This window comes from Dermacentor silvarum, chromosome 7 (assembly GCF_013339745.2).
Source record: "Dermacentor silvarum isolate Dsil-2018 chromosome 7, BIME_Dsil_1.4, whole genome shotgun sequence".
In the NCBI taxonomy this organism is placed as follows: domain Eukaryota; kingdom Metazoa; phylum Arthropoda; class Arachnida; order Ixodida; family Ixodidae; genus Dermacentor; species Dermacentor silvarum.
The window spans coordinates 174,855,658-174,927,746 of record NC_051160.1 but is presented as its reverse complement, the minus strand read 5'-3'; the positions used below and the strand labels follow the sequence as shown (position 1 = coordinate 174,927,746).

At 49.3% G+C, this 72,089-nt stretch overlaps 1 protein-coding gene across 1 annotated transcript; it reads right to left on the bottom strand.

Moving 5' to 3' along the window:
• Positions 1-47,994: 47,994 nt before the first annotated feature.
• Positions 47,995-49,236, bottom strand: LOC119459354 (uncharacterized). Its single transcript, XM_037721159.1, has one exon. It carries the CDS (start codon positions 49,234-49,236, stop codon positions 47,995-47,997), a length of 1,242 nt encoding a protein of 413 aa, XP_037577087.1.
• Positions 49,237-72,089: the final 22,853 nt, after the last annotated feature.

The window sequence follows — 72,089 nt, the reverse complement described above, 5'->3', positions numbered from 1 at the left end:
GTGGCACATGCGGCGGCTGAGCAAATGGTACAAAGGAGAGTTGGCGGGCTACTTCCTCCCGAATGAACGCCTTCATTTCAGCAAGCAGTGCAGTCTGGTCGAAGGTGGTAGCCAGACCAGCGATGAGTTCGTCGCGTGGTGAAGACCGACGAGTCAATGAGCGCTGCCTGCGTAGCTCCTCGTAACTCTGGCATAATGTAACGATCTCAGTGACGGAGTATCGGTTATTAGCGAGCAGCATGTTTAAAGCGGCGTCCTCGATTCCTTTCATGACGTTTCGGATTTTGTCCGATTCCGACATCGTCGCGTCCACGCGCTTACACAAGTCCAGGATATCTTCTATGTAGCTAGTGAAGGACACTTCCGGCTGTTGGGCTCGTTCTCGCAAGCGGGATTCAGCTCGCACCTTGCGCGCAGCAGGACGACCAAACACAGCTACTAGTGAGGTTCTGAACGCGGACCATGTCGGAATTTCCGTCTCGTAGTTGTTGTACCAGAGACTTGCCACGCCGGCGAGGTAAAAGAGCACGTTGCTTAGTTTCGCGGCATCATCCCATTTATTCATGACGCTTACTCGCTCGTACATGGACAGCCAGTCCTCCACGTCGTTGTCGTCTGTGCCGCTGAAAACATGAGGATCCTTGTGGCGAGGTAGACCAGAGCAGACGACGGAGGGTGCAGGAGGCGTTTGCTGGGTCGTGGGCGGAGATGCGTCCTGAGACATGGTTGAAGAGAGGGTACGGGATCGAAGCTGCAGGATCCGTTCGAGCGTAGCACTCTCCACCACTTGTAAAGGCGTTTATTGCACGCAAGCGTAAGGCTGACCGTCCGATCAGTTTAGGGAACCGCGAGCGCGAGCGGCGTAGTCCGAGCGATGCGCTGGAGAGACTGTCTCACTAGACAGCGCTGGTAAGGATGCCCCACTGCATCGTCTCTCTTCTTCACTACAACACAAACAAACCTGCAAATAAAAATGGCTATATATGGCTACGAAATGTTTTTGCACTTTTCGTGTGTTTGGCTACATTTGGGCTACAACTTCTCTAGCTTTTGGATACGCCGCCTCGTCGGACCTGGCAACACTGCACATGACCACGATTGGCGAATAGCAACGGAGCGGCACGTGGAAAACGGAGGCCCAACTCTGGCTCCCTGTGGGAGAGCCATATGTAGTAACTCTAGTCACAACTTGACATGCGCTCCGCGTATCGTCGATACGTGCAAATTTTGCATTGCGGTTGTGTTGTATTCCACCAAGTGTTCCGACATGTGGCAGTTGCATGCAGGAGTTTCATGATGTATGTAGCTTGACTTGGTCAACTCAAGCAGTCTGGGTGACTATTTGTCACCGCCTCGTTTCAAAGAGGATGCAAATAAATGATCATCATCATAAACGTCATAGCGGTCAAGGGATGTGACGTGCGCCACGTAGTCGATACATGTGTTGACTCTTCGGTGCACGTTATGGCGCTTTCTCGCAAGGTACGAACCTTGAAGTGCATGGTGCCGAAAATGGAGCTCCTATGGCGGCGCTCCTCCATCTTAATGATGGTGCAGCGTAGGCTTATGACTTTTTCACGTTAATGTGTTAATGTGCTTTTCCGCAATATTTAATTTTGGTCACTCCTAAAAAAGATCTCCGATTTTCACTTTCAATAGTGGCAAATCTCCCATAGTGGGCATGAGCCACATATTTATCGGACAAGAATGACAACAGGATAATACCACTGCATTGCATAATTTCAACCCATCTGTTTAACCGCCGGCTTCTTGGCCAATCGCCCGTGGTGGGTATGCGCCATGGAATAGGAAGTAAGCAAGCAAGCAATACCACTGCCTTTAAGATTATCATCATCTTCCTTCAAGGCAACATTATTTTGGTCCTGTGCACGGTCCGGTATCAGCAGTGTGCATTCAACCAGCTGGTCATGATTAATCACGAGGACTCCAAGTTGTCGACTGGCGAGAAGCGAGGGCGCTCCAGCCTGGAAGGAAGCCTCAAGCGGCGCAAGAAAAAGGGCCACACTAAGGTAAGAGAAACGTTCTAAGGAATACTTATCTGGAAATACATATTCTTCTAGGATGCGTTCTTTGACAAAGCTCACAAGGTGAAGCTTTCTGCTGCTGATGCGACAGAGGTCAAATCCAGATACAGAGCCTGTGTTCTCTGATTTTGGTGGGTTTCAGATGGTTGCAGTTACTACAAGGGCGACAAGGGCGAACGCACAGGCATAAATAAGTAAGAACGTATTGACGACTACGCGTTCTGTCTACCCTGCATGTCTGTCCGCGCCTGCCGTACATGTGTTTAACCAACTGGCCTAAGAGAAAGATGGTTTTCTCTAAGAGGTGAGATGGTTGGAATTAACCTTCCGCTGGCGGTTAGCTTTATAACGGGCATCTTTATAACGAGCACGGGCGTGCGATGAAACGTGATATCTTCTATCGAGCGGCCGTGGTGTCAGTCCACGGCCGAGGACGCTGGCACACGGACTGGTAGGCGCGTCGTATAGCAAGGCCAGTAACTTATTAAATTGGCAAAAAGAAAAAGCGATACAAGAGATGCAATGAAGCTCGGTTTCGATAATGCTCTGATTAAACGCTGCAATTCGATGATAGAAATCTGCAGTTGTGCGACGGAGTCGGCCAACGCAGGGAAGGGGTAAGTGAAGGTTGCTGGCCTGCCTCCTGCATTAGACCTAACTGTAGGGTCATGGTAATCCTCTCGTCAAAAGTCAGGTCTCTCGCGGTGTCTTGTAGCAGTCTATATCGTAATTTGTGATAACGACGCCTGCGCAGTCTCCCCATTCTACCCGTGTCGAGTGTCCAGCCACTGAGTCAAAGGACAACACCGTCGCGACGACCACCTCGAACCCTGGGCGGCGGAGCTCGATTGCGTCGAGGTGAGAGCAAAACAAGTGTTGCAGACGAAAATTACACAACTAAAATATTCAAAAACTGCTAAATCGCTTGGCGCTACTGCTGGGTAATCTTTGAATTTATTTTCTCTAACAGAGCTGCCAAATACGAGAGTTCCTTTTAAACGACGCGAAAAAAAAATTTTTTTTACATGAAAGAGTTTTATGCCGGGATGCACGATCAACTTCCTGTAAAGGATGCGGCGCGTAAGAAACGCTCTGTCTTGACATAAAGCCCCTGGGATTTCCTGGCCCTATATCACGGTGTACGAAACATAGGTTTTGACACTCGCTGCCCGCCGCGGCGTAGAGAGCGGGCAAATCGTGTTCGCTGCAGCCACGCCCCATCGGCCCCTGAGCCGCAGCGCCCCCCACGCAGCTGCGGCCGGCGCATGTGCTACAGCCACGGTGTCACGGCCGCCTGGGTAAAGCGACGGGCTTTCTCTGCGTCACCCCGCCGCGCGCGCCGATCCAGGCGGCCGTGACGGTGTAGTTGCCTCCACTTCTTTCGACAACCATCCGGAAAACTAGACACTGCAGTTTTTCGAGGAGAAACTGCTTGTTTGCGAACTGTCCCAATTCCTCCTGCTCGCCCTGCTAATTTACTCGCTGTTTGTGTGGAAGGTGTTTCCGTCGACGCTCTTACTGACACTGGCGCTGCCATTTCTGTTATTCATCGCGCATTATGCTACTGTCTACGAAAAGTGCAAACTCCGTATGTTGGTCCGGTCTTATGTGGCGCCAATGACAGCCTGATTTGCCCTACCGGACAGTGTACTGCTCGTGTCCTCATCGACGGAATTCGCCATCATATACAGTTTGCTGTGCTTCCGTCGTGCGCTCATCCGATCATCTTAGGCTGGGATTTCTTTTCAGCTGCATCTGCTGTCATTTCGCGCAGACAACCACTTATACATATTACGGACACCGAGCTCCGTGACGCTGCCGCTTCCTCGCCGCCCCACCTTGTCACAGCGGCAGATTTTGTTCTTCCACCCGGCCAAGCCCGCATTCTCACCATTAGATCTAGCGAAAATATCGACGGTGACGCAGTGGTTTCCCCTTCTCAGCGCTGCATTTTCGGGGAATCGCCATCGCTTCTTGTCTAGTGCGTTTCTCATGCGGCTGCGCCAGTCTGACCGCCTGCAACACGACGTCAGAGCCACTTCTGCTGCCGGACGGGTCCACTGTTGCCATGCTTATCGACGCAGCACCAGTATGTGTCGTCACTGCTTCGCCTGTTTCCTCCTTCGCCGAGTGTTCGCCCACGGACTGTTCACCCAGTGCTCTCAGGGCCACTGTGAGTTCAGATTTGAGCCCAACTCAGACTGAAGCCTTGCTGACCATCTTAAGGAAACACCAACCTTGCTTTGACGCGTGTTCGGATGGCTTGGGTAAAATAACCGTGGCCGCTCATCACATCGAAACCGACGGATCCCGCGTCATTCGTCGCCGCCCTTACCGTGTATCGTCTGCTGAACGGAAAGTTATAGAAGACCAAGTTAACGACATGCTCGCACGGAACGTTATAAGGCCTTCAGCAAGCCCTTGGTCGTCTCCTGTTGTCCTAGTTAAAAAAAAGGACGGTTTGGTATGCTTTTGCGTCGATTATAGGGCACTAAACAAAATTACCCGTAAGGATCTATATCCTATGCCCCGTATTGACGATGCTTTGGATACCTTACAAGGTGCCGAATACTTTTCGAGCCTCGACTTGCGTTCTGGATATTGGCAGATCCCGATGCATGAGCCCGACAAAGAGGAGACGGCGTTTGCAACACCTGATGGCCTTTTCGAATTCAACTAATGCCTTTTGGTCTGTGCAATGCGCCCGCCACATTTGAACGAATGATCGACACCGTACTACGCGGCCTCAAATGGAAAAGCTGCCTATGTTACCTGGACGACATTGTCATCTTTTCGTCCAGCTTCTCCCAGCAACTAGAACGTTTAGACGACGTTCTCAAGTGTCTAGCCAAGGCCGGTCTCCTGCTCAATACTAAGAAGCAGGGGCGGATCCAGGTTTTTACTGAGGGGGGGGGGGGGGGGGGTCAGCTTCTGTCATTGATGATGATGATGATAGTAGCCTTATTTATTTACCGAAATTTACCGTTTTTCCTCACGATAAACCCGCGTTTTATACGGCTAAAGCAACACCTGTAGCCCTCCGTGGTGGCTCAGTCAGCTCAGGCGTTGAGCCCGAGATCGCGGGATCAAATCCCGGCCACGGCGGCCGCATTTCGATGGAGGCGAAAAGCAAGAACGCCCGTGTTCTTGCGTTGTAGTGCAGGTTAAAGAACACCAGGTGGTCAAAATTAATCCGGAGCCTTCCACTACGGCATGGCTCATAATTGTAACTGGTTTTGGCCCGTAAAACCCCAGAAAGATGAAGAAGACCTGCAGCGAAGCCAGGTATCGGCTTCTCCGAGCTTATAGGAAAATGACGTTACCCAATACAGCCGTGTGCTTGGCGGCTGCACCTGATAATGCAGGGTGTTCAAATCTAAGCTTTATGGGTTTTTTAAAGTTAGGTACTGGGAGGCACGCGAAGACTACCTGTGCAAATAAGTTATGTGGCTAGGGGGGCACAAAGTGAGATGATAATTATCGCTGTGAGCAGCCCAATTAGCTAAAATTGAAGAATTATTTTTGGTTGACTGCCGTAAGTAGGTGTGTTTGTATTAAAAACTTAGAGACAGTCGAGTTTCTACACAGTATCAGTCGGAAGAATTATTCTAGCGTGTCCGTGCTCCGAGGTATCAGACTCCAAATTTCAATTGTCGTACTGCGCAGAATAATCGAGAATAAAGACGCGACAATTCTCATGAATTCCCGTGAATGATCATAAAGCTCAGTGACCACTTCTGTGGAGGGATGGCGGTGCCATCTTCTCTCTTGAGTCGTGGTGGTGTGTTGACTAGAGGAACGTTCTTGAATACGGGCGTAACGCTCCGCTCCAACGCAGCAACCACTACGCTGGTTGTTTACGATATGCGAATCACCGCGTATGAAGACTCACGACGCCAGCTACAAGAATAACGATGTGGCGTAGTAGGCGAGAGTGCGAGCCAGCGTCTTCATGTTTTGTTTCCCACGCGACGTCATCCTTTTACACAAAGCGCGCATCTGCTCCCGTTTCTCTAACCATGCGACGTCATCCTAGGCCCGCGCGCTGGCGTTGGCCGCTGACGTCACGCTCCCCCACTTCGCAGCCGCGGCTCGATGCTTCGCCCCGCTCCGCGAGAACGCCCACTCAGATAAACGGATCCGGCGGGCTTGAGCCTCCTATGCTTAATGTACGACAATAAAACTGCGAAGTTACAATGAAAAACTTGTAGCGTACGAACGGCACTGTGCTCGTACTGGATATTGTCAACGTGTAACTGTGATCCTAATGAGTGCTACAGTTAAAAAAAAAGTTGCCTATGCGTAGTTCTTAGCACAGCTGTTAGTTGTGATTATTGCGATAGCAATTATATGGACACTTCAACCGGATGTCTACAGTCGTCGTCGCCGTCGTCGTCGCCGTGAGGTTCCGTATAGATAAAATCTTCGCCGCGCGCCGTATGCCCCAGCGGAAGCGTGCGGGGACGCGCGCTATCACGGAGAGCGAACGCACTCAATCTCCCACGCGCAAGCAAGGAAGCGGAAAGCCAGCGCCGGAGGGAGCAGGGGGGGCACTTCTCTGCCAACAACCGCGCTCGTCACTCGTCCGCACAGTCTCTTATCTCTCCCACGCGCAAGCAAGGAAGCGGGAAGCCAGCGCCGGCAGGAGCGGAGGGGGGGGGGGGGCGCACTTCTACTCTGCGAACAACCGCGCTCGTCGCTCGACCGCACCGTCTCTTATCTCCACACGGCTCTGACCTTTATGCACTGTGCATTCGCCGCTCAGTTTCTGTTGAAGCGATAGACCACACGTACCTTCGCCCGCTGCAGCGTGTGGGCTTGCTGCCAGCGTTTTGACAGTCGTTGTCTGCAGTCATTCAGTGTGATCTATTCATGTTTGTTTGTGCGCGCTCACACCACGCTTGTTCATTCAGTTAGTAATAGTCGGGCCACATTTTCCAACGCACGCTACACATGTAATGCTGCCCGGATCGGCAGTGCAGCGCTACAGGTGTGTCCCTTCGCACGCGCTGCCCACGGGAAGCGCTTCTCATCAACACCACCGTTTCACACGCGCCTTCTCGTGGTCATCGAGTCTCTCTTCATGTCGGTCTACTTACGCCGCAGCACACCTGCTTACTTAATCAGCTCATGTTTACTACAATTTATATTGCTATCAAAGCCGCTCACCTTACATCGTATGACATTGCTGTGTTGCTGTCGCATTCATTGCTTCGCCCTTAGGTCGAAACTGTGACATTTTTTTATTTATATATGAACACTTCAGCAAGAGATCTCTTTCATTAAGCAGGTTGGTCGCGGAACCGATGACAGCCAATGAGGCAACCGTTGACACCCCAAGGGAAAACTAAGTTAACCAAACGCGAAGGCGCTCGAGCGGACCTCGGCGTGTTTGGCAAAAGGGACGTCCCCTCGTTCATTCAACACCACCGACAGGACGAGTAAGGCACGGCAGGCACCAGGAGGGCCAAGGTGTTCATGAGAAAAAATAACTACGGCAACTTCGCGACACCACACTCCTACGGAATACAACTAAGATTGTGAGCGAGCTAGCTTTACTTCTACATGGCTGATACCACTGGTACTCGCGAAAAATACTTTTGAAGAATGCTGGTGGCCATATTTTTCTTTTGCGACAGGGCCATCCCCCTGTCATCGAGGGGGCGATGCAGAAATCTGAGGGGGGGGGGGGGTCAGTGCATCCGGACATCCCCCCTAGATCCGCGCCTGCTAAGAAGTGTCGATTTGCGAGTCGCAGCATCAAAGTATTAGGTCACGTGCTCAGCAAGCACGGCATTGAGCCAGATCCCGACAAGGTCGCTGCTGTACAGCATTTCCCAACACCAACCACACCTAAAGACCTTCACAGCTTTCTCGAATTAGCGTCGTACTTCCGCCGCTTTGTCCGTGGCTTCGCGACTATCGTCGCTCCTCTTCATAAACTCCTGACCACGACCTCACCCTTTACCTGGACGGATGAATGCAAAGCCGCCTTTCAGACCCTCAAGCGATGCCTCACACCAGGACCAGTACTTCGTCACTTTGATCCCACAGCCTCTGCTATCCTCCACACTGATGCAAGTGGGAATGGAATAGGCGCTGTCCTTCTGCAGCAGAATCACGCGTCTGAAGAGCAAGTCGTGGCCTACGCGAGTCGTACTCTTTCCCCTGCTGAGCGAAACTATACTATCACCGAACAAGAATGCCTCGCCATCGTATGGTCCATACAAAAGTTTCGCCCCTATTTATGTGGCCGCCAATTCACAATTGTGACTGAACACCATGCTCTGCGTTGGTTGTCCTCCCTGAAGAACTTGTCCGGACGCCTCGGCCGTTGGGTTCTGCGTTTGCAGGAGTACGACTACACTGCCACGTAGGTCTGGCAGGCAACATCAAGATGACGTAATAGTTCAGCGGAAATCCGCTAGGTGTAGATAAGTAATTAAAGGAAAAACTGAGACATCCACCCAAATGTAGCAAATTAGCAAATCGCTACATTTGGGTGGATGTCTAAGTTTTTCCTTTAACATCAAGATGCGGACGCTTTATCTCGTTGCCCGCTGTCGCCAAATGCTCATGTCTCACCTTCCCTCCGTTCGGCACCGCCCAGCCAACCGACCACAACCATGGCCCCGGTACGGTTCGTGACCTCGGTCGACATTCTGTCCTCCGAAGACCTCGCCTTCCTCCAACGTGCAGATACGTACTGCCACACAATTATCGACCTGCTCACTGGCTTATCCCGTCCTCCCAACAGCCCCTTAAGACGGCAACTGGCATGGTTTAAACTTCATGATGGCTCGTTATTGCGGCAAGTTTACCACCCTACCGGTCACCGATAAGTCCCAGTCGTCCCTCGCTCACTTGGGTTGCACATTTTACAAGCTTTTCACGACGACGCAACGGCTGGCCACTTAGGATTTCATAAAACCTACGACCGCATTAAGACTCGCTGTTTCTGGACTGGCCTGTCTACTAGTGTTGCCAAGTACGTCAGTTCGTGTGCGTCATGCCGACGTCGAAAACGTTCGACCTCTCTTCCCGCCAGCCCTTTACAACCATTGCCGTGCCCGTCCGTTCCCTTTGAATTCTTGGGCATTGACTTATACGGACCCTTTCCGCTTACACCCGCGGGTCACCACTGGATTGTCACCGCCGTGGACCATCTCACTCGCTACGCTGAGGCGGCAGCTCTTCCTTCTGGTGCGGCCTCTGAGGTCGCCGAGTTTGTCCTGCAAGCGCCACGGTGCCCCTCGTGTTCTTCTAAGTGACCGTGGCAAGACATTTCTTTCCCATGTTCTTGCTGAAGTCCTGCAAGCCTCAAACACCATCCATAAGACCACCTCTGCGTACCATCCCCAGACCAATGGTCTTACCGAGCGTTTCCATCGAACTCTGTCCGACATGATCTCCATGTATGTGAAACCCGACCACACAAACTGGGACACTACTTCCTTTCGTCACGTTTGCATAAAATACTGCCGTTCAACGCACAACAACCTACAGCCCCTTTTTACTCGTCTACGGCCGTGCACCTTCTTTGTTTCGGACACCACTTTTCTCTCTACGCCTTCTGTTCCATCCACATCTCTACCAGAGGAGTTCGCCGCCCGCGTCGCCCACTGCCGCAAAAGTGCGCGCGCCCACACCGCGACCATTCAGGACAAGAGGAAAGTCCGTTGTGATGCGACCCGTCGTGTCATTTCGTACCGCCCAGGCGACGAAGTGCTCCTGTGGACACCTGTTCGATTGCCAGGGCTCTGTGAAAAATTTCTTCACAGGTATCGCGGCCCATATACTGTGCTTGAAAGAACATCTGCCGTGAACTATTCGTAGCTCCTGTTACCTCGGTTACTGACCGCCGTTGCCGCAGCACTGAAATTGTTCACGTCTCTTGCCTGAAGCCGTATCTTCGGCGTTCCGACCGTTTCTGACTCGCTGCCTTGCCGGCCGCTTTCGTGAGGGGGGGGGGGGGGAAGTTAGTGTGAGCGCTAACTGTTCAATTCATCATCGTCTTCATTTGTATATACCCATCGTCACAATCATCATCATTTTGTCGGGTCGGTGTTAGTGGGCTGTCTCGTGCTGTAAGACAATCAAGAGCTGTGCCTTCGTCTCGGGCGTCGTCTCACAATATATATATTCTAATGTGAACACAGGACAAAAGAGCAGCAGGCAACGTTGGCAGCGTGTGTCAACCAGAGCAGCTCAGGCAATTTATAGCTCGCGCCTCCTGGACGACTGGCGATGAGGCTGCAGCGCTGGGCATTCCTCTTGAGTGCAATATATACATATGCATACAAGACGACGGGTTTCGCGCCAGACCCGAAGGTAGAATATTAAAAAAAAGGAAAAAAAAGACGAACGTTAGTCACTCCGACGAAGGCCGGTCCTCCGGCAGAAACGTCAGTCAATAGATATGCCATAACGTTTTTCTTTTTTCCTTTCTCGGGTGTATATATATATATATATATATATATATATTATAAGACCGAGACTGACCAAGCTGTCAAGCGTTTTTTATTCCAAAAAGAAAACGTCCCAGCTCATGCGCAAAGCAGTCGAAGAACAGGGATGATGATGATGGCTATGTACAAATGAAAACGACGAAGTATGTTAATAGTGCTTACACTAATTTTCCCCTGCCATGGAAGCGGCCAGCCTGGCCGCAGATCAGAGATGAACTAAACGGGCACTGAAGTGCTTCATCCGCGACACGTGAACAATTTCGGCATTCCCGCGGCGCGGGTCAGTGACGGGCAGACGTACTGGGCGGACGAGGTAGTTCGCTGCAGATGTTTGTTGCACTACGGTGTATGGGCCAATGTAGCGTTGAACGAACTTCTCACAAAGGCCTGGAGTTCGGACTGCAGCCCGAAGCACGACTTGGTCTCCAGGGTGAAAACTGAGGTCACGGCGTTTGGTGTCGCAGCGTTGTTTGCGCTGAGCTTGGGTAGCTTCCGTGCTTTGCCGGGGGATTTGACGGCAATGTGCCACTCGGGCAGCAAAATCTTCTGAAAGGGGCGCGTTAGGCGAAGAAGGTGCTAAAAAGAATTTCCTGTCGAATATGGTGGAAGCAGATCGTCCATACACAAGGAAGAAAGTGCTGTAGCCGGTAGTCCGTTGAATAGCAGTGCGAATGCCACAAAAGGAAGAATTTTTTCCCAGTCAGTGTGGTCAGGACAGATGTACATGGAAATCATGTGAGACAGTGTACGATGGAAGCGCTCAGTAAGGCGATTGGTTTGCGGATGATAGGTAGAAGTAGATTTGTGCACGGTATCAGCGGCCCGAAGAACTTCCTCGAGAACTTGGGAAATAAACGCCTTGCCACGGTCGCTCAGGAGAACGCGAGGAGCCCCGTGGCGAAACTCGATGGAGCGCAAGAAAAAGTCAGCAACTTCAGAAGCGGCAACGGATCGCAGAGGGGCCGTCTCGGCATATCTTGTTAAATGGTCGACCAAAGTGACAATCCAACGATGACCGGAGGGTGTGAAAGGCAAGGGACCATATAAATCAATGCCAACAAATTCAAAAGGTGCGTCCGGGCAAGGCAGAGGTTGTAGTAAACCGGCAGGAGGGGATGTCGAGCGTTTGCGGTGCTGAAATGACGCATAAGAGGCAATGTATTTGACCACCGTTGTGGATAGGCCAGGCCAGAAGCAGCGGGTCTTGATGCGGTCGTAAGTCTTGTGGAAGCCTAAGTGGCCAGCCGATACGTCGTCGTGAAGTGCCTCTAATACTCGCAGGCGAAGGCAGCGAGGTAGAACTGGGACCCACCGGTGAGCTGTTGGGTGGTAAACGTAGCGGTGTAGCACGCCACCTTGAAGGCGGAATTGTCGAAGTTGGCGTCGCAAGCGGCTGTTGAGTGGTTCGGCGAACCCACTAAGGCGATCCATGAGGGTTCGACAGTGGGAGTCGGCCCGCTGAAGCAAGACGAAATCAGAGCATAATGAAAGCGTCACTTGGTCCATAGGCGTTATCGAGAGCTGGTGTGAGGCAGGCGTAGCATTTGAACGACGTGGTGGGGAAGACGACGGCGCGTTACCGGGAGAGAGCGAGAGTGGGCAGCGAGACAACGCGTCTGCATCACGATGACTTTTTCCAGACTTGTACGTTATTGTAAAGTCCTTCCTGCACGCGGAGTATCAAACGTCTTAGCGTCCTGACATACATTTCATTGATGACAGCCAACACAGAGCATGATGGTCGGTAACGATGTTGGAGTGGCGGCCGTAAAGGTATGAATCCACCATTTTCTGAATCCACCAAACGATAGCCAGGCACTCTTCCTCTGTAATGGTGTAGTTCCGCTCAGCTGGAGAAAGCGTTCGGCTGGCATATGCTATGACTTGCTCTTTAGGGGCTGTATTACGTTTCAGAAGTACTGCTCCAGTAGATTGTGCGCTTGCGTCAGCATGGAGTATGGTGGGGGCTCGATCATCGAAGTGGCGAAGCACTGGTGTGGAAGTAAGATGTTGCTTAAGAGCTTGAAAAGCCGACTCGCAGTCGTTAGTCCATGTGACAGACGCAGCGATAACCTGTAGCTTGTGTAGAGGAGCTGCTATTGCAGCGAAGTTGAGAATAAATCGACGAAAATATGACGCCAAGCCGAGGAAACTACGTAGATCTTTCTGCTGCTGGGGGTGAGGAAACTGGAGAACAGCACTAATCTTTTCGGGGTCTGGCTGGATGCCATCTTTTAAGACGACGTGGCCCAATACTTTATTGTTTTGCTTGCCACTTTGCATTTTTTTATTAATCTAGAGACCAGCATTTGCAAGGCACTTGAGAACTTCGTCTAATCGATGAAGAGGTTGACTGAAGTTAGACGAAAAGATAACAATATCGTCCAGATAACAGAGGCAGGTCTTCCATTTTAGTCCACGAAGTACTTTATCTATCATGCGCTCAAATGTGTCATAGTAAGTTTCACGCACGTTATCTATACACATCTGTCCAAATGGCAGGAAAACTTACGCCCACTCTATCGCCGACGTATCTAGAATAAGTGAATGGACGCACACTTGAATATATGCCCACTGTATACACACAGTAAATGACGGACTACACCTATGGCGCACCAATGGTCGAAGCTGAATGTTTCGTGACGGTCCACAAGAGTAAGCAAGTTACTAGCTGTAATATATATTTGCTACAAGGTATTACAATGTACAAAACAGCTACGTTGCAAGCCTTGTGCGCAGCAAGAACAAATCTATCGGATTCAGAACTGAGCACACCCGCGAGCGATTAGGCAGAAAATAATCAGAGAGTGGCCACACCGAGGAACTTCACTGAGTCAGAAACTGACAAGCGACTACCTCAAAATATTTGCCGAATAAAGAACAAAGAGCAAAACACACTAATACTGACTGAATTCATAATCGCAAAGCTTGAAATGCATATTTAGCCCCGCTTTTAGAAGCACCATATACACTGCTTGCGCCATTTGGACATAGCTTAATCAGCTCCGAAAGCGCTTTTGCATGTTCTCTGAAGCTGCAGGTGATCAAAGCTTCGTGTCGTCCACCTAGTCACCGTCTACGATATCTCTGAAAAAAGAGGTTTTCTAAGCCGCGCCGGCGTCATACACTTCCATTGTAAACAAGGAGGCAGTTGAGGCATGCAATGGACGCGTCATCACGTGATCAAATATGGCAGCGCCCACGAGATCGCCGCGAAAAGGGCCAATATCAGTTCGAAACCAGCAAAGCACTGCATGCAGCTTATATGAAAAACGCAAAGGCCATGAAATGAAAAAGTTGAGGACAAATATTTTGATGAATCTTTGTCTTTCAAGAACCTTGTTTACATTTTTCTACATATGCAACGGCCAGGAAGAAACCTCAATGATGCTATCCCTCGTTGCAGTCAATTGCGCAGGAGCAGCTGTAATTCGACGTGTATTGTAATTACACCGAGATAATACTTGCAGCAGTGAGTACAAATAAAAAGTGGGAGTTCTGAAAAATATATATTAGAAATGCGAAGATAGAATAGAATATACAAATGCGAAGATACAACTCGCTAAAGGGCAAAAAAAGAGTCGCTGGAAACAAAGTTCACTGCTTGTATACACAAAACCTCGCAATAAGATATTTAAGAATACGTATGAGTCTCCAATAAATCTACGTATTTAAGCAAACGTCAGTGTATATAATGCGTCAAATAAGACAAATAAACATGTTGCTCAGTCACAGATAGTAAACTTTGCGCACAGAAAGACAGATGATCTAGGCAAGAACACAACTATGATCGCAGAAATCGTGATATGTACTTGGGCCATGCAGCGGTCGCGACAGTGCCATGTTGGTAGAATAATAAAGGAATAATGCATAAATCAGTACGAAAATGTGTAATTTAACTGCCTGCACAACGCCAACAATTATTCTGCACCCAAAATAAAGGTGGGTATTCCTTCGTTTCAAAAAAGAAATAAAAGCAGGTAGCTGAAAAGGAAGGAAAAGACAAACGAAGGCCACAGATGATGCGGTAAGTTGAACTACCCAATATCCGAGTGTTTTTGGCGAACGGCGTGTGGGCCGGGCTTTCAATGAGCAAGGTCGGTCAAAATTGGTTATTGGTATCCTCGTAATTTTTCTATTCGCGTGATAATTGTGATCATGATGTTAACTGCTAGAATAAATGGCGAAAATTTCTGCGGTTTTAAAAGCTAATGAACGGTCATACGTTTTCATAATTAAGAAGTTATGAGCCTGAAGGAACAGTGCTCTTTACTTGCATTGATTTTTGCTGCTTCGCTATCTAAAGGACAAACTTCTCACGGCGGGAAAGTTGAGCGCAGTGGTCAATGACTTCGGAAACGCTGATGCCGACGTCTCTGTCGGTGTATAGAAGCGCCAGCCTAACCATGCATTCCACAGACATTGTAGAGCGCAAGTAGTTTTTTAGTAAGCTATTGTTAACAAAATATTCTCTCTTTGCTGGCAGTGGTCACTGGAAGGGTGACTAGAAGCTGCAGCAGTATTTACACATTTACATAGAACCTGCTGTCGCAGTGAGAGATGGGCATCTATTCCGGTGCTAAAACCTGAAACACTCCCGTGATGTCGTTAGCATACTTGTTTAGGTACCTTGCAAAACAGCAGGCTGTTCGATTCCAGCGATGTCCATCGTTTAGTCAGGAAGTATGGAGAAGCAGCCTGCTTTTGAATCTAAGCTTTCTTTGATAATGTCACCACAAATTTCTATAATTTGGTTTTGTGCGTCTGGGCTTAAATACGAGGCAATACTGGGGCAACTTTACAAATGGTTCTACAGATATGTATCTCCACAATCAGCTCGCATGCGAAGAAGCACTCCGAAAATGCCTGTATTTTCAGCAGGGGCATTGCTTAAATTCATAGGGCCCCTGTCACTATGGCCACGGAGAGTCAGACCTTGTCGCCCGCAAAAAAAAATCCTCAATAATAATCCGTTCACTTTCTTCTGTTTTCTCATACTTTACTTTGCCTGCCCTGGTCCAGCTGATCAATCACATTGGGCACGCTTCCTGAAAATGTTTGGAGAAAATTATCAGCTGCTAGCTGACAGTCACGGTGATATTTAGTATTTTCGTGTGTGTGGGAGACTGCGAGCGTGCGCTTCCATTTATGGAACGGCTTGGACACGAGCGTTCCAGTGCGCGCATGTTGGCCCAAGTTTATAAGAACATTAACCCCATAAAGTTCTAGAATTGAAAATCTTTTAAAGCATGGCTTTGGAAATGTCTGCGCACCTTTCGCGTCAAACGTTTATGAGAACTTTATACCCATAAAGTTTCGTAATTGAAATCCATGCGCTCTGTATATTCCGCGCCCGCTGCGAGATGCCGCAACGCGCCCGCTCGCTATCGAAAAGCCGTTGAAAGGTTGTGCTCGGATGGGGCTCCTTGCGTTACGTGACTCCAGGTGCAAGGGCGTTGTCATGAAATCCAGCCCGAGTTCGCAATGTTCGTGCTGAAATGTCTTTTCGAGCCGGAAAAGGACATTGTAGACAAAATCCAGCATGATTGCCGTCGTCGGTGGTAGTTTTGATCGGCGGTGCATGCCAGCACGAAAAAATTTCGGGGGGGGGGGGCTGAAGCTCCATCAGCCCCCCCCCCCCCCTGGCTACGCGCCTGCCTTGGAGTGACTGATTGCGATCATTCTGGTGTGGCAGTGACAGCTGATGATGTAGCATTGCTTCTGTAATAACGCTGGTATCTGGTTGGCATGTTCGTGCCGTCAGCGGCAGGTAATTGACACACTGCTTGCTTTCGTGTGGCTTGTCTGATGGCGAGGTCCATGCGTGAGGTTCTTCAGAAGCCATTTCTAAGGCTGTCATCCATGTGCCATCGTTCTGAGCGGAAACTTCTGCTAGTTGGCAATGTGTGGTATCTGGTGGCCCCGATGCTTCTGCAATGTCAGCGTTTTGTTGAAGATTAGTGTGTGCAAAAGAGCTTGAGATATGCAAATGAGCCTGAACTCCAAGTGGAAGCTATTCATCCGCTCTTGTTGAAGGTAGATGCTCTTCGTCGCCAAATGAGCATACGGTGTTGGTGGTTTCATTTTGGCCTGTTGTCGGATAGCAAGTGGGCTTCGCCTCGTTAGAGTAAATAATAGTTGCGCTTGAGATGCGGCGTTGCCTTACAGCTGTGAAGGTGTCACGCGACACAAAACCCGGTGGTTGGCCGTGAGTACAAGACAATGGTGTGAACACGTCAGATGGTTCAGGTACAAGATTCTTGCGGCGTGTCGACAGAGTAGACGGTGAAGATGGCTCTGTGGTAGTCATCATTATGCTAGGCGTGCGTTCTTGTGTCGTCTTCTCGCGAGGATCATGATGTGAGATACTCATCGATGATCTCCTCATACGAGACCTTGTTTGGTAGTTATGATTGCTAAGTGGAGGCTGCGGATGACTGCGGCGACCCAGTTGAAATGTCTCCAGCTGTTGGTTAATGAGGGGGTCTGCGGCGTATACTTCGAATCGGCTGATCATTTCTGCTTTGATTTTCGTCCACGATTCGTCGTTTTCGAAGATGTGCGTGAGGTAAAACCGAAATGCCTCACCGGTGACGTAGTCATTGAAGTTGGCGACCATCTCCCGTTCTTACCATGATGCAGCGGATGCGTGGAACTCGAAGAGGCGGAACCAATGTTCCACGGGCCCATCGTCCGCTGATCCGGTGTACTTGGGTATGGCCAATGCTTGCGGTGATGCAGTCATGATGCTGGTCGGTGTCGGTGGGGAAGCTGTGCGCTCGGGATTCACAGCGTGGCATGGAAGACTTGCATGTTGATGTGTGGCTGATGAGGTGGCTGCAAGGTCTTCATCCTGTCGACTAGTGTGACGCGAGCAGGAGGTTGCGGACGTAGAACAACATGGTCGCCCGAACACTGCCTTTAATCTTCCTCTTCCTCTGCTTCCATGCACGGACCATCTGTGCACCGTCACACACACACACACACACACACACACACACACACACACACACACACACACACACACACACACACACACATATATATATATATATATATATATATATATATATATATATATATATATATATCACCCGACCGGCTTCCCACGCTTCATATACAAACGCTCTGACAGGTTTAATGCTAACGCATGAAAAAAGATTGGCAGGTTTGTTCGAAGAAAGGATGATTGTGGAAAGGAAGAGGGGCTATATTCGGCAGCCCTTTAGGCAGCATGGCTCAGCACCTTGGGGAAGATGAGGGGGACATAAAGAGAGAAGAAGAGCGAGAGGGCCGTTATGGTCGTAAAATGAAAGCGCGTAAGATTGGGCGAGTTGGTATTCGTAAAATACATTGCTGACAGAGGCAGACAGGGGGCGTCTTCACAGCTTAGACAACTGCCCCGTGTCATCCAAGAACCTAAAGAGGTGTTTAAAGGTGAGGCTATATACAGTTCCTGTTGGGCACCAGAAGTTGTGAGGCAGAGAACGCATGAAACCCCAGGCATCGAAGCCACATGGATAAAGAAGCCTAGAGCAAGGCGCGGCGAATCATTGAAAGCGGTAGCAAGACTTTGGGTTGTGCTCGAACTCATCGCACGGTGTTCTAACAATACACGGAGGCAGCACGGCGGGACGCAGCACGTGCGACAGGGTGCTGTTTCTGCTTTGTAGCAGAGACAGCACCCTGGAAGATATACCAAACGTTTACGACGCTTCTTACGGTGAGGGACGCCGGCAGCGGCGTTACACTAGTAGTAGCAGAAAACATTATCAATTATATACACTCCAAGCGAATATCTGCCGACAGCAACTCCGACAGCCACTGCGTATTTCACGACCGCGCGCATGGGGAACTGACGATCGCGGCTCAATCTCGCGCGCGCAGCGAGGCCAGCGGGGAGGCAGCGCAGGAGGGACAGGGGCGGCGTTCTACTCCGGCACCAACTGCGTACTTTGTATGGCCGCGCGCGCCTTATCTCGAAAGCGATCTGCAGGCGGCACATACCTTTCTGCGTGCGGTGTTCTCGTCGCTCAGTTTGCGTTGAAGCGTTACACAGCAGGAATGTCACTTCGCTCGCTGCTGCGTCTACGCATCCTGACGCCAGCGTTTTGACAGCGAGTGTCCGCGGTCATCGAGCGAGATGTGCTGATGTCTGCCTGTGCGCGCTGAGACCATGCCTGATAATTCAGTTGGTAAGCGAATATTTCAAAGTTTATACGGCCGATAAAACTACTATCCTTACTTCGTATAGCTGTCTACTAATTTGTTATCGCGATCGATGCTTCGACTTTCGGGTGAAACTGCGGCTTTTTTGTCCTTAATTAGTTATTCCAAGAGGGTGGAGCTCTTTTTCCAAGGGCCCATTCACTGCTGCAATCCGGCTGACCTGGTTTATCAGTTTTCGCTGGTCGTTCAGGACTGGGCCGGAAAGGGCAGCTTTCGATTGGGTGGTGGAGTAGAGGGACTAAGGGAGGTTAGGGAGGTTGTTTTGGCCATTCCCACGTAGAATGGTAAATGTTTAGCTGTCCTTCGCTGAAGGGACATCAGTCTGACTACCAGGTACTATAGAAAGTGTACCGAGGCGCGAGGCGGCGTAACGTAATAGTTTGGAGCTGGCGCCAAGTGGCGGGCATGGGTTACTTTCGTGTGTAGTGGAGGAAAGATTCTACTGGTTAGCCTGTGGTGTTGTTGTATGCGCGCGTATTCGAGTGATATTTTTCCACCCTGTCTGGGTTTGGCTGGCTTTCCACTGGTGCCCGTGGTGGGAGGCCTATGTAGGGCCGTCTCATGAACGCACTCATTGCCTCAGGGATAGACGCATGCCCAGGACTAGGTGGATATCGCAAACCGGATTTAGTGGACATGGGAAACTACCTATACAGTTAAATTAGGCATGTGCCTTAGCTTTGTGTATAGTCACGTGAGATGGGTGACCAAATCGATCGAGGTGTTTGGCGGAAGCGTGTTCTTGCTCGTTAGCTGTCTGCCAGCATCCTAATGCGCTGCGGATGAAATGATTGTTTGCAGCACCACCGACGTATTCGGTCCTCAGATCAGCGACGTGCCTCGGCTCACGAGCCGGGAATCCAGCGTGGGCCGCGAGCGAAGCCGCGTGAGCAAGAGGCGCCGCCACCGAGTGTTTCGTCGCGAGGCAAGCGAGCACACGAACACCGCGGTGAGATTTTCTCCTTTCATGCACGGGGACCAAAGGGACAAACTGTTGCGTGATGCGTTCGGCTAGAGAGGCACTAGAGGAAGGAAACTGTCGTTCTGCGGTGTCCACGGCTTCACTTTCACCATGAACGCAGTCTTAACAAGCGGGAAAATCAAAATATCGTCGTGAGAGGAAACTGCAAAGCAGTCAACTCGGAGCAAACAGTCTTTCTACCTAGAGGCAGCAAACACCAACCTTATCGGTGTCGGTGTCGGCGTGTGTGTGGCCGGACTTGTAAACCATCGCGACGTAAAATTTCTCCAACCGAACACTACCTAAGGATAGTTAACTGAGCAAGTTGGTATTGATTCAAGTTCAAAATTTAGTGCTAGAAAAGACGACAACAAAAGATGAAAGCTCGTGCTGTGTTCTTGTATCTATGTCTCTATCTCTCTGTACCTCTAACCACTTTCGCGCCAACTTGGGCCACTGGGAAGTCTAATGGGCAGAGAAGTGGGCTGCTGTGCGAGTGAGCCGCGTTAGAAACCAATCGTTGTACAAACTTGGGTCAGTGTGACACTGGGAACATGCCGTACTTCTTTCACATCTGCTTCGGTCACTGCCACTCTTCAATAAACAAAAAACACATCATTTTTAAAATAAACAAAATAACATTTTTCTGGTGTGGCCGCTTTATACGTGACACGATTTGGTGGTGGCGAAATGTGGCGTCATTACATATCGCATTAACGTCGACATTCGTCGGGAGATGGTGTCTGCCAGAATTTATTTACGAATACTGGCAGCACTGTGCAGGGCTTTTTCAGGAGTGTAAAACAGTGCATGTTTACAGCAACGCCAAACGATCGCATTAACTCAAAACGACATGTTTTATGTATTTGGCTAACGAATGCATATATGAGAAAAATCAAGGACAACAAACAATGACACCAATGAGAGTCGCACTAATACACCAAGAACCAAGAAATACAATGACAGCTGCACCAAGAAAAACTTCATAATGGTATTTCCTGTCTGCTTGTTACGTACAACATTCATCGATTGATGTGGATTATACAGCAATATAGGAGACGGAATTCCACTAATTGATAGCTGTATGAAAATAGCTAAACCTAAAATAAACAGGCCTGGCAGCAGAAATATGTGTGAATGGACATTGAATGATGGTGCCTAGAGGCTTCATTGGGATGAAACTAAAAATAATTGGTCCAATTGATTTATACATAATTATGAATAATAATAATAAGATAGATGTATTTTGCCTTTCCCGTGTATTGTATATGTATCATGATATACCCAGCTGAGCTGATATCAGTGTCTGCATTTTAATAAACCAATAAAAGTATGCATATGGAGATAAAAAATACACATATCATCGACTGAATCCACGAAGACACATAGTCACCGAAGGCAAGCAAATAATCTGGTTATTTATTTGTTTGTTTATCCATTTTTTTACTTATTTGAATAATTAATACATACAGTGGACTCTAGGTCCATGCAGGCAGGAGGGGGAGATAAATCAAAGAGAACAATACAGCAAACAATGTGATCACCAAAAAGTTCAAAAGTGTTAATTTTTGCGTAATTATCTGATGAACCGATTGACCTAAGCAATTCCAGTCAGCAAAGATACGTATTTGAATATGTTAGTTCGGGCAAAATAGGGGATTAAAACATTTTGATAAATGTGGTGAGTTGGTCTCTTCATTAGTGCTTTCACGTACTATACGAGGAATGTTTTTTTCAAAGTGAGCCAAATCCCCAAACCGGACCTATGCTGAAATTGCTTCAATTCAAATCTGTACCTCCATAGGCGTCGTTTAGAGAATCGTCATCATCATCAGCCTATATTTATGTTCACTGCAGGACGAAGGCCTCTCCCTGTGATCTCCAGTTACCCCTTTCTTGCGCTGGCTGGTTCCAACTTGCACCTACAAATTTCCTAAATTCATCCCCCCACCTAGTTTCCTGCCGTCCGCGACTGCGCTTCCCTTTTCTTGGTATCCATTCTCTAACTCTAATGGTCCACCGGTTATCCATCCTATGCATTACATGGCCTGCCCAGCTCCATTTTTTTTTCTCTTAACGTCAGCATAAATATCGGCTATTCCCGTTTGTTCTCTGATCCACACCGCTCTTTTCCTGTCTCTTAGCGTTAGGCCTAACATTTTTTGTTCCATTGCTTTTTGTGCAGTCCTTAACTGGTTCTCGAGATTCTTTGTTAACCTCCAAGTTTCTGCCCCCGTATGTTAGCACCGGTAGAATGCAATGATTGTACTTTTTTATTTTCAACGACAATGGTAAGCTCGCACTCAGGATTTGGCAATGCCTGCCGTATGCACTCCAACACAGGTTTGTTCTTCTGTAAATTTCCTTCTCATGATCAGGGCCCCCGTGAGTAATTGACCTAGATAAACGTACTCCTTTGCAGACTCTAGAGGCTCACTAGGGATCCTGAATTCTTGTTCCCTTGCCTTGTGCATACTAATCTTCAACCCCACTTTTACACTTTCTCGGTTAAGGTCCTCAATCATTTGTTGTAATTCTTCACCATTGTTGCTGAATAGGACAATGTCATCTGCAAACCGTAGGTTGCCGAGATATTCGCCGTTGATCCTTACTCCTAAGCCTTCCCAGTCTAAGAGATTGAATACTTCTTCTAAGTGAGTAAGTAAAAACTTTATTGAAAATAAATAAATAAATGAAGGCACGCTGGTTGGGGCCCCTATTCCAGGGCTCCACTGGCACGAGCGGCTCGCTGGGCTTGGTCCAGAAGGACCTCGTCCAGCCGTGCCTCCCACTGCCTATTCCTCATGAGTTGATGTTTGAATACTATTGGGCCGTCTATGTGCGGAGGCCTTTTGGGACACTCCCATGTGATGTGTTTTAGTGTGGGTATGTCTGTGCACCACGGGCACTCGTCAATGAACCTCGTGGGGTGTATTCTGTGTAGGTGGTGCAGGTTGGTGTATGTACTCGTCTGAATACGACGCCAGTCCCTCTCCTGTTGGCTGTTCAAATTCCAGTGAGGATGTCCAAAGCGTTCCTCGAGCGTTCCTCGAGGCCTAGTTCCTCGAGTCTCTCTGTGCTAGCGCATTCGGGAAGACCAAGGGCGGCTTTAGAGGCTTTTTCTGATTATTGTGTTTGCCTGTAGTATCTCTTGGTTCGCCAAGGCCTGAGAAGCCTTGTTTTTTGAAGGGCGTATCAGGCCTTGACGAACCACAAACGCAAAACAGTACCAAAACCTGCCAATACCAGCGCAAGATCGGGTAAAATTAAACAAACTAGATTCAGAATATTAGACAATACAAGAATACTCATTCAGAATAGTAGACAATACAGGAATGCTCATGGATTTATTGAAATAATTAACATATATATATATATATATATATATATATATATATATATATATATATATATATATCGAAACGTTTATTAAAAATAACAGGTGTAGGGAGCGGGTGGGTGGAGCCCCTAGTCCAGGGCTCCACTGGCTTCAGCGGTCCGCCGTGCCTGGTCGAGGAGAGCTAGTTGCATCTCCCGATCCTCGCTGGCGAGCCAAGTCTCCCACTGCTCCTTTCCGGAAAGTTTGCCGGCTATTTGCGGTGTATTAATTTTGGGTGGCCTGTTCTGGCAATCCCACGTAATGTGGGCTAGAATTGGCTGGCCTCCGCACCACGGACAGTGAGCGCTGTAGAATGTGGGGTGAATGGCATGTTTCAAATAAAGATTTGGATATGTGTGCGTCTGTATTCGGCGCCAGTTGTAAGAGTCCCGCCCGGATAGATCAGGGTGTGGTGGACTGTACTTTCGTCGCTCGCGCCGTTGGTACTCAAGGATGTCTCGCGGTAAGAAGGGTTTTTCTGAAAGGTGGTCGGCCGCTCGGTTGACAAAAGCACGAGCTGCGCCGTCCGCTCTCTCATTGCCATCGTGTCCTATGTGACCCGGGCACCAGATGATCATGTGGTTCTGCGTTAGGTTGGAACCTAATAGGTGTGTGGTGCTATGGGGTATCCTCCCGGTGAGGAATAATCTACATGCGACTTGGGAATCTGTAAGAATTATCGACGATTTTCCCAGAGCGTCCTTGGTTTTTATAGCTAGCGCGATGGCTGAAGCTTCTGCGGTATTCGCAGATGCGACTCGAGCCGTGGCGCAAGTCAGAAGCCCTTGATCTGCGGCCGCTCCTACTACTGCGAGGGCGTACTTATAAGTATTGCATCGAGCGACATCTGTGTAGACTCTATCCGGATTTCTACCGAATTGCTGCATTAACTTGCGTGCTCGTGCACTTCTACGACCCCGGTGGTATTTCGGACTCATGTTTTTTGGGGATTGGAGCTACTGTGATCTTTTCACGAAGAATTTTAGGTAGAGATTCCAGTTCTTCTCCCGCGTACTGTGGACGAGCGGGGTAACCAACGTGGCAGAGTAATGCTCTGCCAGTGGAGGTTAAGCTAAACCTCTCCCGTTGAGACATAAGCACCGCTGCGCAAAGCTCCTCGTAGTTGTTATGTATTCCTAGGGCCACCAGGCGTTCAGTGGAGGTTCCCTGTGGTAGGCCGAGAGCCGCTTTGTACGACGTTCTGATCAACGCATCTAGGGCATTTAGTTCAGTTTTCGTGGGGTACTTGAAAGGGAGACTATATGTGAGACGACTTAGTACAAAAGCCTGAACGAGCCGGATCGTCTCAGTTTCCTTGAAACCTTTTCGGTGATAAGTTACTCTACGAATCATGCGGGAGATCTGTTTCACCGTAGTTCTAAGAGTTTTAATGGTGTGGTGCACTCGTTTGTTGCTTTGCAGCCACAGTCCGAGGACTCGCATTTTCTGGACCTCTCTTACCTGGCTGTCTCCTATAAAGAGGTTTACCGGCTCTTGAGTTTGACGGCCTCGACCTCGGATCCTGATATATTCGGATTTATCGGGAGCGCAGCTCATTCCGCTGCTGCGAGCGAAGGTATCAACAGCGGTCGCTGCTTCTTGCAGGATTTGTTCTTTTGTCCTAAAGAGCCGCTGGTGGCCCATAGTGTAATGTCGTCTGCATATAACGCGTACCCAAGCCCGGGTATGACGTCGAGTTTTTTGGCTAAGCGCCTCATGCCGATGTTGAAAAGAAGGGGCGAGAGTATCGCCCCTTGTGGTGAACCTCTATTGGGCATGGGAAAAGAGTCTGAGCGTGTAGTGCCGATACCTATTGTCGCGATGCGAGAGGTAAGGAAAGAGCGGACGTAGTCATAGATTCTTTCTCCACAACCGATGTCATTCAGCTCAGATAAGATCAGTTCATGTGACATAGTGTCGAATGCACTTTTCAAATCAAGAGCGAGGACGAGATGTTCTGTATCAACCATGGTGTTGCAAAGGGATTCTTCTCGAAGTAGCAGGAAAACATCCTGAGTTGACAAATGTTGGCGAAAGCCGAATATGTTTGTGGGAAAGAGGCTGCGGTCTTCAATGTAAGACGTGAGACGCGTGTGAATCACCTTCTCAAATAATTTTCCAAGACAGGAGGTTAGTGATATCGGTCTGAGATTTTGTAGATCATGAGGTTTTCCTGCTTTCGGAATAAGCACGATTTTGGCCTCCTTCCACTGTTGTGGAACCACGCCCCTCTCCCATACCTGTTCATTAAAGTATCGAGTAAGCTGTTCTAGGTGTTCGTCATTCAGGTTCCGGATCATAGCATTTGTGAGTTGATCCGGTCCTGGAGCAGTATTTCTGTTCGCAGCTTGCGTTGCCGCAAAGAGTTCTGCTTTAGTTATCGGTGCGTCGAGCACTGCGTTTTATTGCCCTTTGTATGGTAGGATGCATGGGGGAGTGGTTACCTCTCCTACGTACTTATCTTTGAGCTTAGTGAGGAGGGCCTGTTCTGTTCCCGGAAATTCTCCGGCAAGTTTTTGAAGGGTGCGGTTCGTGGCCGTTTTGGTTTTTTCTGGTTCCATTATGCTGCGAAGTATTGCCCATGTCTTGGAGGTGTGTAACGTTTCGCGAAGTGAGTCGCAAAAACTCGCCCAACTCGCTGCCTCTAACTGCTGTGCGTAAGCGTTTGCCCGCTCGGATATTTCGGCGATTCTATGGCGCAGTTTGCGATTAAGTCGGTGTTTTTTCCATCGCTTGGTTAGCCCCCTTCTGCCTTCCCACATATGCAGCAGATGGCTGTCAACTACCGGCGTTTCCGCTGTGAGCGCTATCCGCTTAGATGTTGCTTTATGAGCGTCTCGTATTGCATTGCCCAGTCTTCAGCGTTCTCGGGTAATATCTTCGGCATGGGGACTTTGCGATAATTTACCCAATCCGTGATCACCACATGCCCACAGGCTCGTCGAATTTTGGGAGAGCCTACCGACACGCTGAGGATGAAATGGTCACTGCCTAGATTTTCTTCTAGGTTGGTCCAGAATACCTCGTCGACATTGTTTGTGAATGTAAGATCTGGAAAGGTGTCTGCGCTGACGCTGTTACCTAATCTCGTCGGGTTTTGAGGGAGAATGATGAGTTGGAGGTCATATGCTTCTGCCGCTCGCTCGAGCTCCCGGCCTTTGGAGGTGTCTGTTCGGTAACCCCAGCTGGTGTGAGGGGCATTGAAGTCCCCAAGAAGCAGTAGTCGATCCTTGGTGCTGGAGTGAGCCTTGACATACCGAATGAGTGCCTCAAAATCAGCCCTTTTTTCTTTAGGTGGGCTATACATATTCGTGATTATGGTTCTTGCTTAGCTGTGCTTCTGCAGTAGTATTGTTACGATTTAGTGGTTGAGGCTGCTAGTCGCCAGATAATCTATACTGGTTGCTATGTCCTTGAGCACCATCGTCGCAACCTTAGGGTAATCTGAGTGGGATATCGTGTAGTAGCCAGTTAATTTGACCGGCTTGCTACCGATCTCTTGTAAACAAATGACATCAGGTTTGACTGGCGCAGTGTTAATGTATTGCTGTAGAGCAGCCGCCCTTTTGTGGAAGGTGCGGCAGTTCCATTGCCAGACTTCGAGATATTCGTGGTGTGCTCGCGTTTTACTCGCCATGAATAGTGCTCTCGCTGTTCGAGGACGGTATGGGTTTCGGACGGCGGCTAGACTGAGCACCCGGGCTGGTGCTGGCTCGCTTACGAACCGCAGTCCTTACACTGGCTACAGATTCATCGACGTAAGTTTTTAGGCTTTGTAATTCTGCGTACATCTACTGCTGAAAATTTTGCATAGTTTGTAGTTGTTGTACTACTTGTTGGAGTGCGCCTTCCATGGTATTAGGCGTCGTTATAACCTTCACAGGCGAGCCTGCTTCTTTAGTATGTGCTGTTTTGTTCGGTTCAGTGCAGCTGCTAGCTTTGAGGGAGGCCAACTCTCGTTTGATTTCTGCCAGGCTCTCGCGGAGAAGCTTGTTTTCGTTAATGATTTTTTGATATGCGGGGTTTTCTGTTACAGTAGCAGTAGGAGAAACGACTCGTGCCCAGCTTACCGTGTTATCTTGTGGCGCTTGCTTGGTCGCAGTGCCTGGAGCCCTAGATTTAGGCGTCTTGGGTGATTGTGAATGAGTTGGGTAATTTTTTTCATTAGAGTTCTTTGGTGTCCGCGATCTAGATCGACGGCGAGTCCCTGGTAGCTCTGGGAAGGGATCCGATGCGGATTCTTCATCGTCGGAATTTAACCAACGTTGGCGTTGAGGTGGCTTCGTTGAGGGGTCCTTCCGGGTAGCGTATTTCCAATTGCTAGTAGATACAGCGCTCGACCGCTGGCGCCACACTGCGCCGCTCGCGCGTACCATGTTTCGAGCCGCCGCCGTTGGAACGGAGGAGGCGTTGACGGAGAAAACGCTGGGCTGGTGGTGACTAGCCTGCTGTTGGGATCGGTGGTATTATAAACGCATCACTGTTTTGATGATCCAAATATAATCTCACTATCAGGGAGGGAGCAGTCTACCTGACTGGAGCAGTACTTTATTATTTGGGGTGTTGCTACGCTGCGCTCCGCAACACCCCAACGACAGCCCTTCGCATCGGCGCCTGGCACCACGACTGCCGCTGTGGCACCGGGGTTCAAGCGAGCGCGCTGGCAAACAGAGAGGAAAAAAAGGGAAACGCGTGATATTAAGAAAAAAAAAGAATTCTAGCCAGGGCGGGTTTCGAACCCGCGTACGCATGATCCTTAAGCGAGCGCCGTAACCACTTCGCCATACAGTCACACTTCCAAGTGGGTATTCGTGCGACCCATATGATTGCGACGAGCGCCCTCGGTGAACGGAACCACCTAGAAACGCGGTACGCGCGAGCGGCGCAGCGTGGCGCCAGCGGTCAAACGCTGTATCTACTAGCAAATGGAGTGTTGCTTCCGGGTAGTCCGGGGAACGCCAGCCCTCGGAGGTCTGTTGCTTTGGGGTTTGAGACGTTTTTTGCAACTTCGGTCTCCTGTCATGTGACCCTCGCCACGGGCTGCACATTTGGGAGCGCACTCGTGTCTGTCTACAGGGTCCTGTTGTCCACATGTATGACACACTGGAGTGTCTGGCTGGGGACAGACTTCCGATCGGTGACCCATTTGGTGACACACTTTACACACCTGAGTGGTGACCTTGTAGGGGTAGCAAGCAAGTTCTCCGCCGTTGTAGTAAACGTACCGCGGCGTTATCCATCCAAAAAGGGTGATAACGGCCGTTTTAGTGTTACGGAACATGCGTGCTTGGAGAATTTCGACCCCTTGTGTGCGAATGCGCAGGTTTGCTTTTAGTGCTTCAGGCGTCGTGTGCGGGTCCAAGTCATGAATGACACCCTTGGTTGTCCCGTCACTTGTCGCTACATAGGCATTGACCGAGTGAGGCCGGCCGTTGATGCTTAACGTTGTAATACGTCTAACGTAGTCCGCCATTGCCTGGTGCGGCGTGGATACGATAAAGATGTTGGAGCCTGGCTTGATTCTGAGCAAAAATTGCTCACCTGATATCTGCCCGCTGCATGCAGCAATCACGGCGTCTGCAAGGAGTGGACTAGTCAGGTTCTTGACCGGTAGCAACTGATGTGGTCGCACCACTATCTTGAAGTCGTCTTTCGGGAGGGGGGGTAACCGCCTGTAGGCTGGTTTGCGTTTAGATTTTCCGGTTGCTTGACCAGCGGAAGCTTCTTGGTGCTTCAAGGTCCCCGAATATTCCGGTGGTTTGGTCTTCTTCTCTTTCGCAATGGCTTTTTTCTGCCGAAGCGTGAGGACCGTCTGCCAGCCCCCATCCGTTTGACTTTGGCTCCCTGTACCGGCGTTCTGATCGCTGGGTCCTCTTGGTGCCGGGAGATTTTGAGCAGCGGAGTCTTGAAAATCCATATTATCAAAGTCTTGGCGTCGCGTGTCCGTCATCCGCGAGGGTCCGGGACGCGCGGTTACGTAGGGGCTTGATTTGCAAGAGCCATCGAGCGCGCGTTCGCCGCACACTCTGGCGTTCCTGCGGCCGCCTACGTGCCACGGCTTTGGTTTTAGCGAGCTCGCACGAAGGCACGAAACGAAGGCACGTTTGAGCTTGTAAAACAATAAGTTCCGGTCACTCACGGCTGTGGGTAGTTTCAGTCGATGCGGGACCACTTCACAGATCCGTGATGATCGTGGAAACCAGTCGCACACACAATTTTCCACCAAAAAGCAGGAAAATTCGCGGAGCACATGTGGACGCGACAGTACTCGTCGACGCCGCCGCGCGTCTCCTCTAATTAGCAGAAATTCGCAAAATCGCTTCTAAAGAAAAAAACCGTCACGCACATGGAGCCGAAGCCCTGCGCACATGGAGTTACACTCAACGTGAAAGCTGGGGAAGGGCGGACCAGCCGGGCGTGTTAAAACTGGTTAAAATTAAACTAACCAGATTCAGAATAATAGAAAATACAGGAATACTCATGAAATAATCGAATGAATTAGCAGAAATTTCTTAAAATCGCTTCTAAAAAAACCGCCACGCACATGGAGCCAAAGCCCTGCGCACTTTCAGCCAAAGAAACAGTTCAACAGTTCCACTCAACGTGAAAGCTGGGGAAGTGCGGAGCAGCCGGGCGTGTTAGAACCGGTAAAATTAAACTAACTAGATTCAGAATAATAGAAAATACAGGAATACTCATGACTTAATGGAATTAATTACCAGAAATTAGTCAAAATCGCTACTAACACGCCCGGCTGCTCCACAGTTCCCCAGCTTTCATGTTGAGTGGAACTGTTCCTTTGTTTCTTTGGTCCAAGCTATGTGCCACTGAGCTTGGACCCTTCCTGCACTATCGCCAGGATCGGCCCACTTTTCAGCGTGACACCACCACCACCGCCGACACTTGTGAGCCTATAACGTCGAGCTTAAAATGGCGTAAAAATAACGTATTAACACGTAGACTTATAAAGAAAAAAAATGTGCTGGCTCTCTCGTAATCGAGAGAAGATGTAAGCACGAAATGGCTACCATATGGCGTCTTTTGCTGCCTGTGGTGCCGCCGCATTTCAAGCGCTTTCTCATTACAACAGTGCCGCGCGCTCAGCGTCTGTTGCTACTTTTTGTTCTTGTCGCGTCGAAGTGGTCGGCTGCAAATGTGCGGCCAACTCACGGACCGCTAGCATTGAAAAGAGCACAGGCAACCCTGTCTCAGCGCCAAAAGGTGACAATCAAGTGTATGGTGCCCTGTATCTGCCTTTTGATCGTCGCTATTGGAAATGATAAATAAAGTTTCCGCGCACTATAAGTTACAGCTTGAGTTATATTGTGAGAGAACTTGAAGAATACGGAAACAATATTTTTGTAACTTGTTTGGGCAATGACTAGCGTATGTAATGCGGTCCTGTACAAAGGGTTGGGAGCCAGAGACCGCATTTTCTTAAGTTTTGACTGGTTGCCCGGAGGATCTTGTTTTGTTCTCGCAATGCTGCCCGGATGTTCTCGTTTGAGTGCCCGAATAACGGCTCTGGCTTTTGATCAAGGTCACTTGAAGGCCGCCGACAACGGGAGCTATAAGCATTTCATGCTTAAAAACAAAACAAACGCGAAAATGGCAAAAAAGTCATAACCAAGCCTGATCACGTTCAGTGACCTAACACAACACTACAGATTCAAAAGACGCAAATTCCCGCCACAGCACGTTAAATTAATCACGAAAGAGGCCGTAAACTTACACTTACTACAAACGAACAGTTACCCTAGCCCGGCAGTCTTACGCCACTGTTACCCGAGCTTATAGACCTACACCAGGTTTGTAAACAGTGGTAGGCACCGTCGATATATTTTAGCCCCTATAGCGACGTCGCGTAGGCTCCGCCCACTTTCGCTGCCCCGCTTGCACGCGAGGATGACGCTTTTTTTTTAATGGGATGGGGGTGGAGGGTGCTAAAACCACGATTTCATTGTGAAGAACACGGTAGTGGGGGCGCCGAATTAATTTTGACTACGTGAGGTTCATTAACGTGCACCCAGGGAAACGTTCTTGCATTTCGTTGCCATCGGAATACGGCCGAACGAGACGGTAGGCCTAGCTCGCTGACGAGCGGAGTGACGGCCGACAGAGCTTGTGATCTAGCCTGTAGCTCATCATAGTGAGCTTATGTTTGACAACACGATTAAGGTGGGCTTAAATGAATTGGTGCGAATAGCAAACGAATAGGAAATGGTGTCTTTGGTGCGATTAGTAAACGAAACCTAGTATACTTGCAAGCCAGCCGTGCCGCCTCGCTGAGACGGCCTGTGTTTCCGTCCGCGAGACGAAATGCCGTCCGATCGTTGCGATCCCGATCGCGCCAGTGGTTTAGTACAGGGCACTGCTTTACGAAACACATGCAAATTCAAGATATTTTTTCGATTCAGAACTATTTCACGTTAAAAACAAGCTGTAGCCGATTTCATTACATCGCCGTGCGCGGCGACAGAAGCGATCGCCTCGGTGATGGGACCGGCGAGGTACCGTCCCAACGGCGACGCCGGCTGTGTAGGACCGCGCAGTCTGACCTGTAGGCCGCGGCCGTCTGATCGACTAAGCCTGTGAGTGAGTGAGTGAGTGAGTGAGTGAGTGAGTGAGTGAGTGAGTGAGTGAGTGAGTGAACTTTATTCGGTCCATAATAGACGCGAGTAAACTCGACGTCACCTGGCTAGGTCCAGTCGGGGACAATCAGATCAAACCTGACGGCCCTATCGCGGGCCCTCTGGACTGCCAGGATTTGAGATGTGTAATCCAAGGCCTTAATAAGCGTCATCATTTCCTCTTGGATGAAAGGGGGACCGGCAGAGGCGCATCCCCACAGGACATGCTCGAAGTCGGCATAACCACCACACAGGGGGCAGTCCGGGCTTGGGAACCGTTCGGGGTACAGCGAGCAGTGCCGCAGAGCTCGGGTAAGTGCTGGTTTGTAGAAGTCTGAGAGTGACTGCCTGGGCCCTGCACAGCGACGAGTGCGGCAGGGGCAGGAGTCTTCTTGATAGGTAATTGTGTTTGCAGATCTCGTTGTACGAGCAGAGAGGCTCGGGTCGCGCAGGAGAGGACGCATTACCCGGCGCACAGTCAGTCCAACCTCGTGCAGTCGAGTGTGCCTCCTCGTTGGGGTTGAATGACGCACCCTCAATGTTTCCAAGGTGCGCAGGGAACCAGGCCAATGAGTGATGTTTGAGGTCTTTAGCGTTTTGGATGATACGTAGGGCCTGGGGAGCACCATTCCCATCTGAAAGGTCCTGATAGCGGTCTTGGAGTTTGAATAAATCGTGTCATGTACACCGTCCGTCAATGCAAGAGCAATGTCAACCTGTTCTGCAACGCTGGAACTAGAAGTGCGGATGGTAGCGCCGCTGATGATTTTCGAATCACAGTCGATGACCACTGAGGAGAAGGCTTCTTCTTGAGCGTATGAAGCAGCGTCTACGAAGCATGTTTGATCCTTGTCCAAGCGGGCACTGGCGAGCAGAGCTTTACCCCTGGCTCGTCTTCGTCTTTCATTGTAGGTCGGATGCATATTGCGTGACATTCGGTGTATGGAAATCTTGGATCTTATGTAGTTGGGCAGCTTCACAGCGTCGGGACCGACGACCGTGGGATTGCGTCCCTGCATGCCAAGTATGGCTTGGTCCGCCTCGTTGCCGGACAGTCTGACAAACTGATAAAACTCTCGGGCTTCAACAATTTCTTCGAAGGTGTTGTGGATGCCCAACTTGAGGAGGTCTTCTGTGTGCGTTCGGACAGGAAGGCCAAGGGCAAGCTTGAATACTCTTCTGATTAGGGCATTGATATTGTTGCGCTCCGACACGAGCCAGTTGTGCATAGCCACCGAATAAGCGAGGTGGCATAGCACAAATGCGTGGGTAATCCGGATCAGACTGTCCGCCATGATTCCGCGGTACCTGTTGGCGATTCTTCGGATCAGTCCGAGGGCGCTTTCTGTCTTGGAACAAATGCGTTTGACGGCGGCTCCATTGGCCCCGTTAGACTCGATAAACATTCCTAGCACCCTGATAGTGCCCACCCGCGGAAGTGGGGAGCCGTTACCAGTGGATAACGTAATGTGGCTCTCCGTTGCTGGCTTCCAGGACAGGTGAGAACCGCCTCTCGGCTTCTTCTTGTAGAGTAAGAGCTCGGATTTGGTGGGCGAGCACCTTAGCCCAGTGGGGATGAGATACCGCTCCGTCACCTCGATAGCCTCTTGCAAAGCACCCTCGATCTGACCCTCCCATCCGCTGGGACACCAGATGGTGATGCACTAACCCTGTACATTTTATTTCGCGCTGCAAAGTTAACTGACACGTTTAGGCGCGTTTATGACATCCATACTGCAATTACCACAGCTGTCACTGTGCAGCCTGCGCATGTGAACGTGTGATATGATATCTACACTGCAAGTGGCGGAATTCTTTGAGATGAAAATAACTTTGAATGTGACGTGCTTTGTGGGGCGTCTGCTTGCTCGACCTACGTTCAAGGCTAATCATAATCTAGCTTTCCCCACAGTGTGGCAAGAAATTGTAATGACGCGCTAATAATGATCCTAAGATCATAGGTTGGCTCATGCACTCCACTCAAAATAAAAGAGAAGCTTAACGGTTACGAACTATTTTGCGCACAATGGATGATCTGGTGTGAGAATCCAACTTTCGTATTTTACCGCGGCGGCCCATTGCTTGCGACGGTTTTTATCAACAGGAAACTTATGAAAACTTTAGCCTCTTGCGTATTTTGACGCAACTCAGCACGTCGACATACTGCATTTCCGTCGTTGTAAGATCATAGACTAAGGACCTCACACATGGAACTGCACAACCACCCGTGAAACCCAGCGGCTGCTGTGGTAGGCGCGACACAGGCGGCAGCTCGGCGGCGGAGTGCCTAAAGTCCCTATATAAGAAAAGTACCGCCATCCTTTAATAAACGCCGCTTCCCTCTCTCCTGCATCTCCGATTGGACGATGATAGCGCGCGCTTTTCACTTTATATTTTCTTTTTTTCCGCCTTAGAGCCTTGTTCAAAGTCCTCTGCGCAGCCGCAGTCGCCGGCGGCAGCGGCGGCGCGCGCCCGGCCTGAAAGCTTCAACGTGGACTTTCTAGGTGCGCCACCGTCGACTTGGCTTTTGCAAGCAAAAAGTAAAGAAAAAAGCAAGCGCTTTAGGAGAGGAGGCGGCGGAGGAAAGAGTAGATGGCGGTACTTCTCTTATATAGGGAATTTAGGAGTGCCTACCATGCGATACTAAATTCCGATGACAGCGCCACCGCATTTTGGTGACGTAGCGCCGTGGTGTAGGTCTATACCCAACTGATGCGTGTAAAGCGTGCGGACACAGAGCAATGCTGCCACACATGCTCTGGGAATGTGCCGGCCACAACGGTACTAAAGCCGCCGCCGTTCGCGACGCGCCCATAACGGCAGGCATTATTAGATTGAAGGAAGCCTCGAGCTCGCTCATTCCCGCCGTTACCCCGGCTGCTGGGGCCGCCGTGACCTTCTCCGTCGGCATCGCCGCCGCTGGGAGGCGACCCTGAAAAGTTAGGAGCTGGAAGACCATCTCTCGGCCGTCCGGCAAGCCGAAGATGACTCCCGAGTCCAAGACTTCGAGCCGACACCTGAGGCCACTAAAAGCAAAATGCCGGCTCTTTAGATAAAGTTTATTTCTTCTTAGAGCAAGTAAAATAGTAGCACAACCGAAAACAGTATTTAGGACAATACTAAAGCAATAAATGCTAGAAGAGATGTTTTACAGCGTAAGCTGTTATTGGCTCATTCCAATTGCCGTTTCGGTGAGCGATGATGCCGCCGCCGGCGGCGTTTAGCCGCCGTAACCGCTATACTCCGTTTAGCCGCCGTAGCCAGATACTCTACCACTGAGCCACGCAAGCGCTTGCTATCGGCCAGCGGAAATGCCCTATAAGACAAGCGCACAAGGGCAGACGACCCGAGCCTCCGCCAGTATGGTGGCGCCATCTAGGTAAGCTGCCCACAAACGCAGCGCGCGCAGGCGCAGACGACGATATGCGAGTCACAGAGGCGCGCAATCAACGCGCTCCCGAGCTGCCGAGCCTGATGATGATGATGATGACGATGATGATGATTTATTGGCATCCCCTTTGAAACAGGGCGGCGACAAATAGTCACCTAGCCTGCTTGATTTGATCAGGTATACGTCTCAATTTTCTTTTTATTTTTCTAAAATTTACCTTGTACCACTTAAGAGATCAGGTCGTATCCATCTTTTCCCTGCTTTTTTTTCCACCAGTACTCTCATCGTCTCTTGCTTATCTCTACTGCTGATCTGTTGATGTTTCCTTCCACTTTAAACCCAAGCGCTTCTGGGAGTTGCTCGTTACCTACGGTTCTCGCTGGGTTGATCCCGTCGCATTCCATCAGGATGTGCTGAGTGGTTTCTGGATCTTTACTGCAGCATACACATGTCTCATCTAGTTCCGAATACTTGTTCCGATATGTTTTCGTCCTTAGGCAACCGGCTCGAGTCTCAAATAGCAAGGCACTGCCCTTTGTGTTATCGTACAGATTTTCCCTTCTAATTTCTTTCTTCTCATTTTTGTAAATCTCCATTGTCCTTTTTGTTTCCATTCTTTGCATCCAATTCACGGTCTCTATTTCTCTCACTTTCTTTCTGATGACTCCTGGTTGTCTATTTACAGTTTCGATTATCCTGTACTTGGTTGTCAACTTCCTTGACCTCTTGCTCCATTCTGTGTCCACGCTTTTCATGTAGAGATACTTGTGCGTTTTAGCCGCCCATTTATTTTCATTCATGTTCCTGAGCCTTTCTTTAAAACTAATTTTGCTCTGTGCTTCTCTGACTTCAAAAGAGGCCCAACCCATGTCACCCTGCACTGCCTCATTTGTGGTATTACCGTGGGCTCCCAAAGCCAACCGGTCTACTGATCTTTGTTTAACTTCCAAACCCGCCAATATATCTGATTTTAAGCATATAATGACATTTGCGAATGTTAGCGCTGGCACCATCACTCCTTTCCAAATTCCACGCACCACCTCATACTTATTGTGGCCCCACTCTGTGTTTCATTAATGCTGCATTCCGCTTCCCCTTTATTTTCAGATTATCTTGGTGGTTGCTTGAGTAATTCTTTCCTTCGTTTATGTGTACGCCGAGGCACTTATATTGCTTCACTGTGGGTATTACTTGCTGTTGAATTGACACCACGAAGTTACTTCACTAGATTACTTCACTAGATGATGATGATGATGATTTATTGGCATCCCCTTTGAAACGGGGCGGCGACAAATAGTCACCTAGCCTGCTTGATTTAATGAGGTATACTATACATGTTCTTTATCTAGCATTTTTGTATACCTCTCATTATTTTTCTTTTTCAAAAATTTTCCTTGTACCGCTGCCTATGATTTTAAGAGATCAGGTCGTATCCATCTTTTCCCTGCTTTTTTTCCACCAGTACTCTAATCGTCTCTTGCTGATCTCTACGGCTGATCTGTTTATGTTTCCTTCCACTTTAAACCCAAGCGCTTCTGGGAGTTGCACGTTACCTACGGTTCTCGCTGGGTGGATCCTGTCGCATTCCATTAGGATGTGCTGAGTGGTCTCTGGATCTTTACTGCAGCATACACATGTCTCATCTAGTTCCGAATATTTGTTCCGATATGTTTTCGTCCTTAGGCAACCGGCTCGAGCCTCAAATAGCAAGGCACTGCCCTTGGTGTTATCGTACAGATTTTCCCTTCTCATTTCTTTCTTCTCATTCTTGTAAATATCAATTGTCCTTTTCGTTTCCATTCTTTGCATCCAATTCACGGTCTCTATTTCTCTCACTTTCTTTCTGATGACTCCTGGTTGTCTATTACAGTTTCCAGTATCCTGTCAACTTCCTTGACCTCTTGCTCCATTCTGTGTCCACGCTTTTCATGTAGAGATACTTGTGCACTTTAGCCGCCCATTTATTTTCATTCATGTTCCTGAGCCTTTCTTCAAAACTAATTTTGCTTTGTGCTTCTCTGACTTCAAAAGAGGCCCAACCCATGTCACCATGCACTGTCTCATTTCTCGTATTACCGTGTGCTCCCAAAGCCAACCAGCCTACTGATCTTTGGTTAACTTCCAAACCCGCCAATATATCCGCTTTTAAGCATATAATGGTATTTGCGAATGTTAGCGCTGGCACCATTACTCCTTTCCAGATTCCACGCACCACCTCATACTTATTGTGGCCCCACAGTGCTCTGTGTTTCATTATTGCTACATTCCGCTTTCCCTTTATTTTCAGATTATCTTGGTGGTTGCTTGAGTAATTCTTTCCTTCGTTTATGTGTACGCCGAGGTACTTATATTGCTTCACTATGGGTATTACTTGCTGTTGAATTGACACCACGAAGTTACTCGTGTGTTCATTAAAGATCATAATACCTGATTTCTCTGTGCTAAACTTAAGGCCTAGATTTGTCGCTGCGTTCCCACAGATATTCGCAAGTATCTGTAAATCTTTTTTATTGTCCACTAGTAGCACAATGTCGTCTGCGGACATCAGTCCAGGGACCTTCTGTTGCACCATTTGTCCATTACGCATGTAGGATAAATCAAAACCTAATTCGTTGTTTTCCAGTCGTCTTTCTATGCCCTTGACGTAAAGCGTGAACAACAATGGTGACAGAGGGCATCCTTGCTTCAATCCTTGGTGAATTTCCACCATTTCATTTCCTTTTCGGCCTTCCCATGCCACTTGTACTTGGTTGTCTCGATATATCTCCCTCAGCAGCTCCACGAAATCGTCATCTATGCCTTCGCATTGAAGAATATCCCACAACAATTCCCTGTCTACGTTGTCATAAGCTCCTTTAATATCTAGAAATGCTATCCATAAAGATCTTTTCTGAGCTACTGAAATCTCTATGCACTGAGTTAGTACAAACATATTGTCTTCTAAGCGTCTGCCTGGCCTGAACCCATTATGTAGTTCCCCCAATACACCGTTTTCCTCCACCCACTTCGACAGTTCTAATTTTATGGCTTGCATTGCCATTCTATATATCACCGACGTTACTGTAACTGGCCTGTACGAGCTCATCTTATCCTTATCTCCTTGGCCTTTGTAGATGAGATTCATCTTGCTTTCATGCCATCCAACGGTATTATTCTTTGTTCTAATCACTTGCTCTATGGCATTAGTCAGCAGTGCCTTGCTTTTTGGACCGAGGTTTTTGATTAGCTGTATTGGGATTTCATCGGGTCCTGCTGCCGTGTTGTTAGGGACATTTTCTGCTGCCTTTTTCCAATAAAAGCTTTCTATGCTAAATTTTGATCTCCCAGGCCTCTCTGTTGTTGCTGGATCTGTTGTCTTAACTACTCTTTTTCTCGTGCAGAAGTTATGCCTGATAACGTCTGTGATGTACCGCAGCGCATCATCGCCTTCATAGATGTTACCGTCTTCATCCCTTATAGCCGTTTGCGAGTTTCTAGTTGGAACTGCGAGTGCTTTTATATGGTTCCAGAATCTTTTTGGGGTGCCTTTGTCTATTTGTGAATGTTATGCACCCAACGTTCACTTGCGCATTTAATTTTCTCTTGCACGAGCTCACTCGCAACCCTTTTCTTTTCTCGGTATGTATTCCATCTAAGCAGCACCTCTTCTTGTAATCCCAACTTTTTGGCTTCTCGATTAACCCTAGATGCCTCTTTACGCTCTTCTATAGCTTGTTTAATTTCCTTGTTCCACCACTTACGTGGTTTCCTCTTTCCAATCAAACAATTGTTTGCCGTGTCCGCCTTATTTCATGCTGCATAACCTCCACCAGTTCCTTATATTCCCAGACTGCTGGAGGAAAAGCCTCAATTTTCTTCTCTATGTTGTTTGCGATCTCTGTTATTTGCTCATCATTCATTTTTAAAAACTCTTAGGCTATTGGTTCATGTTCTGCGCTGGTATCTCGCCCAAACTTTAATGCTAAACGTCTATGATCGCTTCCCAGGCTATTTTTTCCATTTTCGTCTATTATCATTTGGTCTAGTTGTTCGTAGACCATTTCTGAGACTAAGGCGTAGTCGATACATGACTGCCTGTTTCCGCATTGCCACGTTACCTGTCCATGACACTTATTCTCCCTGTTAACTACTATAAGGTTTTGTTCATCACACAAACCCAGCACTAGAGAGCGTTGTAATGAATAGATGCGTCTAAATCGTCCATGTGCGTGTTCATATCTCCCACTTATATCACCTGGCCCGAATTACGGAACTCATTAATATCGCTTCTAATGCAATCGACCAATTCCTTATTTTTTTTCTCTGCTATCACTACCTGTCCATAGGTGCGCTACTCCCAGCCACGTCTTTTTACCTTGCCATGTACCACTAATCCATAAATGCTCTTTACATGTCTCGTTTACCCTTCGCCACTTCAGACCTCGCCTAATTAGTACGCCTACGCTCCGCCTTTCCTTGACCCGGTCATTCTGTTGCACCCTTCCCATACAAAGTTGTCAATAACAGGCGGCTGCTCCAAACCTCGTAGATGCGTTTCGGTCAAGGAGTACACGCTAATCGCTTCGTCATTCAGTTGCGTTTGAATTTGCAGCCATTTTTCCTGCTTGCGAACATCCTGCATGTTAATGTAGCAAATGTTACCTTCTCTATTCTTATCCTTTCTGCGTCTTTTCCTGACTCCTGGTCGCCTAATGCTGCCCTTTACTGGTGTTTCGCTATGTTCAATACTCAATCCTGCTTCCTGATTGCCTGGGGCCCGCCTAAAAAAGCTACAGCTCGTACCGTGAATCGACGTCCGACCGGTGTTGCTACACTTTCACTAAAATGTATCCCGTCAACCACAAAAGCGCCTTCGCGGCCTGCTCGGTGCACTTCTCGGTTGATGTCAATGACCGTAAAATTCATTGCTTTAGCTAGTGTCCAAATTTCCCTGTTTACTGCAGGAACTGCTCTTTCAATTTTATAACCCTGCCTTTCAACCTCTGGCACCGTGCACACCGCGATTTGTACTTCCTTTGAAACATTCCGCAGGTCGGTGACCCCTTTGGCTATTTGCTTTGTGATCCCTGCTCCTCGTCCGTGCAGTACGTCAATAACTCCGTCCCTTTATCACCACTAGGTGTCTCTCCTCCATTGTGTCACTACCTGTCCACTCTCACGAGTGAAACAGACGGGAGCGGACTTGTCGAGTTGAGGTGCCATTTCAGCGCAGCAGGAGCAGCGTGCCAAAGAGATAAGTTTTGTTATTTTATATTTCATTTTTGCTTTTTATAGGAGGGTTAGCTTAGCCAAGCAATCTTTATAAATTACTTTAATGCTTTTTCACTTTCTTGGTCTTCTCGCTTAGATAAAGGTAGGTAAAGAATAATTGTTTTTTTTTTGCCCCATCTACGCCTTGTTAGTACGAGATGATGCTTGGTACTAGGGGGAACCCACGCGTGCGTTGTTCTGAGTGCGAGCGTTCCTACGCGCTGGAAGAAACGCGGTTTAAGTCAGCACGCGAAGCGAATGGTGCAGATTTTATCTGTAGGATGTGTGTGCTAGGGTCGCGGCTAGACCGCCTAGAGCAAGACAAGGATAAGTTAGCTAAGCGGGTTGGAATGCTAGAAAAAGACCTTAAAATCGAGCAGAAGCAGAGGAAGGAGGCAGAAGAAAAGCTAGCTAACGCAAAAATCCAGCTGAGCGCCACCATTCTGCATAGCAATGATGAACGCATCGAGGCGAGCACCGAGAACGGAGCGGGCTCCGATGCGAGTGCAGAGACAGCCTAACCCGCCACGCCGGGAAGCAGTGGCGGAAACGTCAGTGATAGTCAGGAAGGGGATACCACTGACGCGGCCGGGGAAGAAAACAAAGCCAAGGGCAAGGATAAGAAAGGAGGGGAGGGCATTGTGACTTCGGGGGCAGCTTTCGGCGATGAGGGGGAGGAAAGCGTCGAGTTGTCTTTGTTGGGGATTCCAACTTGCGTAAAGTAGAACCGGCGATAGCAGAGAGGGTAGGGGCAGACGAACGAGTTCAGGTTAGCGCGCTTCCGGGAAAGCCGATTAGAGAGGTGATAGCGAAGGCCAAGGAACGCATGTGGGACACAATGGAGGAGAGACACCTAGTGGTAATAATGGGCGGAGTGATTGACGTACTGCACGGACGAGGAGCAGGGATCACAAAGCAAATAGCCAAAGGGGTCACCGACCTGCGGAATGTTTCAAAGGAAGTACAAATCGCGGTGTGCACGGTGCCAGAGGTTGAAAGGCAGGGTTATAAAATTGAAAGGGCAGTTCTTGCAGTAAACAGGAAAATTTGGATTCTAGCTAAAGCAATGAATTTTACGGTCATTGACATCAACCGAGAAGTGCACCGAGCAGGCCGCGAAGGCGCTTTTGTGGTTGACGGGATACATTTTAGTGAAAGTGTAGCAACACCGGTCGGACGTCGATTCGCGGTACGAGCTGTAGCTTTTTTAGGCGGGCCCCAGGCGATCAGGAAGCAGGATTGAGTATTGAACATAGCGAAACACCAGTAAAGGGCAGCATTAGGCGACCAGGAGTCAGGAAAAGACGCAGAAAGGATAAGAATAGAGAAGGTAACATTTGCTACATTAACATGCAGGATGTTCGCAAGCAGGAAAAATGGCTGCAAATTCAAACGCAACTGAATGACGAAGCCATTAGCGTGTACTCCTTGACCGAAACGCATCTACGAGATTTGGAGCAGCCGCCTGTTATTGACAACTTTGTATGGGAAGGGTGCAACAGAATGACCGGGTCAAGGAAAGGCGGAGGCGTAGGCGTACTAATTAGGCGAGGTCTGAAGTGGCGAAGGGTAAACGAGACATGTAAAGAGCATTTATGGATTAGTGGTACATGGCAAGGTAAAAAGACGTGGCTGGGAGTAGCGTACCTATGGACAGGTAGTGATAGCAGAGAAAAAAATAAGGAATTGGTCGATTGCATTAGAAGCGATATTAATGAGTTCCGTAATTCGGGCCAGGTGATATAAGTGGGAGATATGAACACGCACATGGACGATTTAGACGGATCTATTCATTCAGGTTAGAAAATTCGCAGGCGCAAGTTGGAATACGCTAGCGCAAGACAGGGGTAATTGGAGATCGCAGGGAGAGGCCTTCGTCCTGCAGTGGACATAAATATAGGCTGATGATGATGATGATGATGATTCATTACAACGGCTCTCTAGTGCTGGATTTGTGTGATGAACAGAACCTTATAGTAGTTAACAGGGAGAATAAGTGTCATGGACAGGTAACGTCGCAATGCGGAAACAGGCAGTCATGTATCGACTACGCCTTAGTCTCAGAAATGGACTACGAACAACTAGACCAAATGATAATAGACGAAAATGGAAAAAATAGCCTGGGAAGCGATCATAGACGTTTAGCATTAAAGTTTGGGCGAGATACCAGCGCAGAACATGAACCAATAGCCTAAGAGTTTTTAAAAATGAATGATGAGCAAATAACAGAGATCGCAAACCACATAGAGAAGAAAATTGAGGCTTTTCCTACAGCAGTCTGGGAATATAAGGAACTGGTGGAGGTTATGCAGCATGAAATAAGGCGGACACGGCAAACAATTGTTTGATTGGAAAGAGGAAACCACGTAAGTGGTGGAACAAGGAAATTAAACAAGCTATAGAAGAGCGTAAAGAGGCATCTAGGGTTAATCGAGAAGCCAAAAAGTTGGGATTACAAGAAGAGGTGCTGCTTAGATGGAATACATACCGAGAAAAGAAAAGGGTTGCGAGTGAGCTCGTGCAAGAGAAAATTAAATGCGCAAGTGAACGTTGGGTGCATAACATTCACAAATAGACAAAGGCACCCCAAAAAGATTCTGGAACCATATAAAAGCACTCGCAGTTCCAATTAGAAACTCGCAAACGGCTATAAGGGATGAAGACGGTAACATCTATGAAGGCGATGATGCGCTGCGGTACATCACAGACGTTATCAGGCATAACTTCTGCACGAGAAAAAGCGTAGTTAAGACAACAGATCCAGCAACAACAGAGAGGCCTGAGAGATCAAAATTTAGCACAGAAAGCTTTTATTGGAAAAAGGCAGCAGAAAATGTCCCTAACAACACGGCAGCAGGACCCGATGAAATCCCAATACAGCTAATCAAAAACTTCGGTCCAAAAAGCAAGGCACTGCTGACTAATGCCATAGAGCAAGTGATTAGAACAAAGAATAATACCGTTGGATGGCATGAAAGCAAGATGAATCTCATCTACAAAGGCCAAGGAGATAAGGATAAGATGAGCTCGTACAGGCCAGTTACAGTAACGTCGGTGATATATAGAATGGCAATGCAAGCCATAAAATTAGAACTGTCGAAGTGGGTGGAGGAAAACGGTGTATTGGGGGAACTATAGAATGGGTTCAGGCCAGGCAGACGCTTAGAAGACAATATGTTTGTACTAACTCAGTGCATAGAGATTTCAGTAGCTCAGAAAAGACCTTTATGGATAGCATTTCTAGATATTAAAGGAGCTTATGACAACGTAGACAGGGAATTGTTGTGGGATATTCTTCAATGCGAAGGCATAGATGACGATTTCGTGGAGCTGCTGAGGGAGATATATCAAGACAACCAAGTACAAGTGGCATGGGAAGGCCGAAAAGGAAATGAAATGGTGGAAATTCACCAAGGATTGAAGCAAGGATGCCCTCTGTCACCATTGTTGTTCACGCTTTACGTCAAGGGCATAGAAAGACGACTGGAAAACAACGAATTAGGTTTTGATTTATCCTACATGCGTAATGGACAAATGGTGCAACAGAAGGTCCCTGGACTGATGTCCGCAGACGACATTGTGCTACTAGTGGACAATAAAAAGATTTACAGATACTTGCGAATATCTGTGGGAACGCAGCGACAAATCTAGGCCTTAAGTTTAGCACAGAGAAATCAGGTATTATGATCTTTAATGAACACACGAGTAACTTCGTCGTGTCAATTCAACAGCAAGTCACATTAGACGCCGACAGCCCAGGCCCCTAAAGTGCTCCGCACTTAAAAGTCATTTCGTTCCAAAGAGTTGTAGATGTGAGAAGCCGCATCCCAGCTCCTTTCTAGCGACCGGCTGACGGCCAAATGGCCTGCCGAGCAACTCACGCTGCTTCGCCTTGCAGGCCGAACTTGTAGGGTGGTGGTGAAAACATTTATTTTAGGAAAATACAGGAGTTGACCCCCGAAGGGGGGACACCTAAGTGGACTCCCTAGTCCGGGATTCCATTGGAGATGGCCGCCGCTCGGGCACGCGCCACCAGGGCGCGCTGGGCGCACAAGGTAGAGCAGCTGAGCAGGGTCTCCTCCCTGGCCTCTCGTGTGGGAACGGGAAAAGGGGGGGGAGAGAGGAAAAGAGAAAGAGGGGCATGCTGCAACCATGTGGTAGGTGTCGGCCAGGACCCCACAATGGCGACAGTGCCCACTTGTATTAGGCAAAAAAAGGCGAGCCACGGCAGGACACAACAGGGTGTTGGTCTGTAAGCGGCGCAGCGTTCGCTCATCGGCCTTAGACAAACCCCGGACCGGGGCCGGAAAAAGCCGACGACCATCGCGGTAATAGGCCAAGATTTCTCGAAACGATGTGAGCAACTGGGTTGCAGGATCAGGCGAGGTGGGAGAAGGGGTAACGGCCCGGGGAAGAAGCGCGCGGGCGGCCGCATTGGCGGCCTCGTTACCAGGAAGACCCTCGTGTCCCGGGGACCAGACAAGTCGGACGGGGTGAGGTACGAAACGCCAGGAGGCGGCCCGGAGTAGGTGAGCCGCGAGGGGCGAGACAGAACCGGCAAGGTATCGGGAGCAGGCAGAGCGCGAGTCCGAGATGATGACCCTTGCGTTGGGGTGGGAGGCCGCCAAGGCAATGGCCACCTCCTCCGCCTGAGTTGAAGTAGAGGCCCGAAAGGAGAGGCCATCAATCGTGTTTCCCTCGTGGATCACGGCAGCCGAAAAGTAGCCAGAGGGGGAAGGACCCGCGACATCCACATAGAAGACACCGGGGCGAGATCCGTGTTGGGATGTAAGGGCACGAACACGTGCGGCCCGACGAGCAGGGTGGAAGACAGTATCCATATTACGAGGGAGAGGGGCAACCCAGAGTTTCTGGCGCCAAGAGTCGGGAATCCGATCGGGGGGCGCCGGAGGAAGAATAGGTTGAAGAGCAAGGCGCGCAAGCAGATGGCGCCCAGGGGACGTCTGAGACAGGTGACCAAGTTGGTTAACGAGGTGAGCCTCCCGAAGCTCCGAGTAGGAGTTGTGCACCCCCAAAGCCGCAAAACGACGGTTGGAAGTGGACACCGGGAGGTCCAGCGCACGCTTATGCACAGACCGGATGAGAGCATCCAGCTGGGCCTCGTGGTGGCGACCGAGACAGAGGTAGGGGGCTGCGTACATGATCCGACTGATGACGAACGCTTGGGCCAAACGAAGGGCATCCCGCCCTCGCAGACCGCCACGTTTCGTAGACACCCGACGAATCATGTGGCTCACCTGCTCCCCCATACGGCGGAGGCGGGTAAGGGTAGAGCCCGGGTTGAGAGAGGACGAAATAAAAAGTCCCAGAACACGGAGCTCGGTGACCACGGGGATGGGACCCGTGGGCAAGGAGAGCCGGGGTGGGGGTAAAGAGGAGAGAGAAAGAAGTGCCGATTTCTGCGGGGCGCACTCCAGGCCACAAGAGGTGGCGTAAGTGTCCACTATAGAAGCAGCCTGTTGAAGACGCTGCTCGATTTGAGCGGGGTTGCCAGAATTAGTCCAGACGGTGATGTCATCGGCGTAAAGTGCGTGTTGGATACCCTCCACCTGGGCCAGAAGAGCAGGAAGGCGTAGCATGGCCAGATTAAAGAGGAGTGGAGAGAGAACCGCTCCCTGAGGTGTGCCCCGCGTGCCCATGGGGTACGGCCCGTGTTCAGAGTCATCGACGCGGATGAAGGCAGAGCGGTGAGAAAAGAAAGCGCGGATGTATGCGAACGCTTTTGAGCCGCAATGTGTCGTGTTGAGATTGGCGAGGATACTACTATGTGTGACGTTGTCAAATGCGCCGCGCAGGTCGAGCGCAAGAATGGCTTTGTCGTTGTGGCGCATAGTAGTAGGATCAATAATGTCGCGGTGAAGCTGGAGGAGGACGTCTTGCGCGGACAGATGCGGGCGGAAGCCGCACACTGTGTCCGCGAAGGTCCCCTCCCGCTCCAGGTAGGCGGAAAGGCGATCCCTAACCATCGCTTCCATGAGTTTCCCTACACAAGAGGTGAGAGAAATGGGGCGGAGGGCCTCAATGTGAACGGGGTTGCCAGGTTTGGGTATAAATGTAACGAGAGAGGTGGTCCATTCTGTGGGGAGGGGGCACCCATCCCAGACAGAATTCATGAGGTGAAGAAGGGAGAGATAGGCCGAGTCGGGAAGGTTAGCCAGCAGGGTGACCGTGATGCCATCGCGACCCGGGGCCGTACCCCGTCTCATTTTGGCCAACGCAGCCCGAAGGTCAGGCAGCGTGAAGGGAGCATCAAGCTCAGGGTTGGGATGGCCCGAGTACTGATACTCCGGCCCAACCAGGTCCACCGTGCGACAGAGGTACCGGTCGCGCAGCTTGTCCGCGAGCTGAGCCGAGGTGCCAGGGAACCCGTGCAGAGCGCGGCGCAGTTGTCGTTGTGTTTCCCCTCGCGTGGAAGAGGGATCCAGAAGGCTCCGAAAGAGGCGCCACGTCCCCCTGGAACCAATCTGACCTGCGGCCTTCGTGCAGGTTTCGACCCAGTTTGTATCACTGAGGTGGGCAGCATAAGCAGCCGCTTCCTCTGTGAGGGCAGCAATGTGGGCTTTGAGCTTGCGATTCAACTTGTGGCGACGCCAGCGGCGCAAGAGGCCGCGGCGAGCGTCCCAAAGGTGGAGAAGGTGCGGGTCCACGGCGGGAGCAGCCTGAGTTGTCTGTATGACACGGGTGTGAGAGCGTTCAGTCGAGAGGGCATGGGCGGCCCAGGCGGAGTACCCGTCGGGGGAGGACAGGGGAAGGAAAGGCTGGGTTCGAAAAGCAGGCCAGTCCGTGAGGCGGGCCGTACCCCATGTTTTGCGCACTATCCGCGTGGAGAAGGCGATTCGCAGCAGACAGTGGTCGCTACCAAGAGACTCCTCGAGGTTCTCCCAAGTAGCGTCCCGGATATGTTTGGTGAGAGAGAGGTCCGGACACGTGTCACGAGTAACCGAGTTGCCCCCCCGCGTGAGACAAGCCGGGTCCGTGAGCAACGTGAGACCGAGCGTGGAGATAAGCTCCTTGAGCTTACGGCCCCGGGCCTTCTCATAGTGGTAGCCCCAGTGCAGACTGGGGGCATTGAAGTCCCCAACAATGACCAGGGGGTCACGAGCAGCGGTGTTAAGGGCGCGATAAAAGAGTTCCGAGAAGGTGACGCACGGAAGATGAGGAGGGCAATAGACATTAAGAACATGAATTGGGGGGTCACGGCGCCGCGAGGGGAGCACCGTAACCATGGAGTAATCGTGTTGGAGTGTGAGATCGAGATCGACTTGCACCGCTGTATAAGATTTGTGGACGAGGATACTGGTCGTCGGGCCCCCTGAGTAAGAACAGTAGCTAGAAAGAGAAGGATTGAGACCAGCCTCCTGGAGAGCCAGGACGGCCGGCAGAGAGCCCCGGGATTGAAGGAAGAGGAGTAGGTGAGAGCGCTTCTGCCTATTCCCGAAACCGCGACAGTTCCACTGGATGAGCTCGAATTGTGACGAAGGCAAGGAGCTCGAGCAAGGCACCGCCATAGTGAAAGAGACGAGTTAGGGGTCGTCCTCCATCGCCTGGGCCGGCACCAGGACCGGGTCTGGTACTGGAGGAGCAGGAGAGGGAGGAATGAGTACCGGGTTGAAGGGGGTGTTAGCGGTCCCAGCGAGTTTGCGGCGGCGCGGGGTGGCGTTGGGAGACGCCGAGCGCGAGCGCGACTTTTTGAACCGTGAATTGAGAGCACGCCCATATCTGGACGGCCTTGAGAACCTCAGCTGTAATTTTTGGCACGATGGTCTCTCCGATGCGTTGAATGAGCAGATCGGGTAGGGCTCGTAGTGCACGCTCCATGGTAAGGCTGCGTTGTTCGAGACCCGTGAGACGGTCTTGAATGGGAAGAGTAGTATCGATCGGAGGAAGATCATCCAGGGGGACCTGAATTGGGGGAAGGGCCGAGGAGGGATCTTGCGAGACCGTGGCGGCGACTGCCCGAGTTTGCGGGTGCTCCTGGGAGGGAGGCCCGGGGGGAGAAGAAGAACTGGGGTTGGGATGGGGGGAAACGGCCACTGAGGCAAGTGGAAGGGCCGACTTGGGTTGGGGGGGAAGGAGTTGGGAGCGAAGGGACTCGAGTTGCTTGGCCAGAGCAGCGACCTGGCGCTGAAGCTCGGAGTTCTGCCGCTGGAGAGTAAGTTCAAGCGGGGTGGGGGCAGCGGAGGGAATGGAGGGGAGAGGCCTGGAGGCAACCCCTGCCCAGCTACTCACCTGAGGTGGAGCCGCGAGTGGCGGGAAGTGTTCCGGAGTAGCCGGTGGCGGGGCCTTGGACCGGGAGCCGGACTTGGGTTGAGTCAAGGGCGCGTGGCCTTGATGGGGAGTACGAGGTGGTGGCGAGGCCGGGTGTGAAGAGACCGGCTGGGAGGGCTTGATAGGCTTACGGTACTTGCCGGGGCAGCCCCGTGCCCCGGTTTCGTGCGGCCCGGTGCACAGGATGCAGCGGGGTTGGCAGTCATGTTGAGCGAGGCCCTCAGGCGTGGTAGGCACCTGGGAGCCGCAGCGGGAGCAGAAGCCCGGTTTGGGGCTGGGGCAAGCCGTGGCCCTGTGGCCAATGGTGCCGCAGCAAGAACATACAGGAACCGTCTTCTTATAGAGGCGGACGTAGGCCACCTGGCAGCGGTAGAAGATGAAACGCGGGACCTTCGGGCCTTCGAAGGTCACAACCGCCACGTTGGAGTCCCCGAGTTTGCGGGCCGCGAGGATAGTGCCTTTCGGCCACTCCAGATTCGGCTTGATGCTCGAGGACGATGCAGCCGGGTCGATGTTGATGACGCCGCGGCAGATGTCCCCAGACGCCTTGGCGTGGCCCCGAAACGGGAGCTGCTGGTCCCCTATGGGTAGCATGATGTCACCAAGGAGTCGTTGAGCAATAGGGATCGAGGTGAGGCTGCACACTAGCACATTTTAGTCCCACACTGGCCACACGTGGAGGTCGGCAGCCGAGCAGTCCCCCAGAAAGGCACGCACCGCGTCACCAGCGCGTTCCGATGGGAGCACCGTCTTGAGGTCAAATGAGGCACGCGGTTTGAGCACAACGATGAGGTCATCACGTCCTATGCGGGGCGTGTATCGGGGCCGCCAAGCAGGCTTACGTGGCGCCTGAGGAGGAGACGAGTTGGGAGCATCTCCTGGGAGAAGGTGCGTCGACATTCCCGCAAACGCCGGTTGCGAGGCCGCCGGCGTCCCCTTGAGCTTGGGCGTCTTGGGAGGGACTTGCGTTGCTTGCGTTGCCAAAGTTGGATCATATCTTCAAGATACTCATGTTCGGTAGGGACATCCTGGTCCGCCGGGGTGACATCCATGGTAACCACTCGATGTGAGGCAGGATCGTAGCCCGTAACCGGGGTTGAAGCCGCCATCGCCGGGGAAGAAGTCCGGCGAGGCCCGTCGGCGCGCCGCAGCTGTTAGGCTACGCGCCCCCGAACGCTGGGAGAATCTCCAAAGGGCCCGGAATTGGAGAAAAATGGTCCCACCGAGACGAAAGTGGGGTCCAAATGGAGCCCTGGGCTTGCAGAAGACGATGGTACCAAGCTTACGGGGATCTGTGGTGATGGACTGCAGTAGCCAAGGGGCATCTGCGGAGCTGAGGCGAAGTACGTCCGTCGCCGCCGAACGCCCGCCTCCCTCCGCCGAACTTGTAAGATCTCCTTCGTGCGTCCGGTACCACACGCGTGCCATCCCTTTCAGGTAAAATATCGCGTTGGCTTAGATCAGCGTGGGGTCCCACCTGTTGTGGTCGCTGATGCGCTCGTACATGTCGATCGCACTCTTCGACATCCAAGCCATCCGGGCCAGAATAGGTTCCCGGGTTTCGTGGGCGCAAAAGAATCACAGGAGCTGGTGGATGTGGCACCGTCGTCACTTCGCTGGTCATCGCGGAGCAACCAAGACGGCGACCACTTCGAAGTTCCGTGCTTGGTTGAAGGAGCCGGCCCGTTGGCAGGTTTACCCAGCACTTCCACCAATAAAGATGTTACGGGAATAACGTGTATTTAGAAATTACAACTATAATAAGGGTTCAACAGCCACAAGCAGCGGCGACGGATGCAAGGCTGTCGCGAGCCTCTGGCTACTTGGTCGCCGTCGTCCTACCGACAGTAGTAGCCCCTTCACTGTCTGGCGGCAATATGTTCAAGTAACTTACAGCATATGCATGATGAGGAAATGGGACGATAGTTATCAGGTGAGTTTTTACAATGAAGCTGTTAAGGGCTAGGTTCCCCAGCATCGTGTCCACACGTAGAAAAAAACTATCATCAGCAACTGCTTTGGCTCCATGTGGGTGGTAGTTTCCCGCCAGTTGTGCCTTAGCACAGGTGTCCTAACGGATGATGGATGGCCCATTGTTATACCCCTCGCCACCGCCGATGCCTCTTCACAAGTGTCTCGATACTCGGCGGCGGCATGTCCCACCAATCGTTGTGCCCTTTTGTTATGTGACGTAGAGATCGCGTTGTTATTAGCAGTTGCCCTTTGAACTCTCTATGAGACGGGCGCTCGTATAACCACACCTTCCAGGTTCCTGACGATGCCGTGCAGTGTGCCGCGGCTATGAACGCTGTGGCTCATGTTGATATGATGATGTAGTGGACTTGGCGCAACGAACGCACTACTTGGCCATCGTGCGTGGCGAGAACAAGACGCCGGTTTCCGTGCTTTTTAACGAACATGCCGACGACACTCAATATAGCCAATAATGATAATATATAAATTCACTATAACAGATCCACCATAGTCAGATTCGCTGGCTTCCATCTTCACAGTAGTGTAACTGCTCTGAATTTTTTTTACCCGTTTTATAGACAGGAATGACCTTGGGTATTTTCCAGTCGGTAGACAGCTCTCCGGATGATAATGATTATTCAAAGACATGACACAAATTATGGCTGCAAATTGAAATGGTGTTTTTAAGAATTTTTTAATTTAGTTTGTCCACTCCAGCTGATGAGGATAACTTAAGGTTGTTAATGTGAGATGCAATACCATCGGGTCTATTCCTGATGGGCTCCATGAATGGGTGTTCGCAATCAGGAACGATTGGCATATTGAAATGGTTTTCCTTTGTAAACACTGATTGTTAAACGCAGTGGGACATTCAGTAAATAAGTTAGCTGTAAGCCATCAGTATTGTGTAGTGATATGGGGTCTTGTTTATTCAAAACTTCCTAGGATTAGTTTGCAAGAACGGCGCAATATCGCGAGCAACATACTTGTTTTTGGCAGTGGTAATAGCAGAGTAGTATGTTTTGAGACACTTTTTATGCTTATCCAACATAGGTGGAGGGGAAACAGATTTAGCTGTTATGTACAGGCGCTTCTTTTTGCTCCAACAAGAGCCTTGTTGAACCATCGATTAGATTTATCATTAGATATTGTAATGAGAGGAACATGCTTTTCTATCTGCGCAGACAGTTTGTGTTTGAAAGGCGACCAGTTATCTTCGGTACATTGTTCGTTTTTAGTGGGAAAAATACCTAATTGAAAAATGTGGTATGTCCAGTGTTATATTTCACCATTATTTGCTTTGCTATATTCTCGAATATTTTTGGTTCATTTACCTGCAAACAACAAACAAGGAACTAGGATATCAAATTGGAACAGGTTATGATCGCTAAATCCGTCAAGATACATAACCGCCCCTATCGTATCGGGGAGCAGTGGTTAGAACTCAATGTAGTATGTTAGAACCACGGGTATTCTGGCTTATCACTTGAAACAGGTAGAAATCTAGAGTTAGGTTGATGAATTCGGTTGCAGCATGACTAGTTGAAGACAAATTAGCCCAATCAATGTGAGGAAAATTGAAATCGCCAAACAAGTAGATGTCACTGAGAGAACAATTATCAACAGCAGCAGCAAAAATGTTAGTCCGGAGGTTATGAATGAAAGAAATCGGGGTCAGGTGGGCGGAAACACACGCAAATAGGTAAATTTGAAGTACTAGTTTCGCAGGCAGCCCATACTATTTCGAGATTACAGTTAGAGGTGATAGCAATAGATGGTAGCGTTCCTTTAATAGCAAGAAGCACCTTGCCTCCTCTTTTATCTGTACGGTCATGTCTGTAGATACAGTACGCATCGGCGTTAGGAAAAATTTCACTTTCTTTGATACCGGCATGCAACGAAGTTTCAGTTAAAGCTATTGTGTCAGATTCGCTATCTTGAAGACAGGAAAAAAGCTGATCGCGTTTAGGCATCACGCTTCGGATATTACAAAATGGAAGGGACAGTGTCGGAGCAGAGGTGTATGACGTGTGATGAGGACGCTCCCGCGCTCTCGTTACACTTCCTGGTTATGGTGTGATTAAAGTGACCAAATCAGTGGCGCTGTCGTTTGTACGTTTGTACGTTTGTTTGTCCATTTGAAGTTTATCAAATATGAATTGATAAGACTTGAACTGTGATTTTGCAAACTTGTTTAACTTGCTTCTCGCTTGACGAGTAGCAGCAGAAAAATCTTCGCGGACAGCAAAGCTGGTATTTTTCAGTTTGGGCCCATTAGAAAGGATCTTCTGTTTGTCTTTAAAAGAAAGGTCATCTGGGCTATGATCGGTCAAGTACTTGACTTGAATATCAGACTATGAACCCTTTCAAATTGGGCAAACAATTATTAAAATAATGAAAAAAAGCTCCTAGGGCCTTCACATTTTTATACAAGACGACTTATATTGCCCCTGGAAGAACGTCTTCCCAGCAATGCATTTCTGTTTAAAAGTGAAGCCGACTTTAAGGGGATCGATGTAAGCTTGGTCTTTGTAAGCTGGCTTTTCCACGTTCTGTGTTGCAGTGAATGAAGGCCCAACCGCATGCACGCGATATTCAAGCGACAGCGACAAGCGACGCGACAGGCACACCCTGTCGCGCTGTCGTGTCGCGGAGTGGAGCAACCACATGAACGCGACATCGCGAAAAAGAGTAGCGACGGATTTACATTGTTGTGCGAATAAATGTTATCTTGCGCGCGTAAAGAAATCTCAATTTTATCAAAAGGTCAATGTTTTATCTAGACCTAGCTAAAATATGCTATCATCCCCAGAGAAAATCTGTCCCATGCATCCCCAGTGGAACTCCGTCCCATGCCGCCAGCGTAAGGTGCCGTGGCGCCATCTGTTGAGTAAAACTTAAAACACTTTCTCGGCTCTCGGTGGCGTCTCAGGCCAACAGCGTCAAAACAAAACAACCGATCTCAATAATAACGACAAGAGAGCGCCGATACTTAGTCTTCAGCTAGCGATGAGGTGAAGCGATGACTGATTGTACTATTTATTTTTCGCTGTCACAGCAGAGAGCAAGTTGCAAGAGCGAATTCAGATCGAAGCGGGCAGACTGATTGCTGCCATGTTGTTGTGCAATCGCTGTCCCCAGCGGATGTCGTCGCGCTGACTTCCGGGCGACAAGCGATATTTTCTGGCTGGCCAGAAACCGGCGACACGACCAGCGACAGCGACGGATAGCCCTCCGCGACGGCAAAACCTGTCGCTCGTCGCCGTCGCTTGTCGCTGTCGCTCGAAAATCGCGTGCATGCGGTTGGGCCTTGAAGCCTACTTGCCGGTTGCGAACGATGCGATGCGAACGGGTCCCGATAACGCTGTCGCGTTATCACTTACGGGTGAAGCTTAAGCATCTTCCAATTTTTCTTTAACACCTGTGATTTCGTTGAGAATTGCAAGCTTGGCCAGCTTCACTTCTGTGGACAGTCTGCAAGAAGGTTTCAAATGCTTCCCTTTCAGTTGCATTCACAGGCCCAGGATTGCTTTCCGCGTCACACGACAATGAGAGTAGCATACCATAAAAAAACGACTGAAGCCAATACGACAAACAAATGTCGCAGTTTCACCAGAAAGGCGAAGCATCAATTGCGATAGTAACTTAGCAGAGAGCTATACGGAGTAAAGATAGTAGTTTTATCAGCTGTATAAACTTGGACATGCACCAGCACAAGCAACGCGCAGAACTTGTCGACGCCGTCACCGTTTCGCCCGCGTTCGCACCGAACGCGCGCGATGTTAGCGACTGTTGCCAGGGCATCTTGGGGTGGCTAGGAGGTTTTTGACGAGATCAGAACAGGAAACTCGTCAAGCATCGTCGGAAGTCTTTACCGCCTTCTCGCCTCGCAACGTTTTCATATAAATACGCATTTGGTGCCGCAGTTAAACGTCGACTCCCCTCCCTCCCTCCCGTCTCCCCATGGCCTTTCGCGCGAAGGAAGAAGTCGCGTTTGCTCTATATATATGGTGATTGTAAATGAGGAGAGAGACGCTTAATTCTGCAGCCCTTCAAGGAGCAGGGCGCCGAACGCGCGTTTGTTCGCCGTGCGTTCGCTCCCCGTGAAAGCGCGCGTCCCTCGCGCCCAGCGTACATACTCGCACATACAGCGTCCGGTGCGCGGCGACGATTTCATCGCCGTTTACGTCATACGGAACCTAACGGCAACGGCGACGACGACGGCAGAAATGATCTGTAAGTGTACATATAATTTCTATCGCAATAAAACATAACACGCTTCAGTGCATCTGTAATCTCTCTAGTGCACGACACCGCAAACAGCCAATAAACACTGCTCTTCACACAGATAGCGCCTTCTAAATAACTAACCTGCAAAATCCATGGCGGTAAGATTTACATGACGGTCACGGTGCCGTCACTCGATCTTATATGCGTCGTCGATGTGGGCGATAGCACCCACTTCACCTCCGTAACGAAGGTTTGGCGGGCCCAAGTAGTGTAGCAGACGACATGCAGTCACTCCTGGTCATGCCTGGTCACGCCGATACGCATCTATCCCTCACAGCACGTGCGCAGGTTTGCTTCGTTGCGCGGCTGCACTGGCTGCGCTGCCACTCCGCGGTACGTAGCCATGGTATATTTTGTGGACGCGTGTACGTCTGCCAAGGAGAACTTTAAAAGTTGCGCCTTTGCCGAAGTGTTTCCACACCGACAAAGCATGGAAAAGCATGCTTGTATCAGACGCGTCAGTGATAAGCTTGAGCAAAATTTATTGAACTGTCAAGTTTTAGAGAGCGACGGAACTTCAGTTTAATGGCTTGTGAAGCTCGTGGTGTGAACGTTTGTTGGCCTAGCTAAACGTCTCTTCGAAGTTTAGCGGCCCGTTGCAAGATGCCGCTCCTGAACAAAAGGTGGCTTTTTGCAGGTACTTGTTTTTCCATCTGCTTCCGGTTGGCCGTGATACACTTGCATGACACTTCTCACGCACAGATATGACAAAGGCGTGACGAAAGCGGAAAATGAAGATAACCCAATGCACCGCAATAAAATTCGTTTATTCAAAGTGGGACAATTTGTTGTGATACAAGAAAAAGAGCGAAATCGAAGATTTAGTGTCAAGTTGTTCTTAAACTGCGTACGGTAGATTTATGTGACGAACCCCAGTTATGTATTTTGTTGCTGTCAATGAGCCGCTAAAAAAAGGCGCAGTTTCACCCGAAAAGGCTGTTTTAGCCTGATTTCTGTGTATATATCCGGGTAGCCATCATGGATTGTTGCACGAATGCAAGCTGACGTCGCCGCGCCTCTGCTGGAGATGGCGATTTAAGCGGTGGCTGCGTCTAGGAAGCGGACCGGCCTCCAGAGCGATAGCGACTGCGACGGTACCAGTGTCTACTTGCTCAGCAGTGAGGACTTCTCCGATGACGAATTTCAGCTTGCGAGGAGCCGCAAGGCGAAACGAAGGAACACCAGGGCTTACCTGTCTTCAAGCACGTTGACTGTAGGACTGACTCAGAATTGCGCAGTCAGCACAATTCTATTTATGCCAGAACTAGCCATCGATAACCTGAAGCGACTCAACAGACAGGCTGTCTCAGTGCTTCTCGAAGCGGTGACGACAAATCAAGTCAAGGACATCACAGTCAACACACGAAAAGATGTCTTGGCTATTAACGTCGTACATGAGACTGCGCGGATCATTTTGAACAAATTTAGGGAACTTGGCAGCGTGAATGTCCGTTCGTATATTCATCTCGACAGTTACACCACTACTGGTGTCATCTACGACGTGGACGTCTCCATCTCCAGCGCCGACTTGCCGATTTTAGTTAAGCCAGCCGTTGATGGCTTCGCCATCACTCATGTGTCTCGACTCGGCACATCCCGCTGTGCGAAGGTAGTTTTCAAGGGCCAATCTCTTTCCTCATACGTCAAGGTGGGCCACTTTAAACTACCCGTACGTCCATTTATCCAAAGACCACTCCAATGCCGCAACTGCCTGAGGCTGGGACACGTGAGTACTGTGTGCGAGAACACAAGAGTTTGTTCGCGTTGCGCACAGCCACATGCTGTAGACTCCTGTGCAGCCACGGCTCTGAAATGCCCCAATTACATTGGGTCCCATGATGTTACCTCAAAAGACTGCCCCAAAATGAGGAAGGAAAGGGCTGTCTTGAAGCGGATGGCAAGAGACCGTTCGTCTCGTCGGGAAGCTGTTGCGGCCATTAGAAAGCGACGTGCCCGACGCCGTCGAACTTGAACGAACACATATTCCTCTACGAAGAGCACGGCACATCCTACATCTCCTCCAAATCTGCCCCCTACGTCTGGCGGAGACGAGTCTGTGGTGTGTGGAGTGCGCGACAGGGTGCGGTGAATAAAGATAAACAAGAAGCAGACGACAAGGAGTGCGCGCGCGGAGGCGAATTCCGTGCTGGTTGAAAGACGACAACGTCGAAGACCGTCCGGCACGTGAACGCGCGGCGCAAGATGAAAAAAGTAAAAGAAAAAAGGCATCCAATCGCAAGAGACCACGAAGCTTCGAGCGACCAATGAGCAAACGACGTATCGGCCAGAGCGGTAGAAAAGCGAGGCGCGCTGGCAGAAGAGAGGGAGAGTTCCAGGAAGCGGCGCCAGGAGAAGGTCAGCCAGCAGACCGGGAGTCGCAGACGGGCCGTCGGGTTCCAGACCCGAGCCACCAGGACTTCACCCGACCTGGGCCACCTGCCAACCCATTCCTGGGCGTCGCCACTCTACCCGGTGGTGAACTGCTGCCCGAGACCGGCGGACTTCTGCGCCCGTGGGCAGAACGTGAGCACTTCTTGATTTTCTTCCTGTTTTTGAATGCTTTGCGGAAGAACACGAAGTAGAATATTTGTGGAGCACATTTAGAAAAAAGCTGTTAGATCTTACAGACAAGTTCAGACCTAGTATTGAATCGGCTAGGCTGCAAAAGCGTAAAAAACCATGGATCACCTTTCGTGTATTGAAGCTAGTTAAAAAAAGAAGGCATGAGTTTCAAAGATATAAAAGAATAAAGACACACGCACATTTTAAAAGGCTACAAGAATTAACACGCGAATACAAAAGCCTGTCGAAAAAAGCAAAAGAACAGTATCTTAAACGATTAAATGACAAAATGAAAACAAATCCTAAACCGTTCTGGCAGTATTTGAAGGGATGTGGGTCTGATCCTGTTGGAATAAATGAAATTATTTACAATGAAGGCACTCTTTCTGACGATGCAGAAAAAGCGACATGCCTAAACAGATATTTCCAATCAGTCTTTCTTTCTCAATCTGCATGCAGCCCACAATCATCAAATAGCAACGTTCCTCTTATGCAACCAATCGAACTTAGCATTAGCGGCATTGAATCCCTGCTAAAGAACCTTGATGAAAGTAAGGCTATTGGTCCTGATGGTATCTCTCCAAGAATTTTAAAACAGTGTGCTCATGCCATCTCGCTTTACCTTTATTTAATTTTCCACAAGTCGTTAACTACAGGTCAGATGCCACAGGACTGGAAAATAGCAAATGCAGTCCCAATTCACAAAGGAGGCTCTAAAAAAGAAGTTACTAATTATAGACCTATCTCACTTCTATCTCATGCAAGGTCATGGAACACATAATATACAAGGCTATCATGAAACATCTAATGGACAACGCAGTGCTTACGAACAGACAACACGGATTTCGCAAGGGGTTTTCATGTACGACACAACTGATTGAATTTTATGATGACCTAGCTTCTGTAGTTGATTTGGGTGGGCAAATAGACTGTATATTTCTAGACTTTCGCAAGGCATTTGATACTGTTTGCCATTCTTTACTACTTCATAAACTCCGAATGTTAAATATAGATTCCAGTGTTCTTAGCTGGATAGAAAACTATTTGTCAAATCGCCGTCAACGTGTTGTCTTGAATGGTACTAATTCAGATTATCTTGAGGTCACATCAGGCGTCCCGCAAGGATCTGTCCTGGGGCCTCTTCTTTTTCTCATATATATTAATGACATTAACTTAGGTATTGACTCTAACATGCGGCTCTTCGCGGATGACTGTATTGTGTATAAAAAAATTGATAATGAAAATGATGTTCTCAAACTGCAGGCCGACCTAGAACGTATTTTCGAATGGTGCTCTAAGTGGAAAATGAATTTGAATGCGGGTAAGTGCGTCCATGTGCGCTTTACTAAGAAGAAAAATGTAATCGATGCCAGCTACTATCTTATGAATAATATTTTAAGCAAGAAATTCACGACTAAATATTTGGGCGTGATGCTGTCGGGCGACTGCTCTTGGCGGGCACATGTGGACTATGTGGTTGGCAAAGCGGCAGTTGCTTTGAATTACATTCAAAGAAATTTAAAATGTGCAAATTCTAACCTTAGAAACACGGCGTACCTAACTTGTATAAGACCTATTTTGGAATATGCTTGTACCCTTTGGGACCCATCACAGATATGTCTCATAAATAAACTAGAGAAAATACAAAACAGAGCAGCCAGGTTCGTCTTGGGTAGGTACGGGAGGAGGTACAGCTGCACGGCAATGAAAAAAGAGCTAAATTGGGAATCGCTATCGTCTCGCCGAAAGAAACTGCGGCTAAAACTTATGTATGAAATATATCATAACAAAACTGTAATTGATAGGGAAATGTACCTAAAACCGCCAAACTATATGTCTGCACGCACTGACCACCAGTGCAAAATTAGAGAATACCGGGCTAGGACGGGCCTGTATGCCAATTCCTTTTTTGTTAAAACTATTGCTCAGTGGAATCGGCTGTCATGTGAACAGGTGTGCAGTGTTAATCAAGATGTATTTTTTCAATATGACATATGGGATATGTCTCAATAAAGAAAAAAAAAGTCGGGCTACGGGCCTGAGTTGCACGCCCAGCTGCCCGGCCAGAACGCCGTCGCCGTCTGCCCGTGCCGCCAAGCCGCGGCGTTGCCACTGTACCCGATCGTAAACTGCTGCCCCAGGCCGGCGGACTTTTGCGCCCGTGGGCAGAACGTGAGCAGTCGGGCTACGGACCCGAGTTGCACGCCCAGCTGCCCGGCCATAACGCCGTCGAATCTGCCGCCAAGCCTCCTGTCTTCTCTCTCCAAGCCAGAGCAGCCGTGCTCTGGTAGCCTGCCCAACGGCAATACACCGATCTTTGGTGACACGAATGCCACGTCTTTCGTTGTTTCGCCGCCTCCCGTCCTCTGCGAACTAGTACGCGCCCTCACCCACGACCTCAGTCCGGACTCGCATGCTATTATTACCATGAGTTTGCTCTGAGTGTTTTTTGCCGTGATGTTCTAAGTGTTTATTTTATGGCTTACTTTTCATTTTAGTTTTATTAAAAATTTGTGTGTGTTCTCCAACAAACGGCTTTGTCCTCAATTGGGAATCGTCCGAGTCATTTAAAAAAGAACCTGCATGACAGAGTCTAACTCTGATAAGGTCGTGCCGGATAATACCAATACTGAACCCTGGCCGGGCTATCAAAGCTACAGCCGCCGCCACAGTAGAAGCCACAACCGAAGCCACAGCCGGTACCACAGCTGAAGCCTCATTTTAAGCCACAGCCGGAGCCACAGCCGACGCCACAATAGAAGCCACAACCTATGCCACAGCCGATGCGACAGCCGGAACCACAGCCACATGAAATGATACAGTGCACCGCGGTAGAGTCTACAATGTCGACTCCTGATAAATTGTCCAAAGAAGACCGGCAAGTGGTTGTGAGGCTTCGGTCCCTCATAAATACCCTTCGTATACTCTTAATTAAATTATGGGGTTTTACGTGCCAAAACCAGTTCTGATTATGAGGCAAGCCGTAGTGGGGGACTCCGGAAATTTGGACCACCTGTGGTTCTTTAACGTGCCGCTAAATCTAAGTACACGGGTGTTTTCGCATTTCGCCCCTATCGAAATGCGGCCGCCATGGCCGGGATTCGATCCCGCGACCTCGTGCTCAGCAGCCGAACACCATAGCGACTGAGCAACCACGGCGGGTCTTCGTATACTCTTAACCAAGCTCCAAACTCCCTCAACGCGAACTGCAGTGCACGTACGGGATGCTCCTAATCGAGTGCTTGCAAGTCTCGAGAAGGCCCCATGGTTCACCCGCAGCCTCATATTCACGCCACGACCAATGGCCCTTGGTTCATGCCAGATGCCTTCAACGCACATCACCATATGGGCCTTGACTTCGGCCCCACGGTGCTTCGCTGCACGCACAGTGCTCACCTCTTCCTCTTTTCCTCCTTTTATTCCCCCTTTTTTCCTTACCCCCAGTGTATGGTAGCAAACCGGACTTTCGTCTGGTTGACCTTCCCTTCCTTTCCTCTCTTTGCTCTTCTCTCATCGCCCAAAAGGCGAACCATCGATTGCGATAGCAAAGTAGTAGACAGCTGTACAAAGTAAGAATATTAGTTTTATCGGCCGTATAAACTTCCAAACATTCGCTGAGTAGCTAAACTATAAAAACACGATGTCATGCACGCACAAGTAAACAAACATATCGCACTCGACGACCGTGCAAACTAGCTGTCAAAACGCTGGAGTGAGGAAACGTGGCAGCAGCAGTGAGGCAATTGACCTTTGTGCTGCCTCTCGCTTCAACGTGAACTAAGCTTCGAAAGCATAGCGCATACAAAGCAACGAGCACACGGGGCACTTTGTCCACATCGCAGATCACGTTTAAGATGAGGCCTGCGTGACCGCGCACTTTGTCCACATCGCAGATCGCTTTCAAGATATGGTGCCCGCGCCGCCGCGCCTACGTAGCAACCGCCTGCGTAGAACGCCCTCATCCCGTCCCTCCCCTCCCCCTGTACCCCGCACGCGACGGAAGACGGCGCGCTTCCTCTCCGCTTTCTTCCCTCGCGCGCACGATATTGAGCCGCGATCGTCGGCTTACCCTCGCAAACGTTTACCCACACATACAGCGTATGGCGCGCGGCGACGATGTTATCGTGCTTGGACTTCATACGGAACATCACGGCGACGGTGACGACGACGGCGGAAATGTGCCTGGAGTGTCCATATAATTGACATATCGCAATAAAAACATTTGCCATTAGCAATCAGTGGCTTCACTGTGAAACATTCGCGTTTTTGTCGACGCGGCGCAGTATCCCAGATCAAATCCGTACGCGGCAACAGTGGTTGATCCCCAGGGCAAAATCGTGAATGCACCGTCCATCCAACACTCGACGGCGTCCGTCGCAGGGCAAGTCGCAGTGGCGCTGGCTATGTGCGATCCCGGGTGCACCGAGATCTTCACGGACTCCAGGTCAGCGGCGATGGCCTTCTCGCCGGCTCGGTCTCGGCCGAGGCTGCGCGGTGCTTAGGACCCGCAAGCCAGGCACGGTCCGTCACGTCATCACTTGGTTCCCGGCTCACATGCGCCGGAACGTCTCTCCCGGCTCGATCAACCCCAATGAGCTGGCCCACGACCAGGCGCGAGCTCCCGTCAACCGCGCCGGTCTGAGGGGCCCGGATTCGCAGGGGATCGACCGGACCACGGACCCGCTGCTTACTTTCCACGACATCACGGCTCACTACCAGCTGTGACGCAAGCAGTTCCCGGCTCCTCACCCGAAGCTCGGCAGACCCCAGGCCTCGGTGTGGAGAATGCTGCAGACGGGCTCATTTCCGTCTCGATCCAGGCTGAGCCACTACGCTCCGGGTGTGCATTCCCGCGGCCCCGACTGCGGCGAGGAAAGGTCCACCTTTAATCACATGCTGTGGCAATGTTGTGCATAGCACCACTCGCCTTTCAACAGGCAAGAAGACTGGGAAGAAGCCATCAAGAGCGACGACCTTCAAGTCCAGCTTCGGGCTGTCCAAACGGCCTGCGAAAGGGCTGAAGATCACGGTCTTCCGCCCCCGGTGCATGTGCGGCCCGCGACTGCGACAAAATAGTCCCTTAGGACAAAATAAAGTTTCTTGTCTGCCTGTCTGTTTGTCTGTCTGTCTGTCTACTTCACTTTTGACGGATTTGGCTGATGCCTCGTACTCCTCGTACATCGAGGGGTCGAGTGCTAGTTTGTTATTGAGTAATTCGAAAAGAAATCCCACCTGCATTATTTTTTCTGCGTAATTCAAGCAAGGGATTGTCGTTATGTCTCAGTAATTTAATTGGAGAGTCGAACGTCGAAAATTTGTTGTGCACAAACCGGAATTTGTTGATTACAAACGGGAACCGGGATCTGGTATTTAAATTCTTTCAAGGCGGCTTATGTTACACTATGTGTAGGTGTCCCATGAAATACAGGCATACTAGAGCCTCTGTCTAATTAGGCATTAATAAATTAGGAGTTTGGCATACGGTGGAGATTTTTAAGTTTGCATATTGAGCAACACAGTTTGCGAAATGCGGACGTACATACATAAAGGTTCCAAGACATGCCGTTAGTCAAAGTGACACCTAAGAATTTGTAGTTAGTATCTTGTCCTATTGGGGAAGACCTTAACATATCTGTATAAGTGAGCGGTGATTCCTTACGAGATATTAGAAAAAAATATTTTCTCTACCTTAAGGATCATCCCCTAGCGCTTGCACTAATCCGCGCTTGCACAACTTGCACTAATCCAAGTTGTTATTCAGGGTGTCATTCAGGGCACTGTACATGTGATTTCTTTAAGCAATGCACAGTCGTCCACGAATCGTTGTTTTTGTACACTCTACTTGACCTCATCAACAATATCATTATTGTACACCAAAAATAATAAAGAGCCCCACACACTGCACGTGGTACCTCAGATGTGACGGGAGGGCAGGCCGAGTTTTGTCCGCCCACGTCCACAGACTGTTCACGATAGGTTAAGTATTCTGTCATCTAAAAAAATAGAAAACGAATAATTATAGAATACCATAGTTTCTAAGCTGACGTATTAGCTTATGGCGAGGTACCATATGAAAGGCTTTACTGAAGTCTAAAAAGATTAAATCTATTCGGTTTTTACTATCAATGAAATATGCAAAACCTTGAATTACTCTAACTAGCTGCTTGATTGTGGGGTAAAGTCATCTCTGCTCAAGGCACTCATTGATGCTTTTCAAGCGAATCTTGTATACGCTAGCCTGCGCCGGTGATGTAACGCTAAAATACCGGCTCCAGCAGCGGCTCGCGGGCGCGTGCGTCATTAGGCACGGTGCCAGCTCCGTAGGCGTCCGCTCACGATACGTGCGCAGCCTTTCATAGCCGTTTCTCTTCCGCCGGGGAGGGAAAGCGCAGGAAATGGTTTCGCGCGCGTTGCGCCCTCTTCGTTTCCGTTCAGTTCAGTCTCGGAAAACCGATGGGACGGCCGCGCATTGTGCGTACCCGGAACAACAGGCAGCTCTCGCCGAGTGCCGACAGGAGATCGCCCGTGAAAGGGCGCATCGTCGACGGGCCGATCCTACGTTGTGAGCGGCTGAAGCTGCGGCACTCCGCCAACGCCGAGCAGATCACCTGACCTTCCCTTGGTCAGGGTCAAGTTACTCTCACGAAACATGACCGTCAAGCACAAGGTGCACCCAGGACAAGCATCGCTTACCCCCAATTCCCGGTAGAGGAAGAGCTGGTGATGTTTTGCAATAACGTGCTCAATTACCTTACAGCATGTTCACGTTAATGATACTTGACGGTATTTTTCTAAAAGCAGATGATTCGGTAATTTTGTACATGAAAGGGAAGCACGAAATACGATAACTAGGTATTTGGCAAGAGACTCCGCATATCATCGAAGGAAAACATCGTCAAGCCCAGACGAAGGTTTAGTTTTCAAGTCAAGTAACATAGAGAACATACCTGGGTAGCTAATAAAAATCAAATATGGAGCTCATCAGTTCACCACTGTAGTGTTTCACCAAACGCTGCACTGTACCAAAATTAGGAGTCTTAATTCAGCGCCAATTGGTGCCGTAGTGGGCGCGATCCACATTATTTTTGCGTGCAGGCGTAAATTGCTAGGAGCACCGAGGGCGGTCAAGGGGCAGAGGTAGGGTTAGTGTGTAGCCGCGAAGGAAGCGAAGGAGGAAGGCGCCTGGAGGTGGAGAAAATCGCGCGCCGGGGAAAGTACAAAGGAGCGCTCTTAGCGCCCGCCAAATTAACGCCACCTAGAGAAAAGTCTAGGTGCCATCTAGAGAAAAGTCTAGATAGCATTGAGCTAAGCGGGGAAGGAGAAAAGAGGTGAAGCTTCGCAGAGGAGGTGGGTAACAGGAGGCGCGCTGGGTTGACATCCTCTGGCAGTTGCTATGGGCGCTAGCTGTGCGCGGAATGGGTGTGCCGGGTTCGTCTCGTGATCGCGCCGCATGCTGCAAGTGCCAGTGAAAACGTGCGATGGCGAGCCGCCGAAAGCGGCTCAATCTCGCGCGAGCAAGGGAAGAGGTGCGCCATCTTCCCACAGGGGGGTAGGGGGAGGCCCGGCGGCTGCTGTTATGGCGTGGCCGCGCGAGCCCTATCTTGAAAGCCATCTGCGATGCAGTCTAGGCGTCGACGCGCACCGAGGGCCGATAGCTGCATGTGCGCTATAGCACCCATACGCTTGCCCGTCACGTTCACGAAGTGAAACGTCTCTGTAACCTTTTTATTCCGTTCATTCCGGCTTACCGTAAACATGTTTTGACGAAAACAGCTTTCTTTTGCATCACAACGCTTACCATAATATTGTTTTACACTGTCAATTGCAGAGTTTTAAGTACCAAGGGGACTGTTCAGGAACCTTCGTACTCGACAAAACAGCGTTGAAAACAGACGACGGCAAAGAAAAGTATCGCTAATACACACAGCGCTGGCATGTGTACCTACATATTTCTTCGTCCTGGTCTATTTTTAGTGCTGTTTTGTCGAGCATTCCTACTAGGAAGCGTAAAAGAGACTGCTCCGCCTACATTAGCCGCTGACATTTCCATTTTCTCTTATAATCTGTCTCCGAGTTTTTCCAAGATTCACTTTGCCAGTCATGGGTTTAATAACTTTGAGCCTGACTTTCGCACTGATATCTAAGTGAGCCCCTGCTTAGCATGTGGTTCAATATGCTTGTTTGTTGTAGGTTTTCAGCTAAGCTGCAATACATTTTTCGCCTTAACGATGTTTTCATCTAATTATTATTTTTAGGTGTAGCTTATCGCAAATTTCTGCAGCGTGATATTTGACGAATTGCTCTCTGTATAAACCATAACAATCGTACATATTGCTATGACATCCTTCTGTTGACTGCGCTATACTGTTTTACAAAGGACGAAAAAAGGACAGACACACATGTGCGCCATTCACGTGTGTCTGTCCTTTTTTCGTCCTTTGTAAAACAGCATAGCGCAGTCAACACAAGGGCGCCATACAACTAGCCCCAGTAGAAACCTTATTGCAATGACGCTTGCAGATGTTATAGCCGGTTACGCTAGAGCTCAGGGCTACGGTGAGTTGAAACCTTCTGTTCTTTTCATTGACTTCAGAAAAGGGGGAAACCTACAGACGTGATAGCGTGGGATTGTAATTTTGAATATACGAGAAAACCTAATTCTCTTCAGCAGAAACTCAACCACAAACCCTTTTTCCAGCCATCCCACCATTCATACAGCGGCGCGCGCCGGTTGGTTCCTTGCAAAAACACCATCCAGATGGCGCTCGCCTCCTCGCCCTCGGATTTCTCCCCCTCACCGGGCCGGCGCGGCGCTGAACCCTCCAGTGGCTCGCTGCAGCCGCATTAGAATCAATGCGCGCGCTTGTTTATTCGGCCCTTTGAAGCGTTGTATGGGAATTTATCCCTTGTGAAACTGTCATGACGAAAGTACGTTTCCGATAGAACGTCGTGCCATTTTTTTAGGACGCTTCGATAAATACAAGCGGAAGCGCTCCAAAAAAATGAGTACCAAGCAGTGGCTGAGCTGTTTACCTCTACGTCGCCACTTGGGTTGTCCGTAACGCGGAGGTGTATTGGGTGCATACAATATAAGCAGCGTAGAGTATAAACGAGAATTCGGTTCACAATCTTCGCTCTTAAAAGGCTCAGAGTTCAAGAAGAAATGTGATAGTTTACTTAAAGTGAATTCGCCAAAAATAGTGGGCCAAAAGCCTTTGTACTAATGACACTGTGCGAAATACGTGCTGTGTTTGCGAAACAGCCAACATAGAACTTTACACACGCGCCTGTATTCCGTCAATATGAAACGACGAGAAATTACATTCCATCACCTCTGGGAGTAACCTAAATCTCTCTCTCTCAAAAAAAAAAGGCTGATTGCTTACACGGAAACTGATAATTAACTTACAGACTTCAAGATGTCAAGTTTATCAGAATTGAGGGAGATTATCAGAAGCGCGTGGCTTGTACTTAATGAGCATGCACGAATAATACATAATACATAATACCACTTATCTACCCATATATTGCGGTTCATGCCTTCGCAACATAAAGTACATAAAGAAAAAAAAATGCTCGCAGTATAGAAACTTTGCAAAGATACAATAAGCACGCAATAAGAGTAAAATAGTTCCTTGGCTTCACAAGTATCAGGCGCAAGGATCACACCCACACACACACGCGCGCACACACATACATGCACACACATACACGCACACACACACGCACATACACAAACACGCACACACACACGCACACAACTACAAAATATGAGTTACTGGCATTAACTCACAAATTACATACATTTGAAAACTAACGCACGCGCGAAAACACAAAAAGCTTTGTCACGGCTCGAAGAGTCAACGAAAATTTCAGCCGACTCCCTTAAAAAAAAAGTATATGCACAGTTATCGGTGCTCTGTATTAAACTGAGCGAAGAGTCCGGCTATGCGAAGAGCATTAAAATCTCCATGCAACTTCATCCACAAATATGAGGAAAGCTGCAACATTCACCTCGCAAAGAACGGCGTGCTTAGAAGGGGCGAAATCCCTTCTCCCGATGTTATGGAGCCACTGCTTCCGACGCACGACATTCCGTTCACCTCGGGGGATATAAAATAAGGCTTGCCCTTTCTCTGGCCTGCTGCTGCATTGAAACGCGCAGCAGCAAGGCATTTTCAAGGAGAACGAATCTCAGATTCCTACGAAAGGATGGAAAAACTTGGGAAACACACGTTCGGAGCGGCAGGGCGACCATGCACTTGGACTGCTCATGGCGAGCGGGAGAAACTAAAGGCGCGCGAAAGCAGCAACCTACAGCAAGTAATACCCATAGTGAAGCAATATAAGTACCTCGGCGTACACATAAACGAAGGAAAGAATTACTCAAGCAACCACCAAGATAATCTGAAAATAAAGGGGAAGCGGAATGCAGCATTATTGAAACACAGAGCACTGTGGGGCCACAATAAGTATGAGGTGGTGCGTGGAATCTGGAAAGGAGTAATGGTGCCAGCGCTAACATTCGCAAATGCCATTATATGCTTAAAATCGGATATATTGGCGGGTTTGGAAGTTAACCAAAGATCAGTAGGCCGGTTGGCTTTGGGAGCACACGGTAATACGACAAATGAGGCAGTGCATGGAGACATGGGTTGGGCCTCTTTTGAAGTCAGAGAAGCACAAAGCAAAATTAGTTTTGAAGAAAGGCTCAGGAACATGGATGAAAATAAATGGGCGGCTAAAGTGCACAAGTATCTCTACATGAAAAGCGTGGACACAGAATGGAGGAAGAGGTCAAGGAAGTTGGCAACCAAGTACAGGATAATCGAAACTGTAAATAGACAACCAGGGGTCATCAGAAAGAAAGTGAGAGAAATAGAGACCGTGAATTGGATGCAAACAATGGAAACGAAAAGGACAATGGAGATTTACAAGAATGAGAAGAAAGAAATTAGAAGGGAAAATCTGTACGATAACACAAAGGGCAGTGCCTTGCTATTTGAGGCTCGAGCCGGTTGCCTAAGGACGAAAACATATCGGAACAAATATTCGGAATTAGATGAGACATGTGTATGCTGCAGTAAAGATCCAGAGACCACTCAGCACATCCTAATGGAATGCGACGGGATCCACCCAGCGAGAACCGTAGGTAACGTGCAACTCCCAGAAGCGCTTGGGTTTAAAGTGGAAGGAAACATAAACAGATCAGCCGTAGAGATCAGCAAGAGACGATTAGAGTACTGGTGGAAAAAAAGTAGGGAAAAGATGGATGCGACCTGATCTCTTAAAATCATAGGCAGCGGTACAAGGTAAATTTTTGAAAAAGAAAAATAATGATAGGTATACAAAAATGCAAGATAAAGAACATGTATGGTATACCTGATTAAATCAAGCAGGCTAGGTGACTATTTGTCGCCGCCCCGTTTCAAAGGGGATGCCAATAGATCATCATCATCATCATCACCGCACGCGGAGGTGAAGCTGCAGAAAAAAAAAGCTGCAGTTGCCGGGAAGCCTGTCAAGCAGTCAGGAATCTTTGAATGCTATCGCGTTCCACTCTTAAAGACGAAGCTTAAGTGTCCTCCAAGTTTTTAATAATACCATGCAAGCGTAATCATTACACTTATTCATCCTCTACCTGGTAGGCGCAGGAAGGACTACAGGATATGTGAAAGAAAATTGCCTACATGATGCATGTGTACGTTATGTATTGCTGTTGTACCTGCCTTAGAGTTACGAGCGCTGTGTTGTATCCAATAGGTGTCGCAGCATTTCGACGATACCAAGAAGCTCCATAACTCTGCAACCAACCACAAGGACGGCTTGCGTCCGCGGTGCGAAGGCCTCCCTTTTCCGGAGACGGCGACCCTGCTGGGCATCGGGTGCCCTGCAACGGAGCGTTTAGAAGTCGTCGACGAAGAGGTGATGTCACCACTACGCTTCACTAATAATTGAGACTAACTGGGGTGAAAGTAAAACAATGATCGATCCGATGCGCTCTACTGTCTGTTCTAGCGAAAATGATGGGGCTCTGCAATGTCTCTAAAAATGCATTGATACAAACTGCGGGACAAGACGAGATACAGGGTAAGAAAGGGAACTGACGAGAGCAGACTTACAGCTGAGTTCATTGAAAGAACGAAAAAGCCTTACATTTATTGCACCGCTAGAAGAGTGCCCTGCTACTGAGCCGGTTACAAAGATAGAGGCATACGTAAACTACAGCCTGATTCACATTCGTGTGGTACACGTGAAGCATGAATAACCATTCCTTGCTGGAAGATTAACTTAAGGGTGGCTAACACGCCTATCTCCCCTTCTCGGGATATATGCATCGATGATCCTACGCCCTATGAATCTTATGTTTTGAAAGAGCTATTGCTATTGTGAAATGTAGCTCGTACCCACTGTCTCGGCAGTGCGGTGGTAGGCGTAATATCATCGTTCCCGAAAGAAATTGCACGTTCTCTTTTAACCCATTAGTGCCCAGTCTCCTTTTGCAAGTGCAGCATCATTTTATGGGTATATACTTATTAAAGTACAGAATCGCAGCGTCCATTTTACATTGTAACTTCTCCCGCACTGCTAGCGTAACTGCAATGAAAAGTACCTTGAACCTTCCTAGTCTTTCACTTCGTAGAAAACATTCGCGAATACAAACCTTTCACAAGAGTTATTACCACTCATTATCAGCTAAAAAGCGATCTTATTTCTGTGCCATCATTCATATCACATCGCACAGATCATCGCCATAAGGTACGCATTCCATATTGCCGGACTAATGCGTACTTTAACTCCTTTGTGCCAAAGACGGCTGGCGATTGGAACCACCTGTCCACCGCTGTTGCCGATATATCTGACACGTGCTTATTTAAAACTGCCGCTGAAAACTATATGTCCGCCTAATCTGTCTTGTTCCTAATCTGATTTGCATTTCACCTAAACTTATGCTTTTTCGTTGATGTATACGATAGTGTTTTCTTTTCTGTACACCATATTGTTTTCTTGTGCCAAAGACGGCTAGCAATTAGAACCACCTACCCGCCTGTGTTACCGATATTTCGGACACGTTTTTTTTTTTTTGCCGCAAAGAGAAACGTTGTGTTTGCCTAATCTGCCTTGTTACCAGTCCGATCAGGTATTTCCCCTAAACCTACGTTTTTTGTTGCTGGATACTATATTTTTTAATTTTTTGCTGCATTATAACTTCTTTTTTTTATGCTACACCCTTCTGTAACGCCCTCCGGGCCTTGAAGGTACTGAAATAAATAAATAAATACTGTTTTTTTAGTATGCCATTGGCTAAGAAGGGTATTGCCAAGGCGAACAACTGTAGATTTTTGTCAGCTGCATTATATGTCTTTGATCTATTCATCTCCAAACCAGGCGCGGATCCAGGGGGGATGTCCGGATGTCCTGACCCCCCCCCCCCCCCCCCTCAGATTTCTGCATCGCCCCCTCGCTGACAGGGGGATGGCCCTGTCGCAAAAAAAAGTATCGCCACCAGCATTCTTCAAAATTATTTTTTCGCGAGTACCAGTGGTAGCAGTCATGCAGAAGTAAAGCTAGCTCGCTCATAAGCTTAGTTGTATTCCGTAGGGGTGTGGTGTCGCGAAGTTGCCGTAGTTATTTTTTCTGATGAACACCTTGGACCTCCTGGCGCCGGCCGTGCCTTACTCTTCCCATCGGTGGCGTCGAATGAACGAGGGGACGTGCCTTTTGCCAAGCACGCAGATGTCCGCGCGAGCGCCTTCGCACCTGATCAACTCAGTTCCCGATTGGGGTGTCATCGGTTGCCTCATTGGCTGTCATCGGTTCCGCGACCCACCTGCTTAATGAAAGAGATCTCTCGCTGAAGTGTTCATATATAAATAATAACAACTAACAGCTAAACTAAGAACTTCGCATAGGCAACTTTTTTTTAACTGTAGCACTCAGTGTGATCACTGGTTTTGGCACGTAAAACCCCAGAAAGAAGTGTGATCACAGTTACACGATGACAATATCCAGTACGAGCACAATACGGTTCGTACGCTACAAGTTTTTCATCGTAACTTCGCAGTTTTATTGTCGTACATTAAGCATAGGAGGCTCAAAGCCGTCGGATCCGTTTATCTGAGTGGCCGTTCTCGCGGAGCGGGGCGAAGCCTCGAGCAGCGGCTGCGAAGTGGGGGAGCGTGACGTCAGCGGCTAACGCCAGCGCGCGGGCGTTGGCCGCTAACCACGCGTGGTTAGAGAAACGGGAGCAGATGCGCGCCTTGTGTAAAACGATGACGTCGCGTGGGAAGCAAAACATGAAGACGCTGGCTCGCGCTCTCGGCTACTAGGCCACATCGTTCTTGTAGGTGGCGTCGTGAGTCTTCTTCATACGCGGTGATTCGCATATCGTAAACAACCAGCGTAGTGGTTGCCGCGTTGGAGCTCCAAAGCAAACGAAGGTGTCTCAGCCGAACACAAAGAATCTTCTTAAGGAAATCAAGATGTCCCAACAGAACTCCAAAGATGGACCCGTGCTTACGCATTTATAACAAACCTGCGACAGATCATCCCAAATTTTATTTTAAGAAACAATACAGGCTAGATATACCGGGTGTTCAAAATTAAGCTTTATGGTGTTC

Bases quoted from the DNA above. Each gene is read 5' to 3' on its own strand.
- LOC119459354 (XM_037721159.1), bottom strand. From the start codon at position 49,236: ATGCTACCCATAGGGGACCAGCAGCTCCCGTTTCGGGGCCACGCCAAG.